We start from the raw sequence: 67,377 nt of genomic DNA, 5'->3' as shown, positions 1-67,377 counted from the left end.
CGCACTCATCCTGGCAAATTCCTTGGGGCCATAACCAAATCCTGTCGATTTGGTGGATGTGCCATGGCAATGATTTTCGGCTGCCGTTCAGAATGCTGTGGCTTGTCATACTCGAATTGCTCCATTGTTTTCGAGCCAAAGTTAATCGAAGCTTAATTAGTTGGCTTGCGAGTTGCGTTTGTTTTTGGGGTATTTGGGGTGTTTTTCGGGGCCATCAGCTGGGGCGAAGCACAATTGAGTCACTGTTGTTAACTTAACCAGCATAATGAGTCGAAAAACTGTAGCGAACTCGCAAACAGCAAGCCAAAGATGCCCAATTAGGCCCTGACATTGAGAGTAAAGAAAGTTTTTCCTGTACTTTCCTTCCTTTCGGGCTTAAAGCTTAATTTGCTGTCGAAAACGTTGGATAAGGCAAGAAGTAAAAGCTGAAAGAACCTATAGAAATGGCGAAGCTCCACCGAACTCTCTTCAAATTTTAAGGGTTCCTGAAAGTAACGCATTCTTTATACATTTCAGTTTAATAAATCTATAAGAAAAATGTTTTTTATCTTTATAGGTATTAACTTTACAGTTTACAACAATTTATGCTACTTGTTGAGTCTAATGTATGCTCTTAATTATTTTTAAAGTTTTTATAAAAAAAAAGAGTATTTTTTTTGGTACCTTTATAAAAATATTGATTTATTGCTTGTAGGTACGACAGATCACTTAGGCCACTTACCATGGTATTTTCACATGAATTCAATTTCTTTCGCGAAATTTCATGCCACAAAGGTGGGTAATGAATTATATAAGCAAAAATGTACTCGCTTGTATTTGCAATGTTCCCACGCACATTGGACAAATTTCTCTTGTTTCAGCATATATATATTTTATGCTTGGCTTTGTCGTGACTCAGACATGAGGGCGTCTCGGAACGATTTGAGTATATAACTTTGCATGTTCCTACATATATGTGAATATATGAGAATAGCTGACACGTTTTCGCCACGGAGACAGCTGCACATCGTACAAGACAATGAAATCGCTCAGTCTCCTTATCTGAAGACCTTAAATTCCGCCCCGAAAAGTATGTTGAACTCCGAAGGAATTAAGTGAAAATGCTGATCAGATGTGGAGAGGAGAATAAAATGAAAAATAAAAACAATTAAATGACAATGCCACGGACCATGGACTTGATGGGCGACACACATTTTAACATCATTTCGTGCATCATCATTTCATTTGGGCTGTAATTTCTTTACACAAAAAGCAGTCATTAAAAATGAGTGAATTTTATGGGGCCTTCTAATGAGGTTACATGCCACACACGCTCTCGTAAATTAGCTTAAATACGTGAGGAATAAATGCACAAAATTCGCTCATCTGTTGTTTTTGCGCCAGAAATCATCTCACGCACTGTTAATTTTATATAATTTCGTTTTTTTCTCTAGAGTAATTTCAATTTTACTGCCAGACTTTTAACACTTTAATGGTAATCATTTAAATAAAATGCCACATATAGGATAAAATGGGAAAATACGAGACGAGCCAAACAAGAAATCAGAAGCAATTTGTTGCCCTCAGCCAACTGGGGGCCATGTGTTAGTCGGCAGAGTCTTCTGGTTGAATTTTTTAATGCGGAAAATGCATTTTATGTTTCACTCCACAGGGAGGCCAGAAGGAGGGGGCAAGTGGAGAAATAAGGACGAAGCACAGCTGTCGAAAGCAGTGGGAAACTACAAACTGGTAACTGGCAGCGGCAGCAACTCAGATGTTCGCTCGACTTGAGCTGAAAGGCAGTCAACAGGACAGTGTACCTAAGGCTAACTTCCCTCCTTTTTTTTCCCCATCCCCTTTGACCTTTTGGATATTTTTCCGATATAGTCCAGCAAGCTGACCACACTGTTATTACCTCAGACGGCTAAAGAGCTTAGATGGCAATTCAGTATCGCATTCAATTCGTCTCGAATGGCCGACTAGGTTTCCATATTTAATTAACAGCAAACAGTGAACCAAATGATGTGTAAATATTTCATTTAATTGCGCTTTCAAATTTGTCGTTTTGGCCTTTGAATAGTATTTTGACGAAAAATCAACAGCAAAAACAAAAACAACAACAACAGGCCGACTCGACGGCAATAATAACAAACAAATTGTGCATGAGCCAAAAATATTCATGCAATTAGGCAATGAGTAAACAAAGAGCCAATGCCAGACGCGAGTCCTCACTCCTTTTTCCCGACGCAATCACAGCAGCGGAGTCGATTGCCAACGGCTTGCCAACGCGTCGTATACGCAATACGAAAAGCAGAGGTGGTGTAAAGGGTAGAAAGGGGTATAACGATGATAGGAAGGGGATAAATAATAAAATCATAATACAAATTTAGGATATTTTTTTCCAGGGTTTGTAAGCAAATATTTTTCCAAATTTTTTTACTTCATTATTTTTATTTTGATTAATATAGTCTTAATATTTTACTGGACAAAAATGTTATATATTTTATAGCTGGGAATTGCTGCTGGAAATTTTTTTAACCTATATAATGCAGCTCACTGATATACTGATATTTGTTTTCTGATTATTTACGTTATTATTATTATTTTGTATTCATTATTTCTTTTCCTAGGGTATTTTTAGAATGTCCACACTATGTTTTGCCATTATTCTGTATTCATTTATGCGTGCGCAAATAATATTGTTGGAATTTCGCTATGCATAACTAAATTAATCCCTGTAGTGGCGAGAGTTCCAGTTTTCAATGGAAAATTGGAGCCTTAATGGGACCTGTGAAGTCAACACAAACGAAATAAATTAGGCGACAGCAATGACTGCTTCCAGACTGTTGACATAAATACGAGTCAACCAGAACCAGCATCCTTATTCCTCATTCCCCATTGCTGGCAGACCCCTGATTATTATGATTATTTTTATTATGCCGAGCAAATGCGGGCAGTAAACGTAGCAGAAAACTGCACAATAAATGGAGCAACAGCCCCGCACAACAGGCTGGGAAATATGGAGGAAAAAAACCAGAATAAATTCGCGACGCATTGAAAATTCATTCGCAGAAAGGATGACGGCAATGGCGGCTGTGGTCATTTCCGCCAGCTGAAGCACAGGATGCGATTTTCACTTTTATTTCCGGCAATTAGCACTCGAATCGAGGGCCCAACTGCAACTCCTCAAAATGATTTTAAATTGCATTTTTCTTCCATCTGAACTGCATAATTTGTAATGCCGCGATGGCCCTCAAGGCGATCGTTTCCACTTTCCCTGCGATTTTCCGCACTAATTCAAAGTTCTGTCTGCCAGCCACTCTCTCTTTTGGCCATCTCAGGCATTATTTCAGGGCGAACCTGACCGAATTTATGTTGCCAACTGTCTGTCCGCCTGTCTCGCTCACTTCCGCTGGCATTAGTATTTGCCGGAGGACTGCCGAGCAGGACTTCCGCTCCAATCTGGGGTATAAGCTTTCGCCCAAAATTTCAAGTGGCATTTTCCAGAGGTGCACTAAAAGAAAAAAGCATTATGAATGATAATCCACTGAATGGTATACCCGAGTACAATTATAATGAAACTATATTTGACATTATGTGGTATCAATTTTGACTTGAAATGCGGGATTTCCATTTGATATAATCAAATAGTTCAAATTCGGAATATATCTTCTTCTCTTCCACTCATGTAGCTGCAGTATTGCATGGTAAAAATGAAATGCGTATAAATACCAGAAATTTACCATGCGCATATCGATTTGAGTACCTGTAAGAGGAAAAATTAAACTTTAAATATAGGTTTGTTGATTAATAAACTTTATAAATATCTAGAATTTTCGAACTATTTGAATATTATACTTTTCTTAGCAGAGACCCGATTAAATTTCAGTCTTATATACACAGAAACCCAATATATATTTACCTACTTAAATAACATATTTTTCCTGTGCATGCATAAGGTCAGAACGAATATAGTTGGGAGTTGTCCTGTATTCCGTGTGGCCGTCGTGTGACAAACGGAGATTCCGGGCCAAAATTGATGCCCGATGTCGGGAAGGAAGTTTGCCATAATTAAGGCAGCACATGTCCCACAGATCCACGCCAGAACGAGGAGGAGGAACGAGCGATATCAGCACAGTGGGTCTGGCATATTTATCAACTGGCCGCACAGACCGACAATTTGTTGCGCGCGCCGTGAACTACAAACCAGGCAGACAGCCGCTGATTTATGAAGGAGTCGGGCTGAGCCATCGCCAGCCATCGCTGGTCGACCGAGCGTATAAAATATTTAAGCGAAAACTTCACAGAGAACTAAAATTAACAGTCAACTGCCATCGAGTTTTAAATTACTCAGGCCACGAAGCTGGCCAAGGAAGGCGGCGGGACTTTAAATGGAGCTCAAGAGCAAAGGCAAGCTTACAAGACCAAAGCCAGATGTTTTCCAGCTTCTTCTGCTTCTGCTTCTACTTCTTCTACATCTTGGTCCCCGAGACTTTCTGTCTGTCTTAATTGTAGCAACATTTTGAGTTGAGCTTCACAGTTTGGCACTTCATTCGGCGAACGGCATTTTGAACGGCAATCAAAATGAAAATAAAGCGCCAAGGATTTTCCCCAGCTTAGAAGATGCTCTTCCTCCCACTTTTTCTTGCCTTTCCTGCTGCCTTTGCTACTGCTGGTAGTGCAGTTGCAAAGAAATTTACAGCTTCAAAGCATTTTACATTGGCATTAGTTCTGTATGAGTGTGCTTTACGACTGAAACCCATTTAAGTGAATGTCGTGACATTGGGGAGCTGAAACCGAAATGAATATGTTTTCGAGCGGTGGCATCAAACCCTTTCTCAGGGGGCAACCGCCGCAACGGTGCGTATGTGTAATACGCTTTGAGTATTGGGCTTTGGACCGGCGAACCATAACGTATTCAAATGCTTTGCCAACCCAAGGGCAAGGGTTGCGATGGCTTTCCGGGACATCTTGCCTTTGAGGAGCAGCTTTTGTTTGGATTATCCGTTGAAGCTCTCTGTGCGCTTAGATTTATTCCACGGCAATCAAAGTGTTTATTTCTTAAAATAATACTTTAGCTTAAAGTGAAACTGAAACATTTGCAATATCAAATTCCTAAGCGTTTGACTCTATTCGTTGAGTTAATAAGTTGGACACTACAGAAACATTTTTTGGATGTTAAAAGAACATTCTTAGAATTTTATTGTTACACTTGTTATATTTATTTCTCAAAGATCCTTGATATGACGAATGACCCATCTGAAATTCAAACGCATTCCATGTACCATCCACTTTTCTATCATAAACGATTAACTGTTTAAAATTTCAAAAATGTCTCTCTATTCTCAACGTCAAAATAAAAGCAATTTGTCTGATGACTTCTCTTGACTGTTGAAAATCCAGCTTGGTCTTTTGGCCCCCACATTGCACGTTGGCCACATTTGCATTTAAGACCGGCAATCTGTCATCAGCCTCGGCATTAGCAATAGTTTTTTGCAGCATTCTTTCGTTATATTTCTGAGCATATTCGCCTTGGCCTGATGGAACTGAGGAGTGAACGAGCTGAGCACACGTGTGCCTGGAAATCCAAGTGACAATTGAATGCAGCAGCAGGAATCGCAGTGCGAATTGGTGCAGGAATGGAGTTGAATTTGACAGCTGCCCGACAGGACTTTCAAGCTGGCATACCGAAAATATAGCTCATGGCTGGGCAGTAAGACGTCCTTACAGCCACACTCACACATAATGCACACTCGAATACTTGTGCTCACGAAGCTGGGCAAAAATCGACAATACGACAAAATATTGTACGTTCTACGCATTGTCAATTGAAGGGGTTAGAGGAGTTAGGAGGACCTGGGAATCCAACTGAGGAGCGGGTGGTGTTGGCTGAACGTGCCTGGCCAACTTATTGACATGACACAAAAATGCTCGTCCATGATTTCTGGCTTATGCACACGAAATCCGATTGCTGAATTTACAATAATTTGGCCAATTCCAAGTTTACAATAATAAAAGTATTTTCGTCAAGTCGAAATGAACATGTTCGGCTGTTATTATTATTATGATCATCGTCAACTTTTCCCCTTCGCCAAAAAGTCGTTTTCAATTTGCAGCACTCGCCCGAAAAATCCCACAGGTTTTGCCGTTTTTATCATTATTATTTTTGCGCCAGACAGACAGTGACAACAGCCAGTGGAGACAGAGAAAATATTAAAATTTAAATTTGTTTTCTAATAAAAACGAAAACAAGTCCAGAAAATCCCACCGGAGGCGAGAAAGGCGAGGATGGAGGAGGGGAGACGAAATAATATTTACCCAACGTGATTTTGTTTACCTATCTTTTCAAGCCCAACTGCGAGCACCTGCAAAAAGGGCCTTGTATGCCAAAAATGGAAGATTTCAGCCAACCGCAAATTGTTTATATTCTGTTATTAGTTTCCTCCCCCCGAGAGATGTTTGCATTTTGATGAAGTAAACTAAAGTTAATCCAGTTCCAGCAACGACATTCCGATTCATTTTGTAAGGCGCAGCAGAAGGAGGAGGAGGGACTTAAAGTTTGGGCCGACTTTACTACGAGCTGCAGGAAGTTTTCAGTTGCACAAACGCATTGCTGGCCCAAAACTTCCGGGCAGCGACTTTATTTAATTAAAAACTTGCCGCACGCATGCAAAGGGAAACTTTTATTTCATTTTTTTTGGGCCCTGAGTGTTGGATTTTTCATTAGGCGTCCTCGTAATTAGCCCCATCACATGTTGCCCAACTTTTATGGCTCACTTTGATGGACAGCGAGTGGGTCTGGAATAAATACACTTATATCCGGCCAAATCCCCCACCGAAAACAACTGTCAGAGTTTGCCGGCAAAGCCAAGGAGCCGAGGAACACTCGCTTAGCCTTGTAAAAGTATCTGGGGAGCAATCTCTTTTGATGTCATGAGCTGAGCATTGCCAGTCGCTTTATTGTCTGCTCTAAATCTCTATTACAATCCGAGGTGTACTTCGGGGTGTACTAATTTAATGCTGAAAGCATGTAAACGGCACACCAACTGCCGCCCCTAAACGAAGGTAAACAGGGCGTGGCGCATTTTCTTGGAATTGGCCCTAAGTAACTCCCGGCGCCTTTGGTATAATTCACTGTGAAATCCTGCGGTCAACTTGATTTAAATTGTGTCATCCAGCTTTCGGGCTCCCGGAGGTCAACTTGTCAGCTGGGAAGCTGAATGAAATGCCCGTAGAATTCGACTGAAATTTATTCAATGAGGTTTAATTACGCGTCAAAGGCATTTTATTACCTAAGTGATTGGAATGTCTATCTTAATGCGGATAAGCATATAAAAACTTAAATGGAATGCAACGGAATGTTTTTAGCCATTAAACTCTGGAATTGATTCAAAATACTGATTTCCATGTCGTTTTCTTATATTTTTCGATTTTATTTTACAGCTGTCATTTTAAAATGTTCAGTGCAAAATAAAAGTAGCTTTTTTTATATTTCCCGGAATGCTAATTACTTAGTCGCCAAAAAACGTTTTGTGAACCAACATTTCATTTCATAAAAAATTGATTTGTTAATAGCATGAAGACAACGACATCAACAAAATTCCGGTTTATGAATAAAAGAAACTCTTTGGCTAACTAGCCAAATGAAAACTTCTTAAACTTTCTGAGCTTTTTGGGAAACTCTTACATTTTTCAAGCCTTTTCAATACAATTTCTAAACGCTTTTGCTGTTGTTTTTTTTCCAATCAAACGTCTTTTTGAAGAACCTTTATTTTGTTTTAAGTAGAACTTTAAAAACATTGCATGGCTTCATTGTGTTCACAAACCATTTTTTTTAGGACTCCTCAAGGCTTTTCAGGGCATAAAAAGGGTAAAGTACTTAGGAATTTCTCCAAATTGCTTCTGAATTGTCTACCTTTAAAATTAAAATATAATATTTTTATTGCCATGGATTCAAATCACATTTTGCCTTTTCTGTTTTGTTTATCTTATTGCTTCCCAGGAAATCCCCCCTCCCCTTCGTTCAATTTCTGATGACCTTGTCGGAAAACAAACAAATACGTATATATCCGAGCATTTATTTATTTTACTGTATTTGTGTGCAGCTGTTGCTCGGTTCCAGTAAATGTTTTATGATTGCAACAAATGCAAATTGTTAAACTTGGCTGTTTAAACAGAAAACAAAGGGAAAAACAGTTATTAATGTGTGTGATTTATGGGCGACAAATGCGGCGCCTTGAAATATGCAATATGAAAATTAATAAAGCGCGAGGCTTAAAGCTCAAATCCTTTTGCACACACACACGAACAGATGCGAGGATACAGAAACACGGTACATATGCCTTGGGGAATTTATTACCGAGTCACCTGACCCGACCCCGCCCACTCCCCCTGATCCTGCCCCCTTCTTCCTGCCACAATGTTTTCCGTAGATTTGGAAAATTATTCACATTTTATGGCATTAATTATGCGCTCTCGAGTTGCTCACGTTGCTCCCCCGATGTTGTTGTTGTTGTTGTTGACATTAATAAACGCGCATTTAATGAAATTGCAAACGTGCAGCTACATAATTAATTGTTTGCATAAATTAAATAAATGCCGGCCAAATTACAATTCGCCTGCGAATGGATTGCCACGGCCCTGAATTTCCAAAGTTGACTTTGAATGCGCAAATATTATTCAATTATTAACTTTTTCTTGCCTTTTTTATCCTAACCATTTGGCAATAATAGGTAATCATATGATTTTTTGTTTATTTTATACAATGTTTTTAATTTAATTTGTGATAAGTGATAAATTTAATTAAATTCTGATAATAACACTTTTTTTTAATTAGGTAGTTTGCTACTTTAACTCTTAGGTATCCTAATTATTATTAAGCCTGTGATTTAAAAAGATAGTAAACTATTGAATTTATTTCCATTAACTTAGTTTGAACCTTTACATTTTTGGTCAATTTGAAACAAATAAAACTACTTATTTAAAATTCCAACATACTTTTTCTGCGTCAGAATTTCGCAAAGAATCCAATTAAAGCACTCGGCCAGAGTGGCAGAAACTGTGGTGAACATTTTTGTACCATTCTCATTCGAACAATTAGAACACTTACCTGCCCCTAGAACGGTTAATGAAAACTTTTCTGCGCATCGGGCCTGAATAGAGTATGGAGTCTGGGGCAAACTTGAATAAGTAATAAACCCGTTGGACGGGCCGCAAATGAATGGCCTTCGTGGGTCGAGTTGGCGGCAGTTGCGGTGCGGAGAAATATTTGCAAAATGCTTGACCAACTTCTGAACTTTGAGTAACTCTTGATGCGATTGCAATTGTAGTCGAGCTGAGTTCGGCCTGGAAACTTGGGCAAAATTTATTGTTGCAATCTCAAGTCCCCATTCCCTGGCATATACATTTCAGCGATGATTTCGAATAATATAGCTTACATTTTAGAGCGCCGAATGCATGTGGCTCTTAAATTTCTAAGCATTAAGGAATTCTGAGGCGCTGGGAAAACCTTAACCAATAGAAAACACATACCTACAAATTAATTAAACCCAATTGGAAGTAGAAACACTTGAGTAAAACTAGAAAATTAATTTTAAATCCAAAGCTCTATTTTGTTGGGGCAGTACCAACACCAGCCCTCACTCATCTCGAATAGATTATCCTTGTTTTATGGCCTTGAGCTCAATTGGCAACAGATGGCACTGGAGTTCATGAGTTACGACACAGAGATGGTCGTTTTAGGCATCTAATCAAAATCCTGCACAATTCACACAAATTCTCCGACTCGACAATAAATAATAACAACATGAGGCCGGACCCAGAGAGGCTAGCAATTAATCTTTATTTAAATCGCATAACAGAAGAGCCCAAGATGAACTATGGGAAATTCAATTTAACGCTTCATAAACCACATGGGTAATTAAATGACGCCCTTTAATCCTTTTTATTTGGCAGGTTGCTCTTTTGTCGGCAATTTATGTTCTATTCTAATATTAAAATTTGCTAAAGCTGATCAATGTCTGAGTACATACGATGTACTATCCTTCTCTCTATTTACGTGCAAACAATGAAAATTACACAACATTTGTTGTATTCTCACAAGTTTAAGCGTGTTTCGTTTTAGACTGCACAATTTGCATAACATAAACATGCAATTTCAGCTCTGTTTCGGTTATTCCTGAATTTTGATACATTTATGTGGGAGGTTGTGGGGTTCTAATTATAATTTGCATATTAACATCAGGTTTGATGCAAGGAGTTCTGGCAGAAAACTGATTATGATTCAAGAACTCAGAACTGAATCAAGGGAATTGTTGTGTTAGAAACAAGTATTAAGCTTAAACTTTATTCATTAAAAATGTATTTTATGACTATAACTTTTCCATAAAATCATAATATGATTATGGTTTCTAAAAAAATATACATATTGATCACAATCATTTGTATTTGTATGTAATATACCATTACATTTGAAAGAACTTTGTCACCAGCATTTATTTACCTATTCCACATGGGAATCCGCATTTCACTTTGTAAATTTAATTTAAATTCAAACTCATGATGTACGGTGTACACTTTCTTTGCATTGCTGAAACAGGTATTTATTTAATGCATTTAAATTGAATGAAAATGCCAATTTTTGTTGCTGCCTTTGGTGCCTTTGGTGAGTTGAAGCCCCAAAGCTGTCAATCAAAGTCAGTGGCAAGTTTATTGCACTTGTAACGGAGGAGAACGCCTGTGAAAAGCGGCGGAGTCTGAGGACCTGAAGGGAGGAAGTGTCTGTAGCCACAGAGTTATTTGTTTGCACATAAAAATAAGCCAGGACGGAGAGTACTGGGAGTCCTTGGAGAATCGATGCGAGGCAGTGGCAGACGCAGTCATGTCGGCATTCATATGTGTACCCACACATGTAAGCCTTCACGAAAAGAGCTTTCTCCGTTACAAAAACATAAATTCTTAAATTTTAGATGTAAACAAAAATCATTTAAATATTTAAATACATTCTCCTTCAGTTTATGAATTACACATAAACCACTAAATCAAACAAGGCTCTCAGCAAATAACAAATTTAAGCATATTTAATATTCAACTTAAACATTTTTTGAGCTGGAACACGGTAAATAATTGTGTAAAGCACATACACTTACTTTTGTTACTACCTTTTAATTATCTAAATCTTTTCTATGAAAACATAATCCTATTCGTTAGTCTGTTTCCAACCAACAGATAATAAGTTGCTTTTTACACATACAAAATTCTATTCGCTTCTTGGAATTTTTATCGAAGAAGCTAAGTGGTTTGCCACACAAACAAGCTGAAATCCCTTCCTTCCACGAAATAATATAACAAATTAGTTCGAAATAGGCAAAAAAAAGGGAGGAGAAAACTCGTAGATGGAAATGGCTTTTGTGTGAGTAGCTAATTGAAATTAATTAAGTGCGTATGCTTTTCGCTGAAGTCATGGCTGATTGCCACGAGGAAATTGCATTTGTTCTAGCTAAACTCGGCTCGAACAATTCTGCACAATCAACACATTTAACCTTTTGCTCTATGCCCTTTCATCTGCCGCCTAGAAAGTAAAAGGTGCGGACCAATAATTTATTAAAGCCTCCTGGACGAGAAGTCAGCCCCCGACCCTCATTAGGAATCGAGTTGGTAAACAACTCATCTCGCTGGGAGCTTAATTTTAAAACTCAACTTCATTGGACGGGCCAGTGACCGAGTTGACACCTTTATATATTTATTTCGCTAGACTGGCGACGACGTGACAATTTTAGCAAACGGCCACCCAAGTAATCCGCTGTCCTGATGAAGCTTCATGTTCAATGCCAGGCCAGCAATTATTATTAACCGTGCCCCAGGGTTCACTTCCCGGGGGTCAACTGTCCACCGGCTCGCAATGCTCATCTAGCTAGAAAGTTTGGCTATTTACAAGGACTGAAGGTGTTTCAGAATTATTGATACTTTCGATGTTTTATTATCAATGTTTAAACACATGATAAATATCGTGAAATAGCCAACTGTCGATATTTTGTTAAATTCTATAAAGCAAGTATATAAAGTTAAGTTATAAATCTAAAATGTAACCTATATATTATCCGATATTATTTATGAAGGTAAGCCCAAAAAATATGGAACTTTATAGAACCTTGGATTTTCCCCATTTTGTTTCTTCTGTAGTATAAAATTGTGAACTATATTTAAACTAATAAATATTAATGTATAAACAAAAATTCTTTCTTTGAGTCTTAGCTATTTTTAATGGTTCCTAAAGCTGTAGGTAGTTGACAACACTGATCCCGTCCCAGGGTCTCTGGCATTGACATTGTGAAACAAACCGAGGAGCTGGGGAGTTGGAGTACGTGCCTGGAATTAGACATAGCTGTAGGCGCAACTGGTGGACAGGATTGTGCAATAAGCCCGGTCCGAGGAATCGAAATGAGCTTGAAGCGACACTCTAATTATGCAATCCGAGGCGGCAAGATGGCTACAAATTTGCGGTGTCTGACACACAACGCTCAGATCCCATTACGCATACGCCGTGTGGGCTGCAAGGGAGCCGGCTGGCAAACAGGTAAATGGAAAACGCTAAAAGCTAACCAGATTCCCTCCGTAATTGGCCATAATGGTTCATTATTGCCGGCCAGCCAGGAGTGTAGGAAAAAAATGGGAAAAAAATGAAATCAATGGGAATAGAAACGGGAAATGGAAAATGGGAAAAAGGCAATGAAAATGGTGGAAATGGAAATGCACGGCAAACCTCGAAACATGGTTGCCTAGGTGAGGATTAGGCCAGCTGCAGTTTAAATGGAAATGCCTTCAACATTTCCCAGGCCATTCGAATCCATTGGGGCGTAAAACTTGCTGAAACTCATTCACAAATATTCGAAGGAGAGGAGCCTCAGGCATTAAAGTGCCTTTAAGGTCGCCAGCCGGTGAATATTTGCATAAATAATTCAGTCAGCGTAAACAGGAAGAGGAAGTCCTGTTCGGCCTTTTCTACCTTGCTACGATTTTGCCCCCTTTCACAGTCCTGATTTCGCCAGCTCCTTTCGTTGCAGTTTCCGCCGGCTAGAAAATGGGAAATATTGCAGAAACTATGCAAATCGGAAGCTAAACGAGGTCCGTGTGTCCCCTTCTATTTATTTTATCTGCTGATTAATGTTATTTATTATTATGGAATGCAAGGACCTCTTTCTGTTCCTGCTCCCGTTTGCCCTGCCATCGCTACTCCGGCTCTATTCTAATTAGATTTTCATATCTAAGCCCTGTCTGTCGCGGGGTCCGTCGTTGAAAATGTTTGCAAAATGTTTTTATTAAATTTTCCACTTGCTCTTCCATTGACGAGGAGCCATCATCAGGAGAGGAAATATACAATATATATAAATGCACAGTATACTTATACACCCAGGCACACCCGCAATACATAAATTAAACGATATATCATGCTGACATCTTAAATATTGTTAAAAACTGTCACGTTTACGGTTTTCTTTGCTTACTCATTCAGTTTGCCGCCGTCAGTGGCTTCACCTTGGCTCCTTTGGCCCAGGATCTGGTCGTTTTTGGCCGGGGGATTTCGCTCCTGACAGTTAATGGACCATAAGAAATTCAATTAGAGACGTTATGCCACAGCCAGTGGCAAAGCTGTTTTTGTTGCTGCCGCTTTGTGTGAGCCCCATTCTTCTTGTGGCATTATTTTTATTAATGATACTCTCAATGCCCCACCGTAGTCGTATTTGTTTGGCCGCATTACAAAGCCAAGCTGAAAAGAGGCCAAGCGGACGTCTGTCTGCTCCATCATTCAGATCAACAATGCTCGCCTATCTGAATAGAAATTCCATTTCAAAATAGACAGCCGCGCAGCAAAGTATGCCGTGAATGTGAAATAAATAAATGCAGAGATACGAGCCTCTATGCTAGCGAAACTAATTAAGCCTTTCAACACCTAGTCGGGTTGATATCCATCACTGAGAGATAAAATATGGCATCTGTGATTAATGCCCATCATTTAATTTTAAAACATGAATCAATTATATTTTATTGCATAAGATTTTCATTATAAGAAGCTTATTGAAATTAGTTTATTAGCTTGATTATAATGGTAAAATAGCATTATTCATTAATTATAGAATATTCATTGAATTTAATATTTTAAGCAACATTATTAAGAAATTTATTCAAATCATCAAAAAATAATAGTAAATAAATTTAATATTTTAAGAAATCATCATCAAATATTTAAATTCCCAATTGTAAAATTTAATTACATTTTGTACTTCGTTTTTTCAGTGATGAATCCACCGGAGATAGAATTTAATAGCTTCAAAGAGAATTATTTTCAAATATAAACGAAATACACCGTCATATAGGATTGTCATTTGTATTTAATTTTTTTCTGTGCACTTATGTGAAGCATTTCGCAAAATGGTCGAGAAATCAAAGCCAACTGGCAATTGGCGAAACGTCAAGCGCTTTAATTAAGCTAAGCAGCGATAAGCTAAACGGCAAACAAAACTCTCAGCCCCCCGAAAAAGGCCTGAACACCTACATACCAACAGCTGAACGCCTGAACATCCTCCGTATGCCTCTGCACACCGAAAAAGGCTGACTCACCTGGTGGCTTGTTTGCTTATTTGCTTTCGTGATTGTGCGATGGCGTTGGCGGTTTCTTCGGCGCCTTCATTAGCACCTTTCCCTGTGCGTGGGTGCTCATTTACATAGCACTCATATAGGGCTGTAATCCAACCACCCAGCACACACGTTAATCAAGTGCTATCGACTTCAATCTGGGCATTTGTCTTTGAGCTTTATGCGGTCATAAGTTCGGGCCAAGGAAGCCGCAATGGAATAGGGATAGGGCAAGCCGAAGCAGATGATACGGAAGTGGGCGTAATCCGGGTCAAGTGGGGCCCGTAATCTCTGCTCGACGCCCCCTATTATTATCGCTCCTATTTACGGTCCGCAATTATATGGCCATACCCCCGGCAACTTCAAATGCTCCGCAAACATCAGCACACAGCGAATCGATCAATCGGTGCCACTTTGCCCGCTCCATTCACAGCTTCGTTTTGATAGCTGCAAATTGGTTTTTCTACTTGATGCAGCTGCAATGCGATACAAAAAAAAGATATAGAACGAAGGAAATTGTGGCGGAAAATGAGGGAAAGGGGGGAGGTAGACAAACCAAGAGACGAGCAAGGAAGCAGAAGCGAAAACGCAGCGACAATGAACGCAATTTATAATGCAGTCGGGTTCTGAGTATAAATACAGAGCATCGCAACTTAGAGACACAGTCCATTGACGAGTCCTTTGAATTCCCTTTAGTTCCTTTTTTAGCTTCAGTCAATTAATTGTTTAGCACAATATAGACCGTAATATTGTGCTGAACAAAGTAAGTTAGTTAAACTTGAGTGAGATCTTGGAGTTCTTGGAGTTAGTTCAAGTGCTAATACCTAATCTTGCTAATTATTTTTAAATGTTAAAGCCTTTGTCGCTTTGTCGCTTTTGGACATTTTTTAATTCGCTAAACCTATATAAAATATTCATGAATATAAAATTATGTCATTCATTTGATTGATTGGCTGGGAAGACTCTGTGAATTGAAAGCATACTTTCCCAGCTAGTCGCAATCACAATATACCCTCACAGAAAGCGTAAAGGAAGCTTCTGAATGCTGCTCGGTGGAAGCACTTCACACTTCACGGCATTGGCATTTCAATTATGGCCGAAAGCAGAGTAAACTACTTAGCGGAAAGTGGCAAACGAGTAGGAATTCACTGACATTATTATTCAAGCTTATGAGATGGGGGAAATTCCATCAGTATTTATAAATTTATAGTTGTGCCGCCACTGATTTCCAATTACAGAGGCGAACTATCCCCACAGCATTCTGCCATTGTTGAGGTCGAACCAACGTCGTTAGATTTGTTCAGTCAACTGTGGCGAATGTCGAATACTTCAATTAAACAAAATATTCGATTCGATAAGCAGGCCAGGACCCGAGTTCACATAATGTGGCTGTCGGAGCAGAAACGCAAAAGGAGCGACCATAATAAAAAAGAAACCAATATTTTTGGCTGACTGAAAGTTGCGGCGGGTAGAAGATTTTACCACTGTTCACTGAACACTGAGCAACTTTCCCCCAAAATAATTTCGCTGTTTAAATTCTGGAAACAATTAATAATCATCAACGAATGCCAGAACTAAAATATTCCCTTTTGCATTCTACGCAATGCAGTTAGTCAGTTAGTTGCCTCCTCTGCAAACTCTGAAAACAAGCCAAATATACATTGCAGTACCCCGCCTCGCCCACTTTTCCCAACCATTCCGCCCACATCCATTACATGTTTCCACTTAGTACATTTTCACCAACTATTTCAATTTGCATAGGAAAACATTTAGCAGGCCAAAAGCCTTTGTAAGCTTCTTCAACTTAATTGTGTTTATTTGCACTAATGAAAGTTTAATTTGTACCCCTTTTATTCCATTCGAAACCGGTAAACAAGGGAATTATGTCGCCGTATATTGTTTTTTGATTGACCAAAGGCATTCGAGCTGTGTTCTTTTTTCAGCATGTGCAACTATTTAGATTATAAGCGAACATTTTCGGACCACAAAATCCCTCGGAAGTGGAAAAGTTAACTTTGCTTCGGAGTAATTGCGCATAACTCTCGTTTACGGTGCTATGTGCAAAAAGTTTCGAGAGCTGACCAGCAGAAAAAATTAAACAAGCACCATTTATTTATTGTTAAAACTACCACAGTTAGTGTTTTGTTTTATATATGAGCTCATAGAAAGCGCGAGAAATATTCAGGAAAAAATAGTTAAGTCAGGTATGTTCCCATCTTACTTAAAGCTACCATTTTTTGTATAAGTCATGTCATATTTTTTAAAAATAACAACTCACATAAGTATCTTTTATTTTGCATTTGAAATAATATCATATTAAGGAATTGCAAACACAAAAAAAAATGTTAGTGAAAAGACTCGAAGCAATCAACTTGGCTTATTGCCTGAATTTAGAAAAGAAAATTTAATTTTGCAAAAGGATACCAATATAAATTGTTAAATGAAACTACTCGAAGCGATCAACACACAATATAGGTTTGCAAGTAATAATAAAATCCGGCTTTATTCGAAATAAAATAGGGCCATAATCGAAATTCACCTTTTGGCCGGCAGACAACTTGCAACTACCAGAAGATATTGAAAAACTTGAAAATGTTACACTGCCATCGGGCAGAAAGATAAAACTGGGAGGGGCCAAGCAGGGATCAAGTGAAAGGGAGTGCAGACAACAATGGCTAAAACTTTTAATGGCTGCCATTTAAGCCAGTCGAAGCTGGAGACCTGCTCAAATGAGTGTGGCATTTATAATATGCCTTTGTGCCTGGGAGAGACGGTGGTGTAACCAAAACTGAAACCAGCAAAGCAGACAGCCCACAAAGCAAGAATCAATTGAAATCAACATATGGCAAGTGGGCGAGGGCAAAAATCATTGCCATTTCAATTGCGATGCAGCCGCATGCAGACTCTTGTGGTAATTTCGCAATTACCAAGACCCCCGATGGTCGGTATTTCTGCTCCAACTGCAACAGCAAATGCACATGCAACAGAAACTGCTACTGCCACTGCTGCTGCAGTCCAGCATTTGCAACTGGGGCATGCGGGCTTAATGCGCACTTGAATATTTCATTTTGCGACGGCACAAACTGGTCAACCGACCATCCAGCCAGTGGCCAGTGTTCAGTAGTCCCGGGCATAACAATGACGGCCAACAATGGCAACAAATAAGCCCAAAAATAAACAGGAACCCGGCTAAACAAATAACAGTAAATAACAGCAGCCACATGGCAGTCTCTCTTGGCCAAGAGTGTATATGTGCCGCTAACAATAGCTCATAAAATTACGTTTATGCGAAGAAATACATTTTTCAAAGTAGTAAATACACTGAAGATAGGCTGTAGGCTGATAGGATATCGGCCCTAATTTTGGTAAATTTTGTGATTTATTTTTCAATTAATAGATCTTAGATTTTAATATCAATATTTTTATTAAATATATCCACATTTTCTTTTTGTGTTTTGTTTTGTTTTTTCTGTGTTTTGAGTACGCCTCCATTGGTTTACAAAATTTAAGTCCACTTTAATATTAAGAGGGCAAATATAAAATTTTTGTTATTTAAACAGAACCAGGTTATTTTAAAATGGTATATTAAAATTATTTTTATTTTATTACCTACTATTTGAACCATGTTCTTTTACGTTTATACCTTATTAAAAGTAAAACTTTTTTTTCAATGCCTAGGAACAATATACCAGAAATATTACTAATAAATTACTTGGTATTATATTAATGCTGATTATCAAAAAGTCAGAGTACGTAATAATATCCAGCTTTAAATTTTAAAAATGTTTAGCTGCTCTTCTACTGCATCACTCATACGCACTGTTGTCCCCAATCGAAGGAGAGAGATTAACCCAATTCAGAAGGACTTTAATTTGGGATCCCATAGATCTAGATAAATCCCAACCTTCAGCGCCGTGTAAACAGTCGCTTGGAGAGCTGCAGCCAAATGGTGCACTAATCGCCTGTGCATTGGCCCTAGTTCTCCTTCCAGGGAACATTCGCCCATTCACATTGTTGGTTGACTGGCAAAAAACTTTGCATGCTAAAGGGTAACTCCCTTTTTAAGAGTATGTGTGCGTAAGTGTGGTGGTGAGGAGTATCTGTGTGAGCTTGGCTTTCGGCCCGGTCAGATACTGGGCCAAAATGGGTCAATGGAACTTTATAGAGAGAGCTGCAGACACCAATCTCCATAGCCATCGCCATCGCCATAGCCAGTTGTACGTAATCGTTGCAGCAAATAAATTTCAAACGCTGTCACATAAATTCGAATGTATTCTGTTTTTTTTTTTGGGAGCGCTGCTTGTAGCTAAAATTAAATTTGACTGCACATTGTTAATAGGTCTGCAATGTGGCCATAAATGCCCCATAAATTAGTCTGGCTGGCCGGACCACTACAAGCGCGATAAGGCTAATGAAATATGGTTAAGAAACAGGCTGAAAAGGGGCATATAACCTATTTTCTTGTCCTTTTTTTTCGTATTTGGTGGCAGGACGCAGCTGAAAAGTATGCTGCGCCTGGGCCAGTTAATTATGAGGCTGCCACATAAAAAGCCGGCAAACACACACAAAGGAGAAATCACTTACTGTCATAATCAAATTGGCCAACTTGGGCAAACTTCGGCATTGCCATAACTTGAATGCGCTTATTAAATTTATTTGCCCTCAAAAAGACAAACTTTCACGTGGGCCACGTAGCCTCAAGTGTTTTCTAGGCAGTCTCCTCTCTTTGGGCCAAAAGTTGTGTTGGCAAATTTAAGGTTATCCACCTGCAAAAATCAATAGGCCAAATGACAGGAGCCCCGGCAACATGAGGCAAATAAGCTTCGGGCCTTTAAATAACAGTTCTCCCCTGTTGACTTTTCCAGGCTCGTGCATGTGGGGGAATAAACGTCGGGGGAAGTAATCCCAGGCAAGGCAAAAGTTTGCCAACTCTATCATTATTTGTGCAATTTCAGCTTAGTGGGGATATTTGCAGAGACGTCGTCTGGCTTGATTTGCCTGGCATTTCTGTTTTAATTATGCCAACTAAACATCCACATCCAGTCGTGCTAGGCAGACGAACAGGGAAGCCTCGGGGGACGGACAAATTGCCAAAGTTAATCAGCAAATGGTTACTGATGATAGGTGAGTGACTCTGCCATGAAACACTGCATTCCCAAAGAGTTAGGATTTAAGTTTAAGCTGAAAACGAGATTATATTCGTTGTTATTGTTTATCCACTGTACTTTCTATCACCTGACAGCCGTAGTTGTCACTCTGTCATCGCTGAATTTGTAATATTTGTAATAAACTGATTTAATTACTTCACAAGCACGTGTCTACAACGATTGTACACAATTGGAGCAAATTGACTGAATACATATATTAAATTAAATTAGGTTAATTGAAATTCCAAATATGCAATGCCAGTAAATTAAGTAGACAGTGTGAAGGAGTTGTCCTCTTATCACTCTCATTATTGATTGATGAAAACAAACCAATATTTTTATAACACATACACTAATCTGTGTTTAGTTAATTATATGGCAAATATTATCGTTTAAAGTTTTTTGTGTCATTAAAGGTAATTTAAGATACACACAGTAGTGTCGGTTTATTGAAATGGCAAATATTTGTCTAGTAAAGGAAAAAATCATAATTACTACAAACAATAATTCTCATTTAAATATAATTTGAAGATTTACGAACTAACTAGTTTAGGGATTTAGTGCAAACGTATAATTACCTATTCATTCCCGTTTTCCTTCTTACAAAATGCAATTAACTTGCTAATTTCGCATTATTGCTCCTGACTAATCCAATCAAACTGGGCACCTTTATTGGGGCAAACCATAACAATTTAAATTAATTGTGTGCATATTTCACTTTGCGGTCAAATGCTAAAAAGCCAAAATAAATAATAATAAAATTGGTTTTTTCTGTTTTTGTGTATTATTTGACTTTTTTGGCGAAACGCTCCGGGGAGACTAAATCCAATAAAACTGGGAATTAATTATAAATTTACGTGTTTTCATTTACGTACTACGGTTAGCTGGCGGCCAAAATCAATTTAAAAGGGCTCAAAGAGTTTTAGGCCAGGCTAAAGTAGGATGTAGTAATATTGTAAAGGTCTTTTAACTGATTACCAAGTAGATTAAGCAATAGTTTTCGATATACAGGCAATAATAGCATAAGCCATTAATGTTTATAAATTATGTATTTCTCATTTAATTTCATCACTTTAATAATGTATTGAAAACAAATTGCTTTTTATTGAATATCAAATTAATGGCATCGAATTAATAAATTAATCATTACACTTCACGGGAAAGTTACAATATAAAAAAAACACAGGAATAAATTTAAAGTGTAACCTGAAAGCAATATCAACAAGTTTCCAGGCGTTAAACACAATTTGCAGTTTCCCGAATATGACACGCATTTGCGTCATATTATGAATATTACGTGTATTTTAAATAACTGAGCGCAAACACACAGGAAAACCCATGATAATGGGACCAGCCAACGGGCGGCGCTTATGCAAATTTTCTAGTTTCGCTTGTTTTCCGAAAACTTACCCTCGAATGAGAGAGGAGTATGGCGAGAAAGCGAGACTAATGCAAACATTTGCCGCCTTTTAGCAGCATAATTTTCACATATGTATGTATGTGGGGGCGAGTACAAAAGAAAAGCGTGTGTTTATGTTTCGGATGCGTTGCAAAATGACATCCTGTCACATTTCCCGACCGCTGTGCGTGTGTCTGTCTGTGTGTGTGAGTGTGTGCCAGCATCCGGCGCAGGTTTATACATGTATGCGTGCGTGACTGTCAGCCCCTTCGATTCGTCCGTCGTCCTTCTTTCCTCTTCCCTTTCCCTTCGTCCTTTGCCCACCCAAAAGCCCCGTCACTTCTCCGCTAAAAGGACCTCGGCACGAAGGGGAAGCGGCAACAGCTGCTCGACAATCGCACGTTTTATTTAAATTTCACGCACCCACACTCTGCGAAAAGAAAAATCGAGCACAGTGGGACAAACCTGACAGAAAGGATACTAGGTCAATTGGAATTATATTAAGTACCTTTCTCTAGGTAGCTTCAAGTCCAGAGACAATAATATAGCGATACAATTTTTTTTAAATGTTTAAAAATTGGGCTGCTGTTAAAACATCGATTTTTAGAACTAAATGTTTTTTGAGTACCCAACTTCATGATGAGTATTTGTCAGGACGATAGAAGGGAACGCCGAAAAAAAAATATTTATAAATTTATTTTGGTCTGAAAGTAACTTAATACTTAACAAGATTACTTCATCAGTAATTCATTTTACAGTCTCAAATGATATTTATTTAAAATGGACTAAGATAAGATAAAACCTTTAGGGAATTGACAAAATTTGATAAAATAAAATAAATAATTATTAAATATCCAAAAAACCCTTTAAATATATCATATTGTGTTTTTTTGACTACTCATTATGATAATTTTTGTTCGAAGTGCACACTTTTAAGCTCATATTACCCCACTGTACCTTGGCCCATCACGTTGAGGCAGGTTAAATGAACAAATTCCCCGCTCCCGTCATCCGGCCATCACGAAATTTCTTTCATCACACACATGCTCACCGGCTGGAGTTTTATACACATTTAATGAGACAATATTGAAATTAACATTATTTTTTATGATTTTGATTTTATAAGTAGGCACTTTGGGCTGTCATAAAAGGCCGGAATACGGAAGCACCGGATGTCGGGATGTGTGCGTAAGTATGTGTATTTATAGCCGGTCTTTTGGAAAATAAGGGAAATAATAAAACGACAGAACGGCCCAGAGAGCTCAAACTAATCCCAAACAAGATTGTTTTCTGGTTCAAGTCGAGAGTCTAAGAGTCCCGTTAAACGTAAGCTGTGAAATGAATGGTCGCCTGGTCGTATGAGTAATAACCCATCAATTTGTAGCATTCATTCTATAATTCCCCTAATAAAGTCATGCATCAATTTAAATCAACCGAGTAGGGGGATCATCTTTCCGGCCCGCACATATCCACACCGAAAAGGACATAAATTATTTGCATGAAATTTTAATGCGGCCTGCCATGAACAGGACTCTCGGTGGGCAATTTGGCTAAGTAGTGGCAAAGGCCACAGCTCGGCAAAATAATCCAACGAGAGCCCGGCATTTGTGCAAAACCGCAAACTGCCAACAATTGGCTTCATATTAACTGTGAAACGTTTCTGTAAATATATCAAATATACATATATTTACATAGAATACGCAAAGGCCAAATTTTGCAAATTAAATTAATTGCTTTGTCTGCAGGTTGTCAATAGTTACCGCTCCACATGCTCAACCCACGCAAAACGAGTTCAAAGTGGCTTAAAGCCTTAAATGCAATTATTTCAATTAGGCCGCATCGATGTTAATTAAATTTCAGTTCATGGAATTCGATGTCACATAAAATTATCGTCGAAGAAGAATTAATCACTCTCAGGCCTTTCATGAAAATGTCGTTTAAAATATTACTTTTCATAGAATAACAAATAAACACCCATCTAAACTGTTGCTTAGGCAATTAAAAACTCAAAAAGTCACAGAAAAAATTATATAAATTATTTTATAATAATAATTTAATCATTTTTCCTACATCTATTACGTAGAGTTAAGTGTCTAAAAAGGTCTAGTTATGTTAGCTATAGTTATTAGTTCTTATGAGCCAATACGTTTACAATGACAAAGAATATTTCTTAAAACTAAACCTTTAATAATATGCACAGGATTAAGGAAACCGAAGTATAAATCATTTTATTTTTCTACGTAAACTTTATTACTGCCGCTCTTGAATCTGACTACCTCACATGCAATTCTATATACGCACATTTTTGTGGAAAAACTTTACGCAGCATGCGGCTTTTGCGAGAAATGCAATGACATTGCTGCCAGGATGCCACGCACTCACGTTCATAAATGTAATGCAATTTCGAGATGAACTTTATTTAATTGAGTATTTCGGTGTTAAGGTGGTCCCAGGCACACAATCTCAAAACATCCGCGCGAACACAGAGATTCCGACATGTCAGTTTTATGAGAATAGTTGGAGCTTTGTCGAACTTTGGAGTTTCATTTCCAGCAGCTAGCTTTTGTGGCCATCCCGCATTTTATGTGAAGTGGTTTGCTCGACTTTATTCGATATTAATCTTTATGTGGCTCATTCTATTCCTGCAATTGGATCTACCATTCCATTATTATTTCAATTGGTATTCCGTTGAAGTAAGCTGCAGGCGGATTGCAAGTGCATCAGTGTGTAATGTGGGCCATAAATAGTCGGAGCAACTTGCGGCATGGCAATAAAAAATGCTCAACAATAAATAAGAAACAAAAAGCGCTGCATACGCTGAGGCGCTTACAAGAGTTTATAATGCCCCACAAGGCATTATCCTCACATGTTTCTTCGTGTGTTTGGGTGCACTGGAGCATCGTTTTATTTATGCCCATAATGTTGCGCAATGAATAATTATGCAAATGGGGCGGCTTATGGTCAAGCCCACTTTTCCCAGGCCCATGTAAGCTAACAAATTGCAAGATTCTGCTAAATTTACTGGGCACTCGGAGAAGGAAAATCTTGTCATTTTATACAAAGAAAGAGAGCAAAACTTTACTTGTATGTTATGAAGTAGAGCCAATTGTGTGCGAACTCCTGCTTTTTAATCTTTGAATATGTATTAAATTTTCTGTTTAATTTAATAAAAATAATAAAATGGATCTATTCTTAACTGGTATTAAATACACCAGTTTACAAAAAAAAATCGACCTCTTCCTACTGGAAGGCAATCTTGGTTTTCCGGTAAAGTACATCTCCCTGATTAAGAAATGGGCACTTAAAATTAGTTTTTTGTAAAACTAATTTCGGTTTTTAGGCGTGTATTTTTACTTGATTTTTTTTTGTATTTTTTGTGTGTATTTTTTGCATTTTTTCAACTTTTTTAACTTTGACAAGGTGCAGCTTCTAAACTAATGACTGGAACTCAATGCTGTGCATAGGAAAGTTAAAGGGCATTATATTACCTGTAAACTGAGTTATCTATGACCTCAATCGGTTTTCCAGAACTCAAGATAGAAAATAAAAAAGGCCCAAAAACGTTTTTTACACTTTAAAAAAAATTGACACCATAACAAAAATTTTAAGTGCCCATTTCTTAATCAGGGAGATGTACTTTACCGGAAAACCAAGATTGCCTTCGAGTAGGAAGAGGTCGATTTTTTTTTGTAAACTGGTGATATTTAAACTTTAGTATTTGTGCTTTCTTATAATACTCTCACGTTTATCACAAATATATTTTATATACCTATTTTATTCAAATAGTGATTTAATAGTTTTAAGGCCTTATAAGGTAGGTATGTAGGTATAACTTTAAAAATTATTTTTAAATTTATAATGTATTTCTTTAAACTACAAAAAGTAAGTCAATTTTATGTTATCCCATTAATTTTTTTTCCTCTATCGAGGACAAATTCTGAAGCGTCAGCGGCAAGAAAAATAATTATCCAGTGCGGCAAAAATGCAAAACGCAAAGAAAAAGTTCTACTTTCTCGCGCCTGGCAAACTTTTGTTGTTTCCCTTGAGAGGGAAAGTCTCTCGGCCACTTCTCCCCTCGGCTATTTTCCAGCCACCAACTTTGAGCTTATAAAACTTGGCCAAAAGTCTGGCCGGATCAAAGCTTAATCGCTGGCCGCTTTATAAATCAAATCTGGGAATCAAAACAGAAAGTTTCTCCCCGGACAACAAGTCGTAAGATTTCAAATATGTATTTGAGCTGCATAATATTTATTATCTCACAGCTGTTGACTTGCGTATAAATCAATATCGTATTAACTGCTTAGGCGGACCGAAAAACTTTTGTCTAAATACCCTCAAAGCACATAAATAACGAGAATGTCAAAAAGTTTTGGCCCCTCAGCTGCTCCCGATTTCCCGGAGTTTTTGTTTTTCCGGCGTCAAGTGGACCGGACAACCAGCGAGGGAGATTTTCCAGCCAGTGCCTGTCACCAGCACTTCTTCACCATATTTTTCCCGATTCCCTCTCGATTAACTTGAGACATTTGCGGTGCACTCTCCTGAAATTAATTAAATAAATCCATCCCCGGCTCAGTTGATTAATGGAAAATTTTCCGAGCTGCATACGAGTTTTAATTGAAAAAGCGCACTCGATTAGTTGGTTAAGAAGCATAAGACTTTATTGACGTGACTTAAACTTTAGCCAAAAGCCATTTCTGGGTTTCAAGCCATGACCCCTTATATCATCCAACAAGTCTAAGGTCGTATTTTCAGCTGGCAGTAGTTTGAAGTTCAGAACCAATTGGTAGACAATCGACTTGATCTCCATGAGTGCCATTCGATTGCCAATGCAGTTGCGAGGACCCACTCCAAAGGGCAGAAAAAGACGGGACTCATCCTTCCGATCCTCTGCAAAACGTTCCGGATCGAAGGACTCCGGATCCTCGTAGTTTTCGGGATCGTGGTGCAGCGAAAATATGGGTATTTGAATAACATCACCCTTGCGAGCGGAGAACATCTTCTGTCCACTTTCACCGCACAAATCAATATCCTTGCAGCATTCACGGTCTGTGGAAATGGCTGGTGGCCATTTGCGCAGACCTTCCATAACCACCATGTCCAAGTACTGCATCTTTATTACACTCATAGAAATTTTTACCCTAAATCGCCCTAAAAAACTGACTTTTCGCCCGTGGATTTAGAAAATCGCCCATAAATCGTATCCGCTGGCGATTCGCCCGTGTATTTAGAAAAATTTTCTAAAAAATCCCGATGGAAATTTGGTTTAATTTAGGGTGATTTTTCTTGAAATAAGAAATATTTTCCTTTTTTTAGGGTGATTTGCCCTAATTTTAAGGTGTATTTTTCTAAAATTAAGGGCGAATTTTCTGTTTTTAAAGGCAAATGCCCTAAAAAATTAGACAAATTAAAAAAATTCGAGTTTGAGCATGCTTAACTGAATTTGGGAAGCATGTATTTTTTAATCGTGTATATTCTGGGAACTGGGACTGCTTTAATTACACAAAACCGGCGGAGGACACTGTTTCATATTGTTGTATTGGTGTGTAGCTTATATGGGAGCTGCGCTAAGAGGGGGGCCCGATCTATACAGAACAGCCGTTAGAACTGAAAAATCATGTTTGTAAACGAATTAGGGAAATAAATATGAGGAGAAAAAACTACTTACTTTTTTTGGTCATTGCGACAATCGAACCCACGACCTCTCGGTTTAGAGTCTAACGTCCTAACGCTGCACCACAGACCCATCGCGCAAGACGACGAACAAACTCTGCACATATCTTATTTTCTTGAGGTCTACGTTATAATATGACTAAAGGCAACTAAACCGTATAAAGTATGCTTTTAACTCAGAACTCCCATACGTTTTTAAGGTTTAAAGACTACTTTAATTTAAAATTCGGACGAAAAAATGTCCTCAGTATTATAATGTTTACAAAAAAAAAAAAACATAAAAATCAAGTTGAATCACACAGGGTTCGAACCCACAACCTTAGTCCTCATATAGCAAAGTTGAAAGCGCAAGTGATTAGACCGCTGGGCTACCGAATTTCACACTTTTGGAGTGATTTTTAAGGCAAATCGCCCTTGTATTTAGAAAAATTTTAGAAAAAAAATTAGGGCAATTCGCCGTTGGATTTAGAAAAGGTCAAAACGAAGCAAATCGAAAAAAACCGCCCTAAATATTAGAAAAATAGAAAAATTAACCCTAAAAATATTTTTTTATGGTCACCTGCCTTAAATTTATGGCAAATTTGTCGTGAAAATAGAAAATTTTTCTCAGTTCAAAGGCGAAAAATTTTTTAGGGCGATTTTCTAAAATGTAGAAAAATATTTTTATGAGTGTAGTTTGTCGTAGGTCAAGGGCTGGCCATTTAGCTCTTGGTGTACGGAAAGGATCTCCTCATATAACTTGTCCTGCACCTCGGAGTTCAGGCAGAGCTCGTGGGTGAGGAAACACAGGGATGAGGAGATAATCTCGAAGCCGGCGAAGAAGAACAGCAGGCACTGGGCCAACAGGTCCTCATCGGTGAACTCCGAATAGTACTGGGCGTCCTTCGACTGATCCCTCAAATCGCTGAGCCTCTGCTGTTTGGCCTCCATAAGCAGGTGGATCATATCGGGTCTAATCACTTTGTGCTCCTGCCGATACTTCATCGTCACATTGACCAGACGGCTGAAGTAATCAATTTTCTCGTTGTCCAGCACCTGGATGCGAAGAAGCTGTGGGAGACAAGAGGAGGGGTATGAGCTTTACAGCTATTTCTATTTTTAAATTAATGTTCGTACTATAACATTTTTAGGAACCTACAACGATTATATGTTTTGGCTAAGAAATGCGCAAGCGTTCTCAATCAGTTCCAAATAAATGCTTGTGTCACATATATTTCTCGACTAACTTTAATGTTATCTTTATTATAATTCAGTAAATAAGTTTAAAGACTTTACAATTTTTGTGATAAAAATTTTTATGATAAAAACGAAACAAACAATATGAACTTCCATCTAAAGTGAGATATTTTATGTTAGTGTATCAGAAAATCAATAAGGAATCGGCATGGCAATTCCTGTGACATCTGGACAATAGTTACCTTCATAAGCCGTGGAAAGAGGGCGTGGAGCATGGCCTTGACCACCGACCAGGCGCTAATCTTGGACAGGGACTGTCCGATTCGAAAGAACTCGTTATCTTTGCGCCTGAACGAGTTGATGCTGAGGCCAAAGGCCACGGTGGCTATCACATCGTTGGCGAATCGCGTAAAGTAATCCTTCATTTCCAGGTCGATGGTCGCCTCCTTCGACAGCTCCAAAAGCTCTCGGATATGGAGGACACCCTCCTCGCTGCAGGATTGGATCAGGTTGTACATTATGCGCATTTTGCTACCCGTAAAGGCGGGTGTCAAGATGTTTCGCATCTCCCTCCATCGACCATCGCGCAAGGAAATAAGGCTCTTTGACAGTATCGACTCCTGCATATTGTTGTGCATGCCATGGTGATTTACAAAGTGGTCGAATTCCTTGATGCCAATCAGCTTGATGAGCTCGGGGTCTCTGATAAAGAACATGGAATCCCTCAAGACGTACATGCCGTATACCGGCGAACCCGAATACTTCAAGTTCATTTCGATCATCTGTTTTAGAACGGGTATGCGACCAAACATGCCCATGATAGGTATATTACCAATTAAAGGCCAAGGCTTTTCGTGTGCCACGCCCCTTTCACTTAATACATCGTATTTAGCCACCGACCACTTGTAGAGCAAAACGAGAAGTACAGAAAACAAGGCGAGCACTATTATCCACTGATCCATGATGTCATATATATACGCTTAATTGAACCGCAAAAGTCGACAGCTGGAAAACAACTGATTTCATAGAGAGTGTTGCCCTCCCAAAAAAGCTATGGAAAGCTTTTCATTAAAGCTGTCTCTATATGGTTATCAAACGATCACTTTTAATGTATTTTTTACTAACTCAAATCGATAAGCACTATCTATCTGTAAATACAATTTGGCTTATATGCTAATTACACTATCGCTAATTACTAACTATAGTGCAGCCGAATTATCTGCAAAACACATTAGATAAATTGCCAATCGGAAAAGGCTCCCAAATTTATTTAATGAAAAATAAATTGAAGTGCTACTAGCTGGATAAATGGCATCCAGTTTCCCCCTTCTTCCTGCGTCCATAATTCAAAAGGAAATCAATATGTGGCCAATGAAATGCAGCAAATAAATTCTACAATTCAATGGCAAAAATATTGCAAAATCATCGGCAATTTAGGCAGAAATTGCACCTAAATGAGACCAGCTGGGAGTCAATGCAAGACGTGTCCTTCGTCAAAAATGATGTAAAAGAAATAAATGTTGATTTGGTACTCTTTGATACTTTGATACTCTTAAAAGTAATACATATCTTCAAAAAATATATAAGTTCCAAATAATAAGGCGTGTCTTTGATGTTTTACAGTCTTAGTTTTAGAAGCATACTAACTAAATCAATTTAGTTTAATATGATATCATAAAAAATATTATGGTTATCCAAACCAAAAGTTGAAAAATAAATATTTAAGCAAATAAACAATTTACTTGGGAAAATTATGTTTCCAATCACTTAAATGAACTAATATACACCTTCGAGAGTATAAAAAACCAATACCTTTTGGCCATAAAAATTCTATAAAAGGCTCAGACAAGAAAGACAGCTCAGAGTTAACTAAGAAACCTTGCCCAAGTTATAAGCCATGTTCGAGGATATTCAGTTGATCTACATGAACATCAAGATACTTCGCTTCTGGGCCCTTCTGTATGACAAAAATATACGGCGATACGTATGCATCGGTCTGGCCTCATTCCACATCTTCACCCAAGTGGTCTACATGATAAGTACTAATGAAGGGTTAACAGGGATAATTCGAAACTCCTACATGCTCGTCCTTTGGATCAATACGCTGCTGCGCGCATATCTCTTGCTAGCAGATCACGACAAATATGTGGCCTTAATCCAGAACTTTACCACCGCTTACTATGATCTTTTGAACCAGAACGATCCGTACATATCGAAAATTTTGGTCAATCTAAACCGGATTGGTCACTTGATGGCCAGGGGCAATTTGTTCTTTGGCATGCTTACATCCATGGGGTTTGGCCTTTATCCCTTATCGTCTAACGAAAGAGGTAAGGCAGTTGTTAATTTGTATAAGGTTTAAGTAACACTTCTAGTTTTTTAAACCATTCTGTATTTTTTTTAAATTTTTTATCAATCTTAAATATTTCTTTAAAAATATTAATCTTATTTATTATATGCGTATTTTGTCCACAGTCCTTCCCTTTGGTAGCAGGATTCCAGGCCTTAATGAGTATGAGTCTCCGTACTACGAGATGTGGTACGTCTTTCAGATGCTCATCACGCCGATGGGCTGCTGCATGTACATACCATATACAAGTTTGATTGTGGGTCTGATTATGTTCGGAATTGTGCGGTGCAAGGCTCTGCAGCATCGCCTTCACCAGGTGGCCATAGTGCATCCGTACGGAGACCGCGATGCCAGACAATTGAAGGAGGAGATAATAGGCTGCATTCAATATCAGCAGAGCATCATCGAGTACATAGATCGTATCAATGAGCTGACCACAATGATGTTCCTCTTCGAACTTATGGCTTTTTCGGCCCTATTGTGTGCCCTTCTCTTTATGATGCTCATTGTAAGTAGTATATATCAATAGAGGTTGCATTATGTACTTCCAATCTCTATAGGTCAGCGGCACAAGTCAGTTGATAATTGTTTGCATGTACATAAACATGATTCTGGCCCAAATACTGGCCATCTACTGGTATGCAAATGAGCTGAAGGAACAGAATCTGGAGGTGGCGACCGCAGCCTATGCAACGGAGTGGTACACCTTCGATGTTGCCCTGCGCAAGAACATCCTCTTTATGATGATGAGGGCCCAGCGACCAGCTGCAGTAAGTCGCATATGGCTCATTCCACGTGAAACGTGACAGGCCAATTTGGGTCAAATCTCAGAATCAATCGAAACTTTTTTTTTCGATAGAGGATTGAAATATAAGGATCGGTTTTTATTTTTTTTTTTTAACACTTACCGTTTATTTTTAAAAAATAATTTTCTAATTAAGCTGCGATTTTTCAGTTATGCATCACTTGAGACTCGTTTGAGTTATTTCAATATTTGGTATGCAACTTTGTGAGACATGTTCATGTCTTTCAGAAAAATAATTTTAAAAATTTTTAATTTTAATATTAATTAATTTTTATAAGAATTTAAATTTTAAAAAATTCTGTACGCCGGAATACACGCGGTTTCCGAATAAAAAAATTATCCTCATATTGCTTCATCAATTCTTCACGAAGTGGTAAAATAAAATTTTTGTATTTGCAAGACCTACTAGTAAAGACAACGATTTTAGTTTGGCAACTTTGCATCGAGCAACAACAGCGCAACGTGTAAGAAGAGAACAGCAATACGAACACGGGAGAGCAGCAATAGTGCTTTCCCTTTCTTACACGTTGCGCTGTTGTTGCATGATGCAAAGTTGCTAAACTAAAATCGTTGTCTTTACTAGTAGGTCTTGCAAATACAAAAATTTTATTTTACCACTTCGTGAAGAATTGATGAAGCAATATGAGGATAATTTTTTTATTCGGAAACCGCGTGTATTCCGGCGTACAGAATTTTTTTAAATTTAAATTCTCTTAAAAAATACTTAATTTTAAAATTAAAAATTTTTAAAATTATTTTTCTGAAAGACATGAACATATCCCTCAAAGTTGCATACCAAATATTGAAATAACTCAAACGAGTCTCAAGTGATGCATAACTGAAAAATCGGAGCTTAATTAGAAAATTATTTTTTTAAAATAAACGGTAAGAGTTAAAAAAAAAAAAATAAAAACCGATCCTTATATTTCAATCCTCTATCGAAAAAAAAAGTTTCGATTGATTCTGAGATTTGACCCAAATTGGCCTGTCACGTTTCACGTGGAATAAGCCATATCCTTATAAAGCTAAAGTGATTCGCTTATATTAACATTTCAATTGGCCAAGATAAAAAGTATACACTTATTTAAACATACAAATTTCTAAATCATTTCTTTTAAAAATATTTGGTGTTCTAAAAATGTGTTAACCGATTAACTCGATTAATAATTTAATTTCCAGATTCTTCTGGGCAATATCCGTCCCATTACCTTGGAGCTTTTTCAGAATCTACTCAACACCACCTATACGTTTTTTACGGTCCTCAAGCGAGTGTATGGATGAGCGAACAAGGATCATATTGAAATATTTTATTAAATAGCTTAATCGCGACATATGCGGAAACTCGCACGGTTCTCTTTCACTGTTAACTCTGAACACAATCGAGCACATTTCACAATTGAATAAATCATTAAATAAAAATAAAAGGAAAACAAGTTTTCGTTTTTAGCTAGAAATATATGAGTTTGTTTCGTTTTTTCGACGTACCATTTGCGGTGGCTGTGTATTTCACGCTGCGTTTGCCATTTTTTCACTTCCGCTACAAGAGAGAAAATTAAAAAAAAAAAAGAAAACTGAAATCAAATAGAAAAAAATAAAACGAAGCGGTGTGGCAAGTGCGCGATAAAAAAATTTGTTTGCTGAAGTTGTCAACGAACTTTTTTGCGTCCGCTGACTTTGACTGGCAGTCGCCTAGGTGCGAAAACAGCGATTCTGCAGGATGCAGGATGCAAGCCCGGCGGGCAGGTGCCAAAAAGGAGCGGGGAAAGCACATTTCAATTCGACTGCCACGTTGCAGGTGAGTGGCGTCGAGCGAATCGGGTTCATTATAATAATGGTGATGGAATTAAAGTGCGATTCTAGTGGCTTAACTTTGAGTCTCTGTTGTCGGGAAAATAGTTTGAATAGGAAGACGCAGGACATGAGAAACGGAAGCACTAATAGAATAATACCCATATTTCGCCGCCAAGTGGAGCTACTTTGAAAAAATGTAGAAGGACAATGATAGCTTTTTTAAGGGGTATTCTAATTGGCAAGTGTTTTTTGTTTTGTTGGTCAGCCACAATATGAATAATATTATTTGTCTACCAAAGCTAAAAGCTAGCCTGAATTATCATATTTTTTAAACAGTTTAATTGTGTCAATCTTTTTTATCCGAAATTAAGCCTTTCAACATAATTTTTTTTGTAATTTACTTAATTTTAGTAATGCATTTTATTCCACATTTTTCATTTAAAAATTTGTTTAAGAAAATTTGCCAAACTAAAAAAAGTAATAATTTCATTTTAATAATTTTTATTAGCTTTACAATATTTTTTTTTGCAAATTGTTTAACATAAATAATTGGACAACGTATAAATATTTATTTTCCGCGAAAGATAAACCACAAATACATTTTTTAAAAAGTCACCGCCCACCATTGATAACAACCGCTTAACTTGAATCCTTTCCGTTTTATTAAAATTAGTAGTAGTAATTGACTTTGGAATTGCAGGATTTGCCGGCTCAGAAGAGCCCCGGCAGGTTGGAGGAGTCGTAGATCTCGTTGACGGAGCACAGGTTGATGAAGACCGGATTGCGTCCGCTGCGGCACTCGGTGGCCGGGCGATCGCCGCTCTGGTAGACGGGGGCGTTCACATCGTCCGCCCGGACAAAGTTGCAGGTCATGTACTGGTGGACGCTGGGCAGCCACTGGCCGGCCTCGTTGGTGGTGTTCCTGGTCTGCCGGAGGATGCCGCAGCCCACATGGGTTGTGCTGTCCCGGACGAGCTGGGTGAAGTAGGCTATGCACTTGCTGACGCGCAAGCGAAGGATTCTGGTCAGGTGAGCGGTACTCAAAGGGGGGAGGAATGGATAGAACCTACCTGTTGCTGGGCGGACTAAAGGCTATGATGTCCCGCATGCTGCACTCCTTGTACTCGGCGAACATCTGCTCCAGCGTGGCCTTGATCACCTCGTCCTCGGTGTGGTACTCCACGGGGATTGGGGGTTCCGGACTCCGGCCACCATTTTGGGGATAGCTGGGGGGCAGGGGATCTCCCTGCCAACCGCCCTCGGCCACCACCTGGGCCACGTTCCGGAACTGCTCGCTATTCCGGCAATGGTCGTTGACCAGGGCACACCGCTTCACATTGAGCTCGGCGAAACTGGCCAGCTCCTGATCCCACTGCAAAGTGGCCATTCGGGTGGCCGGACTGAAGCCCATCAGGTCGCCCCTGGCAATCCGATCGCGGTACTCGTTCAGCTCGTTGAGGATCATGGTGCGACGGGCCGTCGTGATCCGCACCACATGGGCATCCGGACCGCAGGTGTCGCCCAGCTCCTGAAAGGATCACAGATCAGCCATGAGCGGTCCATTCAGATCCTAGATCTTACCCCGAAATTGTTGCAGGCTATATGCTTCTCGGGTCCGGGACACAAGGTCGGATCGCAGTAGTCGAAGGCGTGAAGCTGCTGGCCCAGGAGCATCAGCAGCATTAGCAGCTGCAACAGCGGCGGCCACACGGTGTCCAACATCTCGACGAGGCAGCCAGTTTAGCCAGCTCCGGCCACCCGAGGCTGCCTCTTATAGAGTTCGAAGCCGCCAAATCGATTTGCGGCCAAGCGAAGCTATCAACCGCACCCATTTGCTGACCCCCCACTCAATTTAGCGATTGGTTGGGCCCACAATTCGACACACTTTCCTACACAGAAAAATAATTCGTATCAAATGGAATAATGATATTTTACATAAAATATTATGTAGAATTTCCGTCCAGATAGCAAGATAAGATTATAATAGATTATATTAATCCGATAAAAGAATACTGAACTATTCGTTTAATATAATAGGTACAAGAGGATAGTGTTCGATATGATAAACGGACAGAGAAGCGTATCTTTATTTTATTTTATTGACCTATATAAGTAGCTTCTGCATATACAAAATTCATTCATAGATCAAGTGTGACTTGTGACATTTTGCATTATGGAGGTGAGCGGCATCTTGGTGTCCACCTTCAGGCTGTTGGCATCCACCTCCTCATCCTCGTGACACAGATACTTAAACAGTTGGCTCGAACCCGTGAAGCATTTCTCTCCCGGAAGCTTACCCTCCTCGTAGGGCGGAAGATGGTTCACACTGGCCCGCGAAAAGTGGCAGACCAGGATCACATTCGACTTTTTCTTTGTCCTGGTCTTCAAGCGCAGGCCACAGCCCATCATGTCGCCATGGTCCTGGATCAGGGGTATATAGTGGCCCACGCAGGTGCTGAAAGGAATGGAATTTATCATTAAAAACAATATTCAAGAAACCTCATTTCTTCAAAGATTTTTCTCTGTTTCGTTTTCATTACTCACCCTTCTCTGATGGGCAAAATTCTCTTGTTTTCGTCCATTTTACAGCCCAACACATCCAAGAACATCTCCGGCAGCATTCTATCCAAGATCTGATGTTCCAAGCTGCTCCTCCGTCCCATTGTGCCTCGAATTGTGGTGGTTGTCACATAGTGATAGTCCGCCGTGTTGGCACAGAACTTTCCCACCTCGTTGCACTGACGCACCTGGCGATCGGCCAACCGCTGCAGGTGGTAATCCCAGGCCATCGTCGGCATGCGAGCGGCCACCGAAAGGTTGCCCGCTCCACTGGCGATAAAGTTACGCAACATGTTGATCCTGTGAAGAATTCCCAACTTCAAGGCTCCGTTCACACGCAAGAAGAGGTTGTTCTGGCCGCACGATTTGGCTGGTGACTATGAAAAGACGTTTTAAAGTCTCCCTTTAAAGATTTTCCCCTCCTACCTTGGGTGGAATGCAGCCCACATGGACCTCATTTTCCGCGCAGAGATCGGGCCTACAGAGGGTACTATTCTGAGTACCTTTTAGGGAAGCAACGGGCGCTATTAAAAACAGGCACAGATACCACAACTGCATGTCGACCAGTCAGCGTGGCAGTAACACTTTAATTTACGAGTAAATCTAGCTTAAAACCTAAGTTTATTACACTCCGCATGACCAATTCAATTAAGCTCGCCTAATTGCAGGGCATTGGGATTGACATGCTCATCGGGCGAACAGAGCCCTTGATAAACGGAGTGGGTTCCCGCATAGCAGCGACTTCCCGGATTCGAGCTTTCGCGGTAGACCAGCTCATTGGCGATCTTCCCGCGGGAGAACTGGCAAAGGACGCCGTACTGATAGAGTCCGCTTGCCATACTCCTTCGCATCATCATGGCACAACCGATGTGGGCGGCCAGATCCTGGACCAGTTGGGTGAAGTAGCCACGACAGTGCCTGCAATCAAAGTTCCGATAACCATCTGCCACTTGGAACTCGGATCCTGCTCACCTATCCTTGGGAGCTTTCTCCGTGTTAATGTGCGCCATTGTGCAGGACTTTATGTCATCCATCCAGAACTGCAACACAAATTCCATAACCGATTTGGGGGTCTTCTCCTGGTGCAGCCACTTGGTACTACCGTAGATATAGGACACGTATCTAAACTCATCCGTGTTGCTGCAGTACTCGTCCATATTCTCACAACGTCGCAAGGCGAACTTGGCCAATCCGGCCAGTTCCTCGTGCCACCGGAGAGTGGCCATTCGAGCAGCGGGACGAAAGCCCGGGTACTGACCCAGAGCCAGTGTATTACGGAAATCATTAAGAACGGCCAATAGATGGGCACGCAGGTGCATGGGGAACTTCAACATGATCGCTCCATTGCCACAGGTCTCGTCAAAGTCCTAAAAAAAAGTCTATAAAATTACTATCAAAGTAGTTTGATATGATATCCACCCACTCACCCCGTAATTGTGACAACCGATATGCGTTATTTCCGGTTGGCACAGATCCTTGTCGCAGTAATCCGTGGATATCGCCGGTTGGGTGATAAGAACTAGCAAAAAGGGTGGTATAAAGTGCAACATCTGGTGGCGGTTGGTGTAGAGAAAATAAAAAAACAAGTTTTTCGAAAATCTATCCACCTGAACGGTGGAAAATCGATTTTAACTGCTTAAAAAAAGCATGACAACTGCGCTGTTTTATTTCCCACACAAGCTCTATCCACTTTAAGCTAAGAACTAAGTGGTATAATATATATGTATTCAACATCCAGAAAATCCTAATACTACTAACTTCCGAATTCCTGTAATGTTATATGTATTATGTATATATCTATTCAACATCCAGAAAGTCCTAATACTACTAACTTCCGAATGCCCGTAATGTTTGTAATAAATTCACCCTTCAAATGAACAATCAAAAACAGCATTTAAAAGGCTGGGCAAACAATCGATCCGGCTAAAGGTGAACCGAGCTTGTAAAAAATACATAATCCAACATATGTACACAAATCAAAAATGATACATAAAAACCCTCGCTTGCAACAATGCCAATTTAAACCCACTAGTAATCTTTAGAAACACATTTAACCACTGCACTTTCATTGGCAGCAACACTCGATGGCATGGAATAATTGAAAACATGTTTGCATTTCTGGTTTTTGTGGAAGTGCACATCGAAACAAACATGCTTGTATTTGATGTGCACTTTGCTAGTTTATTACAATCAACACTTCATGTAGTTCAGTTTTGTTTTCTTTGTGGGGTTCCTTAACGTAGGTGTATAAATTAAAATTAGGTTGCACTTAAGTTATATGTTCATTTCACATACATACATCACAAGCCGTACACAAATGGCGCGTTGTGCGATCGTTTTGCTTTGGTTTTCTGCTCCCGGCCGCTTAGAAATGTATCGCTGACTAATTTGGAATTCATTTGGGTAATAATACATAGAAGGGGGAATAGAAACGAATATGTTCGGCAGAGAGTATAAAAGCTATGTCGAGGCGGGAAAGGAGCTCCTCAGAATAAGTTTCGCGTTCAGTTCGCCATGGGCAATCACTGGCCAAAGTTGGGATTGTACGGAGCCTGCTTCTCATAGCCGGAGGGCATGACACTGGGTCCCGGATTAGCCATGGCCATGTCGTACGGCGGGGGATTCATACTGGCAGCCCCGGCGCCAGGATACGGAGGATAGGCCACGCCATGCGTCTGCATGCTGCTGTGCGGAGGATATTAATTATTATTTGCATTTGCATTTTGCAGGAGCTTTCGGTTGCACTTACCCGGGCATCGGCATCGGCATTTGCTGGTGGGTCATCGGCATGGGCATCTGCACGGTCACATTGCTGTGGGGAGAACGGGAGAGGTTGGAATAGTTTCCGGGCCCATTTTAAATCCGTACTTACCCGGTGGTCTGGGCGGGATACGAGACGGGAGCTACGTAGGCATTGCCCGCCGGATAGCCCGGCGGAGGCAGCTGTGTGACCGGATATCCTCCGGGAGCCGTGTGCGTGGCGGAGGTCACCACCACGGGCGCTGCAAAGAGTTAAAGCAGAAAAGGAAAATTAGAAACGGAAAAGAGCTGGGCCAATAATTCTGACTCATCGCAGACCACTCGAATCGCAGATCCGATAAGCTTCCATTTTTGATTAAACTCAATATGAAAGAAAAAACCCCATTCAGTACGCTTCAACACTAAAACAAATTTCAAATTTAAACATTTTCATATAAACTTAAAATAAAATTGTTATTTTCAACTTTGGAACAATTTAATATCTTTTCTTGCTCAATTAAAAAGGTGCTAATTAATTTCATTGTTAAAATAAAATGTAACAAAGCTCTTTTATTTTAATTTGTTGTGCAATTGGTTTGTTTTTTAGTGAACTTTTCGTATTTGTCCTATACAATAATTGTTATCTTATCAACATGATCGAAAGCTATATTTATAACAACAGTTAATAACAAAACTATTTTTTATTTAGACATAAAAATGTAATCATTCGAATAAAAACAATAAAAAAACTCTTAAGACAAATAAACTTGGTTTTTTTTTGGAAGTGTGGTCGTTTTGCCAATTTTTTCATTGTTCAGTCTATGTAATTACCAGCACCCTCGCTGATTGTGTAGCCAACATTTCGCGCTGCCTTCTGCTTGCGTCTTATGCAAACCACAATTGAAGTAATGAAAAAAATGGTGAAAGCTATAGATAATCCGACCCAGAACTCCCACATTTTCGATGATTTTCTTTAACTTGAAAAAACACAATCGCCTTCCAGACGAACACGAAACAGACTGCAAAGCTCTCATCTGACGGACCCACTCATTCGGCCCATGTCTAATCAATGGCCGATTATATGGCCAATACGATAAGCGGGTGGGTGACATGGGCAAATAACACACATGTTTTTACGAACTCTCATTCTGGTTTGTTTATCACTTATATTGGCAATACACAATAGCTTCAAAGTTACATAAAGCCAAACACTTTTCCTTAGTTATTGATTTACCCATGGATCGGAACTTCTTGACTATGCAACAGAAACACAAGCACATTAGTGAGGAAATAACTAAGAAGACTGAGACTGCAATGATGGGGATAATATACGGCTCCATCGCGAATATTATTTTATTCGAAGCTAACAGGTGCTACACCAGTGAATTCACGATTTCAACTGATTGTGATATTTTGGCTATTTGTAAGTGACAGGCTATTGGAAACCCATTGGCAGCGTTATCGCCGCAAAAGGGAGATCCCCGAAAAAACACACCTGCACCCTTCGTAAGTGCCGCTCTTTGCGTTCGTCCACGGGTCAAAAATACCGCCGCGGATGTCATGAAGAACACGGAGAGGGTGAAGAAAAGTATCCAGTAGATGCCCGAATCATCCATGATTTTGATACTGACTGAATAAGCGGCGCACAAAGACTAAACAAGAGCGAAGAACTAAAGCCGCCGGATCGGCAATCGAAAAAGTGCTCGTAATGCCCAAAGAAAAGGGCAATCGCACTCATAAAGATAGCACTTATCAGCGATAACAGCACTTTCGACCATTATCATAACTTACTTAAACCGCCGATAGCCTGACGACGCTTCCAATATAGTGCAACCAAACCGACCAACATCAAGATGAATACTTTGAAGGTTATGCGAACAGCGGCTATGTAGCCTACATAACTTTGCTGGGTTTCCATTAGGTGACTGACATAGGATTCGTTATTCATAGCGCAATTATCTTTGTCTAATGGTTTAGAAAAACAAAATCTTGCAAGTCTCGGGCAATAATTAATGCATATATCACAACCAAGGCAACCAGAACTGTTAGGATCTTCGCTTCGAATGCCAGAAATGTCCAGATAAAATGAAGTCGCTGGGAACTATCCTCAAACACATCCAAAATGGTGGCGTTCATGACGAAAGCCTGGGACCTAACTAAATGGGTTCCATAATCATTTTCTGAATGACCCAGCAATTCGGGATCTACGTCAACACATAAACCTTTTATGAGACCATTATCCACTAATATCTAATTATTGATATGCATTTAGGAGTAAACATGCCATTTTGACACACATTAGTAAATGTGATCGAAATAGCAGAGAATCACAGTCAGTTTTATCAGTATATATTGCACAAACATAATAAAAACCACCAGTCATTACCCACTTCACAACAAGTCCTAAATCTAATTATATCAAGATAACTGGACTATTTCACCATAGGGGTTCTCTACCACTTAAAGCTTTACAACTCAAGACTTTGGATAAGAAGTAAGGTCTAAGTGGTTTTAAGAAAATTTTCCAATTCTAATATCGGGTAATTATAATTATAGGATTTTAAAAGGGAAAATAAATCAATTTCTGTTACTGCACGTTTTATTTTACAACTCTTGAGATTATGACTACTTAAAGGCCCATATACAAGACTTCAGGTCTGGTTGATAACTTAAAGCACGTCGTCACATACAATCTTATACTTCTTTTGGGCAATGACTTGAAAATTTCACCCATAAATTAAATCTGCTTTGCAGATAGGAAGCACTCACATTATATAGTGGGCAATACCCATAATCGTATAATTATCAATTTACAAGATCGAGTTTTGAAATCGAATACAGAAGCTTTGCATGACGTCATCTGGAGCTTAATAAAAAAAAACAAGTTCCTAAGAATATTAGATGCAGTTATCGTTATCTTGTGGGCAAGCTTTTCCCGACCAGAATTACCTGTGGCAATTACGCAAATATGTAATCTGTGACTCAACTCGGATTTACTTGTGGATAGTCCCAGATTAATATGACTAAATACAATTTTTCCTGCTATTTAATAGATTTTAAGGGTTAACATTGACTAACTTACAGGGTTTCTTCTGAATCTTCTTCTGTTTATTATAGCAACATCGAAAACATAAGGCGACACTAATTAATAAAACTATTGGAAAAATAACAAGTAGAATGGCAGGAACTATCTTAATGATGAACATCACTTCGTTCAAATATTCTACTCGACTGAATGAGGAATTATGAATGAAGATATTCTTATGGATGTCTCAGGAAGCTTTTCGAAATAGGAAAAGATAATGAATGAGGTTGTATTTCTCATGAGATTAAGCTTTTTCCGGTTGTCAGAATCAGAGTTTTTTTAGAGATTATTTTTTTATAATAGTCTCAGATGTATTAAAGATAATTTTCTTAAAATAGTCACAGAAATGCATGACTAACCAATAATAAAACTGGCTAACAATAACCCTTTACATTTTCAAGATTCACAAGAATATCTACAGAAACTAAGCTAAAGAAGATAGATGGTAATACAATTGTTTCAATTGAGTATTTCCAATTTTCCAAGGAAGTTCAATAATTATGACATATAATATATAATTTCTTGATGTCTTTAAATTAAAAATGTACTAACCACTTATATCCCTTATTTTGTGTCCTTTCTTTAATTTTTGACATATACAAAGAGTCCTAACACAAAGCAGAATGATAAAAACAACAAACACTATGATCAGACCGATGTCTAATTCATTAGAACTTGATTCTGGCACGTTCACATAAAGAAAATTCATGTTTACACTGCAAGCGTCAACAACTAACTAAGAGATCCAGTTGTTCCAGTTGCAAAAATGAGAAACTTTTCCCCATCAACAGATTAGATTAAAGAGTCCCTTGAGTACTTCATACCTTTCTTACAACAGTTACAGCAATATTTCCAACAACACCAGAAGAGAATCCACGCGAGAGCGAATACAACTATGATATTTCGGTAGAAGCGTACTGGAAACTCTTTGTGTAACGATTCATTATTATCGTGGGGATACGACATTGTGTAGATAAGGCAAACACGTTTGACTGCAACGAATCGAAGAACTGAACTGTTCGATCGTAAAAATACTTGCGCTTAAGTTTGATTCAAGTCGCTCTTCAAGTAAAAACCCAAGCTTTTAGTTGTGAATGGATCGGGAAACTGATTTATTCCCCAGTTACTGAAAACATTCACGGCCACTACGATATCAAAAAGCTTCCCACACACAAATTGTAATCTAATGTAACGTAAGTTACAAAAATGTTCAATAAAAACCAATGTGTTGTGACAACTAAATTAAAATTTGTAATATAAAAAGACAGCAGTCCACTTTAAGTAAATTAAATTAGGTATAAATTTAGAATTTTAAGGAGCTGTCGTTTTAATTTTTATTTAATAATAACAAGTATACTGTGCAACATTTTTAGGGTTATAAAATGTAACCGCAATTCTGATTTCATGGGCGGAAAGAACTCATCGAAATAAGCTAAAACCCATTTGGGTTTCTCTGGCTTAGCTCGCGTTTACCTATTATAGCGAGTTAAAGTTTTACATACAAAATTTATTTGTAACGGCCATATCTTGTGAACCGATTAAAACTTCACTATCAAATCTTCAGTGATTATGTAGCTATGAACCCAAGGAACTTAATTGACAAATGACTCTTGTGAAGACGTACACGTAGCGCGTTAAAAATCAAAAAATTAGGCAAATTTGTTTTTTAACGCGCTAGGTGCACTAGGTGCTAAGTGCGCAAGAGTCATTTGTCAATTTAGTTCCTTTGGTTCATAGCTACATAATCACTGAAGACTTGATAGTGAAATTTTAATCGGTTCACAAGATATGGCCGTTACAAATAAATTTTGTATGTAAAACTTTAACTCGCTATAAAAGGTAAACGCGAGCTAAGCCAGAAAAACCGAAATGGGTTTTAGCTTATTTCGATGAGTTCTTTCCGCCCATGAAATCAGAATTGCGGTTACATTTTTCATGTTGCACTGTGGTATTGACGAGCATTATTAGAATGATTTAAAATTAATAAGGGTTAAGGGGCGTTGTAACTTTTTTAAACTGACTGCAGGCCCAAAACTGTCTGCAAAAAATGTTTCGCATAAAGCAAAAAACAAAACATTCCTATTTTTCACAGTAAACATTTTGGCTGACTGTCTTTATCTAACTGGCCGATTATAAAAAAATCGATTCCTACATTTCTACAGTCTGCTTTTGGGGTTTCCAATACAAATGACATTATAATAAAATTTAGAACTAAAAGATGGGAGATCAAATTTACCGGACCTCGTTAAAAACAACAGGGTAAATGATCATTTTAAAACAAATTTCTATTTAGTTACTATTTAATGATATTTGGCAGCAAAAAAGACAATCGCTTATCTTAAAGTTAAGGAAAACATGTATTTTTAATCTTTTACATTTTTAAAATATTCGACGTAAGGAATAATGATTTTAATACAAAAATCCAACCGTTAATAATGTTGTGTACTTTTCTGCGGGTTTACAAAACACGTACACCCAACAATGTACTGGCCATCCGAATTTGGTCTAGAAAGAGATTAGGAATTAATTTAATCCGCCGTGGATAAATTAACATCAAAGCGATTGGGTATTTAAATACATGCCACTCAAAAATTATAACATATGTATAAGCATTGGCTACTTATAAAAAAGATATTATCCTTCCATTAAGGTTTTGAGCTATTAAGCTGAATTGATTTTCTTTAAAATAATTTAATTAATTGAACAAATAACTGAGTCCGTTTGAATTAATTATATGTGTCACATTTGTACTGCCAGTTATTAGCTTTTTTAAAAAAATGTAAACAAAATAATTCTACATGAAGCCTAATAGTTTAGAATCTTTATGCTGAAGGAAATGAAAGTTATACTTAATCAGTCACAGTTAATTTATTTTAACATTGTATTGCAAAAAACCAGGGACCGTAAATAACAGTTATTTGTGATTTTTATTTTACAAAGACTACTGTGATATTTGATTTTAAACGTCAAAAATAACGTTCTTTTTACTCTTGTCCACAAAGTATATGCATTTCAACAAATCTGGAAAGCAAATTAACTGTTATTTGTTCATGTCTATAAAGTGCATAAAAACCAGTTAAATTGTTGATTAAAACCTGTACAAATCTCAGTAGGCCTTTTAAAATAAAAATCACAAATAACTGTTATTTACGGTCCCTGCAAAAAACTATTCCTTTTAAAAATCGCAGAATACCCAATATTTAACCAATTAGAAGAAAAAAATTTTAAAATGTGTTAAAATTGATTCGACTAGAAGTAATTTGTAAGGCAGAAAATCAAGATAAGTAAAACTACAATTCTTGCGCGACACGCATTTTAATACCCAATTGTTATCGAATCTCGCTTTGATGATAGAGGGTTTGATAATACCTTTCAGACCGCGGTTACAGAGACACTTTATGAGCAAGACGCAGAAAATAATACCAACTGCGATGATTACATAAACCATAGGGTCGTCAACCGACAAAAAGGAGTCCCAAGCACTTGACATTTTGTAAATCTAGCAAGTTCAAACTTGCAACCACAGCAACCAAAATATTCAACTGGTTGACTCTGTAATTCTAATTAAACTGAACTTTATTTCTATGAACGCAGACTTTTTACTAAAATTTAAAATGGGGTTTAAGAAGAAATGAGTAACCAAACGATAGACTTCTTTAAAAATTCGTATGATTTAAACATCACTTATGAGTTTCTTAAACGTTTGTTTATGCTTTTAATTATTACTATCAAACAAGTGATATTCCTAAGTTAACTCAAGTTTAGTGAATCCAAAGAATGTGTTTTCGGAATGGCATGAATCATTTTTTTCAAATGAATCCAGGATCTAAGCGTTTCTACTTTTGATAGATTACTACAAATGCAACTGTAACATCCATTGCAAAAGAAAACAATGCAATTGGAATAGCTCTAACGAAATACAGTCTTGTCAGTCGTACCATATAATCGGGACAATAAAACTTCTCAAGTGGACATAAATTTACAGCTTTAAAATTGTGTTATGAATAGGTATAATAAAAAGAAATCGGGCTTTCAATTTACGACTCAGTCTTCGTAAATATAACCCGCCCTTCTAGAATTAACTACTATCAATCATTTTATACCTTTAGTACTGCGTTTACAGCAAAACATTATGATTAATGCGCAAATAATAATACAAATAAAAATTAAATAAAGTATTATCCTGGTTGGAGATAGTGGTCCTCTATAGCTCCAGAAATGTGACATTGTTATTGTTTAAATCTAAAAAGAACGTTTGACTGCACCGAAGAGAAAAGTCAACTGATGGATCACACACTTCCAAAGAAACTGACTTATCCAGTCAACAACTTTCGTTATTTTCGTAATTTTTAGTCGAGTTTATGAGTAAAAAAGCGATAGACTCTTATCAAATTGGGTGTCACACAAAATATTTGTAACAATTTGTTTCAGAAATATGCGGAAGTAATCCATACCCCTTTTAATGCGTTTGCAGAAACACTTTATCCACACAAAGCAGAAAATTAAGAAAATTGCGACTAGACTTGCCGTTACCATGATAGACAAAACACGCGTTACATTTATCATTTTGTAGATGTTGAATACACTTTTGACCGTAAGGAACCGAGAAACGGAACTGAAAACATTTATCATACTTTGGAACCGCAAAACTCAAATTACTCATAATAATTATGAGTGAAAATTGCTTTCTAAATTATTTAATCTTTATATGAGAGTCACAGTTTTTAAAAACAACATAGCGATAAGCAACTTGAATTTATAAAAGTTTGTCTTTATCCGAAGAGCAACAGAAAGCGCCAATTTTTTTTATGGAACTTCGATTGGGTATTATTTTAATACGATTTCTTAGCAATTTCTCTAATATATCTTAAGTAATTGCACAGAATTTACAGCAACACTTTATAAACAAAAAACAAAAAAAAAAAAATAATTGTGATCAAATAAAGAAAAGCCTCGCATCGAGGCAAAAAAAAAATTTTCATTTACTTTGAACCTTTTGTAATACAATAAATAAAGAAATTTTCAATTATTCTTTCCGTTTTCAAATAAGAATTTTTTTAAAAAGGGTCCAAAAAAACGGGTTTTCAATTAAAAGACCCAGTTAAGGGGAACTAACAAAGTATTTGTAATCTGCATAAATCTCACTAACATAAACAATGTTATGTATCTTCTAAGTTAACTCCAAACTTGTATCCTTTATTAGTTTCAACTTGGAAACCCATATTGAGTAATCCCTAAATCTCAAGCATTACGTTTCAAATGCTAGTTGTTGTACAGAATAAACGTAAAATTGTTTAATACATATAAAATACACAACGGATCAAAAGAAATACAAGTACATATTTAGACATTTTCACAATATTAGACAGGTTTGTTCTCCAACATTTTGGACCAAACAACACAGAGGAACTTATACATAACACTATATTTAGACGTCTGCCAACTCGGAATGGCACAGGACAGCAACAAATCGGAGGACTGGAATAACTTTTCCAGTGAACCAGATACTAACTTGCTTCGATCACGGCCTTGTCCGCCAGCCGTTGGTTCCGTTTGCCGATCGCCCAGCGTATTATGAGCACCAGAAGTACACAGAGGACCACGGCGAACAGGGAGCACAAGACAATTGTGGAGGTCTCCAGATCCTTCTCACCCGGAACGTGCGGCATCTTTTCGATAGCAGTTAAAACTATTTTTTTTTTCAGAGATTTACTAACTAATAGATTCGATTGGCAGGCAGTCTTGAGGATTGTTCGATGGGTATTGAAGCTACGCCACGGTAATGCGAAATTGCGATGGGTTTCCAGTGTTCATGGCGCAGACGTTGAACGATTATTGCGAACTGGATGAGCTTCCTCGCCGACTTTTGTAAGAGTCCAGACGGTCTTCGGATTCCCATAAGGCCCGAAGGCAGTTCAAAGCGGTGCGATTAGATTAGCACCCATCGCTGTATCTGTGGTGACGCTCTGCGCGTTTAATCGCCTTAAAGACGCCATATAGTCCTGATACCGGTGCCAAAAGCTAGCATAGATTCGGGGGGAAGCCATAAAATTTTCAAGTGGACATTGTATTTACAGCTTGAAACCTGCGTCAATAGTCCGCATCAATCAAATAGAGAAATTAGGTTTCGATTTCGAAATTTATTACTCTTGGGAGGATCCTCAACCGATGCGATTACCCTCTACGATTCCCAAATCTCCGATCGCCGCTGACGTCAGTGCTAATCAAATAATTTAATTACGCTTATCGAACCAAGCATGGATGGTAAACAATAAAACCGAGAAGGAAAAACACCGGTCAATAGACCGACATATAACTTTTCTGCAGAAACAGAGAAAATGAAAGTCTGTCTGAAGTACTGAACCAACAAACTCATTATTGACAATATGCCAAGAAGTATCTTATTTCTGAACAACGCAATTAAATGAGGTTCTTGAAAGAAACAGACATCCTGGGGGTGCTTGAACCCAGTAAAATAATAGCTTACCTTGCATCACCTATCAAGTACTGTTGTATTCATTTCTTCAAGCAATTATTTTTAATGAAGTTATTGTCCTTACAATATGAGAAAATTCTCTTGCAACACCCAGAAAAATGATGGACAACATTTTAGGTCTGGCACAGCCTAAAACATTCTAAATGCCTAAAAATTTAAACTTTTGGTATATTTGCCCTACTATTTAGGTCCCGTATAGCCTAATAGTTTAGGTCATCGTGGGCCTTAAAATTAATGCATTTTACCTAAATAAATTTTCACGGAACTCTGATACCGATCTAGCGACGCTATAATTCCCAACCAGTTATAGCGCGGCTTGCATGGTAACCCACTTCGATCGTTGAATAAAACAGCGATTTCACTGCTGAACAGTGAAGCCTCTTCGCTCGTTTTTGTGTGTTGGAATAATGACGACTTCTTGAAGACTAAGCCGACATTGACCTCGAGTTAGCTATAAATTTCTCTGTATTTACTTTATAATATAAAACATTTTTCAGTACAAATTTTTAGGCCAAAGAAAGCCTAAAATTTTGAATAGGGGTTTTCTCATATTTTAAGGCAGCGTATTACCTAAAATCTAGGCCAAAAATTACCCCATTTTAGGCCATTAATGGCCTAACATTTTAGGTCATTTAAATCAAAGCATACTTTTATAAATAACAATCAATAAATCAATCATGGTCTTTTTAAAACCTTTTTAAATTCCTTTAAAACTTATATACCTAGTTTTATTGGTCTTTTTAAAACCTTATTGGATTCCTTTAAAACTTATATACCTAGTTTTAAAAATTATTATAAATTGTGGATACATTACTTATATAATAACCTTTTATCTCAAGTGAAAAACTCAGTTTTTCGACATAAAAAACCTTTTTTACGCATTGAAAAATGGGTAGATTTGGGCGGTTTTCCCGTAAACCTTGTCCGAACTATTTGTGGTCATCTAATCAACACCCTATCGCCTAATTTGAACACCACTAAATATAATTTAATATCATTTCGCTAAAGGGAAGAAGAACGAACAATATTTGACGTCAAGCGGTTGGAAATACAGATTGCCGAAAATGTTAACAAGGCTACACGAGGCTGAATTGATTTGATGGAAAACACTAATGATTTGTAAATTAAGGCGATAATCAAAGGTGCTCGATGCAAATGGCGACTTGGACATGAAGCACTTATGATTAGATTTCGATAGCCCAGCTGTCTCGAGCGATTCCCAGAATCGGAGATAGGACCTCCGATCATCCCGCGATTACTATTTAATGACTTGCCCTCACCGGCGGTGATCACAGTTGAGTTGCCCATTCGAAGTCGACGGGCTCGACGAACCCGCAAAAGGATGAGTATTAAAACCACTATAAAGAACACCATCATAATCGGGAACCACACATCGAAATAAATGTAAACCATTTTCAAAAGAATCTTTTTAACGTGGCGCTCGGTTCAAAAGTCGGCAGAATACTGCAGAAAGTATATTTTCTGCTATGCCATGGATACAATTGTCAGTTGCTTATCTATAAAAATAAATCATTACGTTATCGACCAAGCGCTAATGAGTCATTTAAATTAATATTAAATTGCATTGAAATGAAAAAGATACTTTTTTACCTAGCTGTACACAGAGTGAACTAAATTTAATGGTGGAAAAAGGGTACAAAAATATATGGGAAAATCCTGGCCAAAAAGAGACAACCCATTTGTTTAAATAAGATAAGGTAAGCATATAAATAAACCTAATTAGATAATTACTTGGGCACAGGCTGATAAAGTAAATTACGTTTATGGCCGAACATAATTAATTTTGTTTACGAATCAGTGGAGAAGCGAAAACTTCAAAAGAGCCAAGAAAAATGCTCTCTCTCGTTTTTGTAGTATTTTAATATTTATCTCGAGTTATCACGAAACAATATGATTTCGTATAACCTCACGCACACAAATATTAATCTGAAATTGGGTTTTCAAGCAAATGGAACTCCACCCGTTTTTTGTTTTTGTTTTCTTTTGTTGTGGAGGACATGACTCATAAGGGGGTTTTTTGATAAATAGCTCTATTTATATATACATGTACTTTTCTACTTACTGGACAATACGGCACCCTGGCGTCTGCTGGTACAGCAATATCCGCAGCAGCTCATGATTAGGAAAGTGAGCAGGAAGAACATAAAAATACCCCAGAAATCCATTGCGCCTTCGAAATCGTCCAATTCAAATTCGTCCACTGGGCAGAAAGTTTAAATTTTATGATTATACGTTGCGAGGTCAATGGGCCCTAATGAAATACTCACGTTTGGCTTAAGGTTACGGTTTATTGCGGCTTTTAAATATTTAAACTCGAAAATTCCACTTGTTGCCGTTATTGCACAAAAATGCAGTGTTAAATTACCAGAATCTAAAACTTTCTCGAAGCACACGTGGAAGTCAGCAAAATATCATTTAACTACTCAATCGGAAGGCCTTTGTTATAGCCTGATCGGAATTGGCTATTATATCTTATCAAGATTTAATCTGCAAATAATAAAATATCGTGATATGAACAAGCTAAGTATAGTGTTGTCAACTGGGCGCCTTTTGCAGCACTAGTTCTGTCAGATGTGTTTAGTGAGCAATCGATAGAGAGTTCAATAAACACAGCTTCGTATAACTATCGATTGCAATTAAATGGCCGAGAAAATAAAAAATAAGTTTAATACAATTAAGAAATGTATTATTAATATACTAATAAATATATATGTAGTTTATTACACCAACAAAAAGATTTATAGTAAAACTACTTTTTTTAACATTAAGGATGATTATATGATAATATTTGATTTATTTTTTGAGGCGTATTTTAGGCTATTCTTTAAATTGTGATTCGTAGAAGTGTAATAAATCTTTTAAAAACGAAATATGCATTTTTAGCGCGCCATCGTTGCCACCTGGCGAACTATCGATAGTCGGGTTTAGTACTTCCTACCAGTACTACTCACATATACATACCTCTTTTGCCATTTTTATCATGGCGATTTCTTTTTGACATTTGACTACAACTGGGCGCACGTGTTTTCGGGCAAGGCTCTGTGCTAAATTATAGTAAAATCAAAGTAAATATCAAATTGTGCGGCATCCGATTGGGACGTTACTAATCCGAATTTTGTGTGCTTCCCGTTGACCAGATGAATCCGGAGAAGCTGAAGAAGTTGCAGGCGCAGGTGCGCATTGGCGGCAAGGGCACCCCCCGCCGCAAGAAGAAGATTGTCCACTCCACGCCCGCCACCGACGACAAGAAGCTGCAGTCGTCGCTGAAGAAGCTGTCGGTGAACACCATTCCCGGCATCGAGGAGGTGAACATCATCAAGAACGATGGCACCGTCATCCACTTCAACAACCCGAAGGCGCAGGCCTCGCTGCCGACGAACACGTTCGCCATCACGGGCCATGGCGAGAACAAGACGATCACCGAGATGGTCCCCGGCATCCTGACGCAACTGGGCCCCCAGGACATCAACCAGCTGAAGAAGCTGGCCACGGAGATTGCCAACAAGAGCGGCGCCGGCGGCGCAGCCGGTTCTTCGGCCGCCGATGCCGGTGACGACGATGTGCCCGATCTGGTCGAGAACTTCGAGGAGGTGGCCATCGCCGGCACAAAGGAGGAGAAGTCCGGTGAGGGGGCGGCCTCCGCTTAGGCAGGTCCAACCCCATCCAATTGGACAAATCACACCACACACAAAAACACACATACAAAACATACGGGCCAAGGGGAGCAAATCGAAGGGGCAGGCATACAGGACACACTGACGCATCCCGGAATCATACCACTCCCCTATTCCGTACCCCCCCCCAGTCGGGAACGGAACCACTCCGGTCTGTGGCCGTTCTGCCCTGGATGGGCCATCCTTCGTGCTCCCTTCAGCCACTTTTTGGGGGTCATGCTACACACTATACTAAAATACAAAAAATAAAGGCATCCGAGTGAGCGCTGAACAGAACACATAAGCATAATAACTATACTTAACATACTAAGGGAACCCTTCAATCTTAATCTAATAGTCATAGTTTGGAACCGTCAAATGTATTTTCCAAAGCGATTAAAGCACGTTTCCTTAACCAACAAAGAAAAAAAAGAACTACAGTCCAAACAACACACATTCTAATTTTTGCCGCCCTCCCAAGAACATACACAGATGTATCTATAGATATATGCGCTCGTAATACACACTATACGATATATATATACGGTTTTCGGAAGAATTTGAAGCGAGGTGATTAGGGGAATAACGCAGACACTCCAGAAGAAGTCATTGCCAGGTCGCGAAGACAGGAATATATTTTTAGCACTAGCTCCTACCGATTTTCCCGAATTTCCGACTTTTCGATGTGACCCCGACCTCAAACCATCCTCCATTCAAAACGTAAACAAGATGAGACCATAACTACTTGATTTCGATTCGATCGTTCGATGTACCAAAATTGTTGAAAACGTTTTTATAATTTGTAAACTATTGTTTTAGACCATCATACATGCATTACATTAAAAGAACTGTAAAAAACATACGAAAGATCCATATTTCTCGCTTTCTTTTGGTTGTATTATTTTTTTTAGCTTGCATAATCGACATGTGTGTGAGTGAGCCTGTGTGTGTATGCATAGCAACGCTTTTGTGTGAGGTTTTTCAAGGGTGGGAGGGGCGGTGAAAAAAGCACGCGGCAGTCAAAACTTGTTGACATTGGGCATAATAAGTTAAAGACCCAGATGTTAGAAAACACTTCTTCAAAGGGAACTTTAACCCGCTCGTAACTTCCCAATTATCTGGCCAAATCCAAAGGTGAAAAGCCAGAACATGCGGTGTATCTTTATGCTGGTATTCGTGTGTTATGGTTTGAAAATCTTCCAATGAGTCACCTTTAAATTGGCTTAAAATTGCGATTAGACCAGTTCAACCGGAATGTTTCTTGAAGCTTCTATATGTGCATAAACAAGCGGTTGCGGTCCCTTATCATTTTTCGACGACCCATAATAACTTATTAAGGTTAATGCAAATGTTCGCGTTTATATTATGTACTTGCGAGGTCATTGGAGTACAAATTGTGTTGGATCTAAAGAAATATGCTACTTTAATTGGTGTTGATAGATGTCCAATTGTTCGTTTATTTGCATTGATTTTGGACCATTTAAATTTGCCGGTTGGCCTGCCAACTCTTTTAAAACACGTATATACACATTACAAAGTTAAGAATTATAAAAAGAATTTTATTCAAAATCCTTGTAAAATAACCGTTAATATGTTTTAGGTGTGAAAATAAAATATGGACATCTAAATTTTGGGAGTACTAATTTACTAATTTTAAACGCACATTAAGGTACAAGTTTCCCCAAATGATTAAATATTTTCTTCATGTTTACACATTTTAGGCATAACATTTAATTTATGCAACTATTTTAACATTTCACAAAGTATTCTAAATTGCTATAAAAAGTTCGAATTCAAATAATCCACAACCACTGTAAGCCCATACAAACATACATAACATGCAGCGTTGCCAGATGGCACACAATTTAATGCCGCCATAAAGTAAAAAGAAATCGATATTTTCAAACTTTAATTGAATTTGCTATGTTAACAACTTTTGACTAACTAAAGAGTACGCATTTCCTTATTACAAATGCTACAAACCACCTTGCAGGCAATTCTACCGGAAACAGGCGTGTCCACGCGATGGAATGCCGGTCTTCCGCCCTCCGGAATAATCCTTCTCTGGGGATTCACCCGAATATTGTTGGGTTTTCGCTCACTTTCCACGCAGCAGCAGAGGAGGAAACTCAGGGGCACTGCCTCGCCCTCATCCAGAGTCTGGGGAAGATTGCGGTTCCGGGTCTCCGGCAGCAGCAGGCTGGCAAATCCTCCCAGGATCAGCAGAGCTCCCATCACAATCAAAGGCAGGACGAGCATTTGCTGGCCCTGAAATGGATAGTAGATTAGGATTATTTATCAATTATAATCCCCGACTCTCCACTCACCATATGATTAATCATTGGAATAACTATGGGTCCCACCATGGCCACCACCGAGCTGAAGCTCATGCCCAATCCCCGCACCACCGTGGGATACAGTTCCGAAGCCAGGAGCGGCAGGACCACGAAGGACGAACTAATGCCCATCTTGCCGACGCAGTAGAGCAGCAGCGTGATGTCCGGATAGAGGAACGTGGCCACGCAGGCCACTCCGCCCACCAGCATCGAGATGAACAGGATCCAGCGCCTTCCGAAGTAGCTTAATCCCGGCCAGAGCAGCAGGTACGTGGGCAGTTCCACCGCCCCGGCCAGAAAGAAGTTCCAGATCTCATCGCCTCCGAGGGCAGGAGCATAGTAACTCAATCCCACGTAGACACTCGTGTTGGCAAACCAAATGAGCGTGATGATCAGGGTCTTCCGGCGCATATTGGGTCCCCGGAACAAGTCCAGAATTCCGTAGTGGGTACTCGAAGATGATTCCGCCTCCGAAGCTCTCGAGCTAGCCAATTTCCGCTGCAGTCGCTCCACAAAATCTCGGTTCACACGCACTCCATTCACTCTGGCCATCACTTTGAGGATTTTCATGGCCCTCCTGGTCTTTCCCACGGCCATCAGCCATCTCGGTGACTCCGGCAACACGAAGAAGCAGGAGAAGAGCATCAGCAAGGGCATGGATACTGCCAAACTGAGCTCCCGCCAATCGCGGACCACGTAGATAACTCCGGCCAGCACCACCAGGCCCAAGGAATAGGCGATATTTGAGACGATGGTGCAGAAAACTCGCCTCTCCGGACCCACCAGCTCGATGGCCAGGACATAGGGACTGGCCAGGATCGCTGGGACCGTCAGACCGACCACAAAGCGCAGTCCCAGCCAGGTGTAGTAGTTCCAGGCGAAGGCACTAGCCGCACAGGCGGTGATCTCAAGCAGCAAGTAGGCGTAAAAGGAGGGACGCCTGCCCCACAGATCTACCAGATATCCGAATACATAGTTACCTAGCAGTCCGCCCACGCCGAAGACCACGAGAGCCAGGGTAACCAGGAAGCTACGGTCGCAAACAAGGTTCCACTGCAAGGGAAATACATTTTTAAAAATTGTATATCAAAAAAACTAGAAAGGAAGCTAGCTTCGGCCAGCCGAAGATTATATACCCTTGCAGATCATTCCTATTAGTATACAAATCGCAAAAATGTTAAATTTCATTAATTTTCCGATCGTTCCTATGACAGCTGTATAATTTTGAAACAAATTAATTCAAAATTCAGAAAAAATGGTATTTTTAAACGTTAGAGGTTATATTTAAAAAATTTTTTTTTTTTTGCATTTTTTTTCGCGTTATTCCTATGGGAGCTATATGCTACAGTTTTCCGATCCGGCTCGTTCCGACATATATACTACCTGCAAAAAAAAGAAGACTTTTGGTAAAGTTTTAGCCCGATAGCTTTAAAACTGAGAGACTAGTTTGCGTAGAAACATACGGACAAAACGGACGGACAGACGGATATGGCTAAATCGACTCGTCTAGTGATGCTGATCAAGAATATATATACTTTATGTGGTCGGAAATGTCTCCTTCACTGCGTTGCAAACATCTGACCCTCTGCAAGGGTATAAATATATTATTTCTTTTTAATTGGTAGAACTCACCTCCTGAACCACTGTACTGGAGTATATGGACTTGTCGTAGTGCCAGCCATGCTGACATGGCACCACCTGAGCTGTATCCGGCTGCAACTTAAGCAAATCCTCGACCTGTTGACGAACCAAATCCGAGGGCTGCCGATATTCCAGATTGCGCACAATATCACTGTAATTCCTCGCGTACATGGAGCACTCGGCATAGGCCCCATTGCGATTGCGCGGAATGCTCAGGTTCTTTATAAGCTGCACGTAGTCCCGGGCCCACGGTTCCAATTCCGGGACCCGACAAAAGTGCTGCGGTGTGGCCGCTATGAACAACTGACTAAGATGGTATCATATCATTAGTTTATTATTCGGAATCACTTTCACAGTATCCCTATTAATGGCAATAAGTAATAGTAGATCTAAGGTTTCATATCTTCTCTTATAGGATCGATTAAAACTCAACCGGATGACCAACCTATAGGCGTGGAAAGCGCAGGGCAGGGCGGCGGGCAGTAGCACCGAGCAAATGATGACCTTCTGGTAGAGCCCGAAGGAGCCCACCTCCCGCAGCACCTCGTCGAAATCCATGTCCGCCCGCTAGCCAGACGCTCGCACAACTGACGATCGCGCCGATCACCTTGTCCACATCCAATCCAGTCCAGGAACTGGCGGCACTGCAGGGGCTGATTGGACATAATTACATTACGGCCACTCGTGCGCCTTAATTAATTGGACACCGCGGCGTGGACAAGGTTCGAACTAGTTGAGCGCCCCAATCCCAACCAAAAGTCCCAAATCAAAGCGAGCTCTCCGCAGCGTAGGGTTAGATATAGTTAGTCGGTCTGTATTTCTTCGTGGCTCTTGGCACATAAAATTAAGTTAAATATCTCTAAAACTGCAAATGGAAACTATGGATCATCGTGACCCGTCTAACTGCGAGACAATCCGATGATGGTCAGAATGTACATGAAGATGTTAATAATATCCAGATAGAGGTTCAGAGCGGCAAAGATGTACTCCTCGGGACTGATGGAGTACTTGTGATTGCCACCCAGCATCAACTGGGTATCGTACACCAGGTAAACGGAGAAGAGAATCGCTCCGAGGGAGGCATAGACCAGTCCGATCACCTTGCCAGGAATGAAGATGGCAACGATTCCGAAAATGATGAAGACCACCAGACAGGCCACCAGAACTCCGCCGCACATGGTAAAGTCGTACTTGGTCTGCAGGGCAAATAAAGTGAGACCCAAGGCCACGGCTGCCGTAATTCCCACTGCCATCAGGACCTCATCGGCCTCGTACTGCCCGGCGATCATTCCCAGGAGGAAGGACTCGGCGAGCGTGAACAGGAAGAGAAAGATGAAGTTCAGAGGCGTCTTGCGACGAACACCCTCGCAGCAGGCCATGCATATCATGGTCACGATAAGAACGGCCTAAAAAATTATAATTTTATTGAGTTACTAAATAGTGAACTTTAATAGAATATTTCATAACTTTAAAAACTTACAAGAGCTATCCAAAAGAGTGCCGGATTTTTTTGTACCCATTCCTGGGAGGCTTTCGAGAAGGTAAACACACTAACGAAACCAAAAGTGATCAGCAATTGGCACTAAAAATAGAACAGGTATCATACATAGATTAATGGCATGAAGGTATAATATATCAATAAAACTTAGAAAGTGAATTAGTAAGTTATGAGTCAATACAACCCTATTTTTGTGGAATATTAAAAAACTCTTATATACTTTTAGATTATTATACCAATAAAAATATTATTGTTTTTGTACATTACTATTTTATGTACAAAATATGTTCTGTTTTATAAAAGTGAATTAAGTGAATTAGTTTAATTAATTTTGTGGAATATTTAAAAACTCTTGTATACTTTTAGATTATTATACCAATAAAAATTGTTTATTATTTTTGTACACTATTATTTTATGTACAAAATATGCTCAACCGTCGTTCTGTTTTATAAAAGCGAAAGATAAGAAAAACCCTTCAGATTTTTCCACTTACCATCAGTATCAAGTAGACCTTCCGGATGAATCCCTTCCGGATGCTCTGGTCATCGAAGGCAAAGCTCTTGTCCGCCTCCGCATCTGTATATGCGCCAGTTTCATCGCCTATGTGGTTGGAAGACAATTCAAGGAAATAGGAAAGTTAATACAATGACTAACCGTACTGAAAGTGGTTGTCGCTGCTCATGGCTAAATCGCTGTGACTAAAGTAATGGGGCTCTCTCTGCTCGACTGTCGACTGCCGACAACGTGCGAGTATTTCAGCTTAATGGAACCGAATCGCCCTTTCTAAATATGTGTCCTCATATGGCCGACAACTGCAGATTAGCCGGTACCTGTCTCTTATCACAGGCCAACACTCACACGGCAGATAAGATTCACATATTGGGTGAGTAACTGATATATTGCCACCACACAATTTTAAACACGACTGTGCACTCTCCCTTTAAGTAGGTGAATCACAGTACATAAGCCTTTGCTGCTGTCTTATCAGATGAAAGTGCGCCGAGAGAGATATATTTCTTAGTCTTTAGCAGAGAGTACTCAATGCAGTTGGTTAGCTAATAGCTATATACTATTCAGTCTATAGGTAGGTCGATTATCTAATCTAAAACACTTTTTCCGCAGCCAATTTCGTCTGGTTTAGCCCAATCCGGGCGGTACTTGCCTTGCTGGTAGTGATACATTTTATGGCTACGCCTTGCTGGAATTCACACGAACTACTGAACAGGTGGCCGGGTCAAAAGCATGCTATGGGGCCAACCCGAAAATTAAAACACCCCGCCTTCTAATTGTGGTGGTGCAGATAACAGATAACAAAGTAAACTTAAGCGATGATAAAGCAGAAGGTAGACGACAGAGGTCTAGACCGAAGAAGTAATCCAACCACCTTCGTTGCTCCGCCGTTGCACACTAAAGTTGCATCTGGTGACTGAACTGGATGAACCACTGGCGGAAGCCCCACAATGCTGGGGTCTGTGGCGGCTTTAATAAATAGATGCGCTTTATTGTTGACTTTAAACTCAGTGTCGCTGCACGGTTTACAATTAATAGTTGCAAAAATCGGGATTCCTTGGTTATTACACACGGTTAAATGTTATGTTTTTAACAACTGCAAGCCATCTTGCTTATATATTCTCACATAATTATGCTTATACGTGACTATTTTTTGTGGTTTTGTGTATCTGAATGGCATATCATTTGGTATACATATATCATACTTTTTTTTTTGGGAATTTTGAAGAATCCTGAATGCTTGGACCTCAACTTAGGCAATACGTAAATAGAAACAAAACAAGTAAGTTCATTTAACTGACATTTAGAACTATAAGGAAATTGAAAATTGGCAAACACAATGCGAATTAGATAGGTCGTAAGTAGTTGAGTAATTCGTTAGTTGCAGATTGCCTCCACCCGGTGAGGCTCTAAATACCAATGAGATTACGCGCGAACAATATTCGTATTCAGGAATAGTCCTAACCTGGTTAAACTGTACATAATATTTGGAAAAAGAGCGGAACTTAGTCGCGCGATGCGCCAATTATAGTCAGAATGTACATGAAGATATTGATGATATCCAGGTAGAGGTTCAGCGCCGCAAAGATGTACTCCTCGGGACTGATGGAGTACTTGTGCTCGCCGCCCATCATCAGCTGGGTGTCGTAGATGAGGTAAACGGAGAAGAGCAGCGCTCCTATCGAAGCGTACACCAGGGTTATGATCTTGCCCTTCATGAACATGGCCACAATGCCGAAGATCAAGAACACCACCATGCAGACGATCAGCACGCCGCCCATCATAGTGAAGTCGTATTTGGTCTGCCAGGCAAAGAGTGTTAGAGCCAGACAAACCGCAGCTGTTATGCCCACCGCCAAGAGAACCTGAATGAAAAAGGAGATTTGGTTTTGTATGACAATCTTCGGGATAAATAACTTAAGGTGCTCACCTCGGTAGGCGCATATTTGGTGGCCGAAACTCCCATCAAGAACGATTGAGCTACTGTGAATAGTCCCAGGAATATAAAGTTTGTCGGCGTTTGGCGGCGCACACTTTCGCAGCAGGCCATGGACAACATGGTAATTAACATCACGCCCAGGGCAACCCAGAAGAGCCACATGTTCCGCCTGGCAAAGTTCTTGGTGCCCTCGTGAAACACAAACAGGGCAACAGCTCCAAAGGTGACAAGGAGTTGACCCTAAAAGGAAAAACAATGAGCATTGTTAAAAAATATATTATCAAGGCAGCTTATACTTTTTACAAGTAAAAATTAGAATCATAACATTTTTACATTGATTAATGTAATTTTAACATTTTATACTTATCAAACCGTTTCCGTAATTAGTGCAAAATAATTGCAACCCCATCCTATTTGGTCCTTCGCTAATGAAACTTATAGTGTTATAAAAAAGTTTTTTAAAGCTCTGTTAGTTTGGACACTTAAAAATCTAAACTTTTGAAAAAACTTTATTCAATTGAATTTGTTTTTCTTACCACAAAATTGGTATTTTAAGGAACAAATTAATACATTTTATTATAACTGTAAAAAACAAATTTGGATTATTAGGAATTAGGAAATTAGGAATTTAAAAACTTATGTTTGTAACCTTTTTCCCAAAGGCTTAGGCACATTATTAAACTTTTAGTAAATTTTAAAAGAAGTGAAAAACAGTCTACTTTTTCAGTTTAAATATTGCTTGAGCCTGAGCTACAATTTTTTACTGATAGATTTACCACTAAAAATATTACAAAAATCTGAGAACGTCGACTGTCCCAACTTACAGACCTCTGCCCTATCACAAAACCATCCTATCTTATCAATTTGATCATTAAGTTGATTAATATCGAGTGGTATGCAGACTCACCATCAGAATCAGGTACACCTTGCGTATGAATCCGCGCCGGATGCTCTGGTCGTCGAAGGAAAAGTTCTTGGGCTGGCTCTCCGGATCATCGTAGGCCCCATAGCCGCCGGCCGATGGTGGTGGCTGGATGAATCCCGGCTGGGGGGCATAGCCGCCGGGGGGAGGACCCTGCCCGTAGGGCTGTGGATAGGGCTGGGCTCCTCCCTGGGCGTACGGGGGATAGCCCTGCGGCGGTCCTTGCGGTGGGTAGCCTCCCTGAGGCGGATATCCACCGCCATATCCTCCCTGCGGCGGATAGCCGCCGCCATAGTTGTACTGTTGGTTGGGATCTGTGGAGTACGACATTTGCTCTTAGTTCGCATTCAAAAACGGGGAAATCCAAGACTTTCCGCTACAGTTATCTGTCTACCGAGAACTACAAATTCGAAATGAAACGCTTCGCTGTGACGAAGAGATGCGGTTAACCAAGAAACAATCTCGAGCAAATATGTACATACAACCATGATAAGACGGTACAGATACTAAATGTTAAGAGAGAAGTAATGGAAATGAATCAGAACTTGGGGAGGCTCTGGGCAAAGAGTCACAAGCCTCTCGGGGACGAACAAAAGCATGCGATCATATAAACCGGGTAAGCAGAAACACGCGCTTAGAAGTCAAAAGATTGAACCTTGGTACTGGGGGTACTGGGGAACACTTTGCCAGGACATTCTCGAGGGACTTCGCTCTAGGGCTTTCTAATTCCAAAAACCGCTGTGGAGTAGATCCGAAAGAAATTCTGTTAGTACGGCCTGTCCTATTTGCACTCACCTTGCATTCTTCCGATGGTTTTTTACCTGCAAAGAGAGAGAGGATACCAAGTGATTAGCTAATTAAATTAGTGACCACAAAGTGTACATAGTTTCTGGTTTCACTCTTTCGTGGCATGCAACTTTAATTATCAATCAATTTGGCACTTGCGTACTGAGCTGGGAAAGTTCTGTTTGTTGTGGCCGCCGTATGACGTGTGCTTTTTGATCTTTCGGGTGTGGGTACTCCTAAAATGGCAAGGGCCGTTTATTAACTCTACCTATACGTTGACCCGCAAGCTAAACGCTTTAATCTAGTCGCAGCTATTAAATTGGTTCAGCTGGAGCACCACACGCGCAAAATCCATATACACACGAACCCACACAGCAGTTCGCAGTAATACAAGTGGTGACTCACTCATTTACCAGCTTCTCGAAATTACCGGGAAAGTACACTATTCGAAAAGCGATTGCCGTGACATATGACCTGCCCTCTTCCGAAATTAGTGCCTTCGAATGAGTAATTACCTCTGGATTCCGCTGCAATTCGATCTAAACAAACAAATGAGTGTTGTTTTCCTGAATAATTGTTTTTTTTGTGAAAAATAACAGAGATGCGCCCGCTGACGGTTATCGAAACGCAGATGTGTGACAATCGAAAGGGATGAGGGACTATTTTTAGAAGGTGTCTTAACCGGAGTTTTTAAAGCACTTGATTTGAAAAATAAATTTAAATAAATATTAAAAACCTGATAACTAAAACTACATCATTTGTCAAGAAAGAGTGAAAAGAATGGCTCCTTATGTTTTATTTTTAAATTATGACCGAATTATTAGTAAACTGCTTTAAAAATATTTATTTAAAAATACAAAAAACCTTATTATCATTTTTTTAAAATTTATATTACAGCCCAAAACCCAAAGTGACGTCACAAGTTCACCACCCTGCAAACAGGCATGCACCTACCGATACCTATCGATAACGCCGATAAAAAGTCTCTAGACTGCACCGCGCTGCTGGCATGTGCAATAGTACACGACGCTCGTGAAATCTTTTCGTTTGTGTATTAAAAGGGCAAAATCTAGCTGGTAAGCCGAGTGCAGCCGACTGCACAATTGCGACAATCAATAAGTGAAGGGGCTTCAAGTGAGCGCCTGTGTTTATTCAGCGAAATGGGGGCCGCAGCGTTTAGGTTATGTGCGAGCCGCTAGACAAAGAGTTCCCCTGGCCCTCGGAAATATTCCATGGACATATGGTTTATGTGGGATGAGAACGGGTGATTGAACTGCAAGCCGGAAGACAATGCCATCTATTCGCAAATGGGGCACTTCAACCGCCTCAAGTGCTATTTATAAAACCATGACGCAACGCACTTCTCCTTGTTCGCCTGTTGCTTATCGGAACTCTGCGGTTTACGGTCTAGTTTTGTGACACCCTTGTAAAATATACACCCCTTCTCCCTTTACAGCCGATTTTGTGCATTCCAAGATGGTCGAGGACAAGGAGAACGTGGCCAACGGGGAGCAGGTCTCCAAGAAGGGAGCCAAGAAGCTGGCCAAGGCCGCCAAGGTGGGTATCTTCGATCTGCGGACGTGGCGTGCGACGATTCTTGAACCCCTGATAACAGCTTTAATCTCTATCCGTACAGAAAGCCGAACAGAAAGCGGAGACGGCCTCTGCCGTGGCTGCCAACAATGCGGCCGGAGATTCTGCCGAGGATCATGCCGCCGGCAAATACGGCCTCTCCGAGATGATCCAATCCAAGGATAAGCGCAGCGAACGCAACTTTGTCCCCGTCTCGGAACTGAGTGGCCAGGTGGCCAAGGGACTCGTCTGGGTGCGCGGACGCGTCCACACGTCGCGATCCAAGGGCAAACAGTGCTTCCTCATCCTGCGCCAGCAGAGCAGCACGGTGCAGTGCATCCTGGCCGTTGGCGATGTCATATCCAAGCAGATGGTCAAGTTCGCGGGCAAGTAAGTGTCGCTGTTCCTCAGAAAAATATATCGATATCATATCAAAATTGCTCTGCTTATATAGATATTTGCATCATTCATTTTGATAAGAATTTATGATTGTATTTTGAGATCGTTATACGTGTATTATCTAGGGACCGTAAACATTATAAGTGATATAGTAAAAATCAATATTTAATAATTATTTATTGATTTTTATAAATTTTACTCCATTTTGAAAAAGTTTTTTTTTCAATCGCTCAAAGAATAATTATTATAATTGTGAGCAAAAAAAAATAGCGATCAAAAAATAATGATTATTTTTTAAGCGTTATTTTTCGCCTAATGATTATTTTTTAAGCGTTATTTTTTCGCTTAATGATTATTTTTTAAGCGTTTTTTTTTTCGCTCAGAGGTTCTATTGGAAAAAGGTTTGCGCAGCATTATAAAATGAGTCTCGACGAACCCAAAAACCAATTTTTAGATTTGAAAAAAAAGTTTAAAAAATAATTTTTTATATATATTGAAGATCAAATAATTATTAAAATTGAGTAAAATGTATAAAAATTAAGAAGTATAAAATCATTGCGGATATAGATGATTTTTTTGTTGAAAAATACATCGATAATCATTTTTTACAGTCCCTGGTATTATCATCATAAAAGAAAAGTTCTCAATAAGCTAGTAGCTTAAAGCTACCTTAGACAACTAAACTTACAACCCATTTCCTTTTCAGTATTCCCAAGGAGAGCATTATCGATATCCAAGCGAAGGCAGTGGCCGTGTCCAGCAAGATTGAATCCTGCACAGAGCAATCGCTGGAGCTGTCCGTCGAACAGATATTCGTGATTTCCCAGGCCAAGGCCCAGCTGCCGTTGCAAATTGAGGATGCCTCGCGTCCCGAGCTCGCCGATGATGCGGAGGGGCTCAATATTCGCGTGAACCAGGACACGCGACTGGACAACCGAGTGCTGGATCTGCGGACTCCGGCGAACCAGGCCATTTTCCGGTTGGAAGCGGGAGTGTGCCGCCTGTTCCGTGATATCCTCACCGAGAAGGGCTTCACCGAGATCCACACGCCCAAGATCATTTCGGCGGCCAGTGAGGGAGGCGCCAACGTGTTCACCGTGAGCTACTTCAAGGATTCGGCCTATCTGGCGCAGTCGCCGCAGCTGTACAAGCAGATGGCTATCGCGGCCGACTTTGACAAAGTCTACACGGTGGGCGCCGTTTTCCGGGCGGAGGATTCGAACACTCATCGGCACTTGACCGAGTTCGTGGGCCTCGACTTGGAGATGGCCTTCAAGTACCATTACCACGAGGTGCTGCACACAATTGGCAACACGTTTACGGCCATTTTCAAGGGACTGCGCGACAAGTACGCCCGCGAGATCGAGTCTGTGGGCCAGCAGTACAAGGTCGACGCCTTTAAGTTCCTGGAGCCGCCGCTAATCCTCCAGTTTGCCGATGGCGTGGCCATGTTGCGCGAGGCCGGCGTGGAGACGGGCGACGAGGAGGATTTGTCGACGCCCAATGAGAAGCTTCTCGGCCGCCTGGTGAAGGCCAAGTACGACACTGATTTCTACATCCTCGACAAGTTCCCCTTGGCGATACGGCCCTTCTACACCATGCCCGATCCGAACAATCCCGTCTACTCCAACTCCTACGATATGTTCATGCGCGGCGAGGAGATCCTGTCCGGGGCGCAGCGTATTCACGACCCAGAGTACTTAATAGAGCGGGCCAAGCACCATGGCATCGGTGAGTGTTACTTAAATAGTTTATTTAACTATGAGAACTGTGTTTTGTTTCATAAGTTTATAGAATAAGGTAAAACTTGAGATACCCTTAAGTCAGCTAGTCACAAGATCTGTAAAAAAACAAATAGAAATACCTCTCAAGTGCTAATTCAAAGCGTTTGCACTGTTATGATAACGAGCGATAGATAGTGAAAATTTGTTCACACAATAATATTATTGTGTACGATAGCAACACATGGTGGTTGCTTAATTTTATTTGCATTTACTAAAAATATTCTTAATTTTTTTATTTTTAGATACTTCCAAGATTGCGGCGTATATTGAATCCTTCCGCTACGGATGTCCCCCGCATGCTGGCGGTGGTATTGGCATGGAGCGCGTGGTGATGCTGTATCTGGGATTGGACAACATCCGCAAAACCTCCATGTTCCCACGCGACCCCAAACGATTAACGCCTTAAACACGCCAAACTCAAACAACTCTACTCTTTAGAAGTGAATTAAATTCGATTAAACATTGGTTTTACTTTTCCTGTGACTTTCCAAGCATTCAGTTCTTTTTATTTTTACGCCGACCCCATTCGTGTGTTGTTTTCCCATTTCTCAAGACTAACATGCTGCAGAGTTGTTAAACAACAAGAAAAATGTACGAGAAGACTGCCTAGAGTCAAATTTATTTAAAAACTCGTGAGAAAATAAAAATATGCGCGTATGTTTTGTACTTTAATATCTGGCTTTTAATGACTTGGTTTAGCATTTGGATGTGGGAATAAATAATACAAAACCAGAAATCCAACTGGAACGTTGTAAAAGTTTTTGTTGCATAGTTTTAGGAAGGGCAAAAAGAAAATGGGGTAGTTATAACTTATACAAGTAAGTGGATCCTTTAAGGGCCGTTTTCTCGTCCGTTTGTTAAATTTAAAGTAGGGCTAAAACCTTGATATCGTATGGGAAATCAGAGTTTTAACCCTACTTTAAATTTAACAGGCGGACGAGAAAACGGCCCTAAGACTAGCTATTCCGAAAACCAGACTTTGGAGGACTTTTCAAAATGAATATTTTCGTCGGTCTGTTTGTCACAAAACGCTGTATTTGGGTTCTATTGTAACATGCCCGTCTGGTTAGAAGCTTAAATTGGTAAAATTCAGATAGTGAAAAAAGACTTTTTATATCAAATCATTTAGATGTTGAAGGTGCGATCACGTTTTTTATTCGTTAAGAAGTATTTTTGTTTGATTGTACACTGCTACATTTTAGTTGCTTTAGTTGTCTTAGTCCTGAAAAATTGCATGGAGAATGTCACTTAATCAGGGGCGTAGGCCAGTGGTAGATCTAGGATTTGAATACCGAAATTACTTTCACCATATCCTGATACCATATCACCCCCCGTGGATCCGCGCATGGCGTAGGCAGAGGGTGGTTTTGGGGGTTTTTCGTCCAATCCGTCGCTATTGTAATCTAAATTCAAAATTTTAAAAATTACTTCGTTTAGCGACAAGATATGGATCAAGAGAGTAGTTGAGTACCTCGACTATCAGATACCCGTTACTCAGCTAAAGAAAGTGCGATGGGGATGCTTGAATTCCATTATTTGATTTGAAAAATTTATTCTACATTCCGAAAGATCACTATGGACGGCAGTCCATGTAGTGACGAAGCGCACCAGGAGAGTGTGCGAAGGCGACTACTATATATACACGAAGAAATGAAAATCTACTGTGATGGTCCGATCATAATGAATGATACACCTATCGAAAGGTATAGCGAAAACTAACAGGATTGCATACCAAGACTTTAAGAAAATCAATTGGGTTGGGAGAGAGAGCGGTGAAAGTGAAAAAGTGAAAATTTCGAAATTTGGAGCTGTTGGGGCCGGTGGGGATAAATGCCCCCTCGCAATATTTTAGTTGTGTTCCTTTTGAAAATACCCGTCGAATGAGGGGTCATATGTCAAAATCCGACGGTCCGTTCAAAAGTTATAGCCAAAATAAGATTTTCTTCGTCTTCCCAAAATAAAAATTTTATTCTGTTTGTCAGTTTGTCAGTTTGTCAGTTTGTCAGTTTGTCCAAAACATGTTTTTTAAGTTTTGAAAATTTGATATGACGTTCATCACATCGATATAAAAAACTTTTGTTCCACCACTTTTGGAAAAACTCGCTAGTTTAGCGGGAAAACAGCTATAAATAGCTAAAATTCGGAATTCCGTTACTTCTATACTACTAAAGCTACAGACTTGTGCTGCATCTCGTTTGAAAGGTATTTTTAAATGCTATAAACGCCCTCCACATGCAATTTGTGTAAATGTAATAGTTAAAAAGATATAAACAAAAGAATTTTTTTTAAAACTTTTTTTTTAGCTTTTTTTTAATTTTCTCAAAAACGGCTCTAACGATTTTCCTTACAACTTTAAACTGTATAGCCCTTGAGATTCCTTACGTTTCGGTATATAACACATTACTGTAAAAAGTCACGTTTAAAAGTTATTTTTATACGAAAATAGCCACTTTTGCCAGCTCGAACAACTAACGCTCCCTGAGTATGG

At 39.4% G+C, this 67,377-nt stretch overlaps 11 protein-coding genes across 24 annotated transcripts; 3 read left to right on the top strand and 8 right to left on the bottom strand.

Moving 5' to 3' along the window:
• Window positions 1-25,800: 25,800 nt before the first annotated feature.
• Cyp9h1 (Cytochrome P450 9h1) lies at window positions 25,801-29,004 on the bottom strand. 2 transcript variants are annotated; one of them, XM_017153038.3, is made up of 3 exons: window positions 28,245-29,004; window positions 27,501-27,876; window positions 25,801-26,274 (listed from the first exon to the last, which is right to left on the bottom strand). In XM_017153038.3, the coding sequence occupies exons 1-3, from the start codon at window positions 28,962-28,964 to the stop codon at window positions 25,814-25,816; spliced, it is 1,557 nt and encodes a 518-aa protein (XP_017008527.2). In that variant the 5' UTR covers window positions 28,965-29,004; the 3' UTR covers window positions 25,801-25,813. The 2 variants fall into 2 exon arrangements, 1 of the variants encoding a protein (XP_017008527.2); XR_011418273.1 differs by lacking the exon at window positions 25,801-26,274 and adding an exon at window positions 26,332-26,760 and having other exon boundaries at window positions 26,822-27,876.
• An 895-nt stretch (window positions 29,005-29,899) lies between these two features.
• On the top strand, window positions 29,900-32,438 carry Or49b (Odorant receptor 49b). The gene is made up of 4 exons (XM_017153039.2): window positions 29,900-30,332; window positions 30,478-30,860; window positions 30,913-31,122; window positions 32,337-32,438. The coding sequence occupies exons 1-4, from the start codon at window positions 29,900-29,902 to the stop codon at window positions 32,436-32,438; spliced, it is 1,128 nt and encodes a 375-aa protein (XP_017008528.2).
• A 1,154-nt stretch (window positions 32,439-33,592) lies between these two features.
• Window positions 33,593-34,698, bottom strand: LOC108065067 (venom allergen-1). Of its 2 annotated transcripts, none has more exons than XM_070213519.1 (3): window positions 34,530-34,698; window positions 34,019-34,476; window positions 33,593-33,969 (listed from the first exon to the last, which is right to left on the bottom strand). In XM_070213519.1, exons 1-3 carry the CDS (start codon window positions 34,668-34,670, stop codon window positions 33,660-33,662), a joined length of 909 nt encoding a protein of 302 aa, XP_070069620.1. In that variant the 5' UTR covers window positions 34,671-34,698; the 3' UTR covers window positions 33,593-33,659. The 2 variants fall into 2 exon arrangements, with proteins under 2 accessions (XP_070069620.1, XP_017008413.2); XM_017152924.3 differs by having other exon boundaries at window positions 33,593-33,948; window positions 34,530-34,697.
• A 331-nt stretch (window positions 34,699-35,029) lies between these two features.
• On the bottom strand, window positions 35,030-36,099 carry antr (antares). Its single transcript, XM_017152916.3, has 3 exons — window positions 35,934-36,099; window positions 35,493-35,884; window positions 35,030-35,403 (listed from the first exon to the last, which is right to left on the bottom strand). The coding sequence occupies exons 1-3, from the start codon at window positions 36,063-36,065 to the stop codon at window positions 35,094-35,096; spliced, it is 834 nt and encodes a 277-aa protein (XP_017008405.2). The 5' UTR covers window positions 36,066-36,099; the 3' UTR covers window positions 35,030-35,093.
• On the bottom strand, window positions 36,035-37,152 carry LOC108065060 (antigen 5 like allergen Cul n 1). The gene is made up of 3 exons (XM_017152917.3): window positions 36,935-37,152; window positions 36,480-36,874; window positions 36,035-36,425 (listed from the first exon to the last, which is right to left on the bottom strand). The coding sequence occupies exons 1-3, from the start codon at window positions 37,055-37,057 to the stop codon at window positions 36,152-36,154; spliced, it is 792 nt and encodes a 263-aa protein (XP_017008406.2). The 5' UTR covers window positions 37,058-37,152; the 3' UTR covers window positions 36,035-36,151.
• Window positions 37,153-37,622: 470 nt separating this feature from the next.
• Window positions 37,623-50,390, bottom strand: LOC108065083 (uncharacterized). 8 transcript variants are annotated; one of them, XM_070213060.1, is made up of 5 exons: window positions 50,116-50,390; window positions 49,911-50,048; window positions 38,380-38,509; window positions 38,257-38,319; window positions 37,623-38,192 (listed from the first exon to the last, which is right to left on the bottom strand). In XM_070213060.1, exons 2-5 carry the CDS (start codon window positions 50,011-50,013, stop codon window positions 38,030-38,032), a joined length of 459 nt encoding a protein of 152 aa, XP_070069161.1. In that variant the 5' UTR covers window positions 50,014-50,048; window positions 50,116-50,390; the 3' UTR covers window positions 37,623-38,029. The 8 variants fall into 8 exon arrangements, with proteins under 8 accessions (XP_070069161.1, XP_017008442.2, XP_070069158.1 ...); XM_017152953.3 differs by having other exon boundaries at window positions 37,623-38,189; window positions 50,116-50,384; XM_070213057.1 differs by lacking the exons at window positions 49,911-50,048; window positions 50,116-50,390 and adding an exon at window positions 42,156-42,321 and having other exon boundaries at window positions 37,623-38,189.
• Window positions 50,391-50,761: 371 nt separating this feature from the next.
• On the top strand, window positions 50,762-51,988 carry bic (bicaudal). The gene is made up of 2 exons (XM_017152944.3): window positions 50,762-50,913; window positions 50,986-51,988. The coding sequence occupies exon 2, from the start codon at window positions 50,986-50,988 to the stop codon at window positions 51,493-51,495; it is 510 nt and encodes a 169-aa protein (XP_017008433.2). The 5' UTR covers window positions 50,762-50,913; the 3' UTR covers window positions 51,496-51,988.
• Window positions 51,989-53,190: 1,202 nt separating this feature from the next.
• Balat (Beta-alanine transporter) lies at window positions 53,191-56,220 on the bottom strand. The gene is made up of 4 exons (XM_017152937.3): window positions 55,924-56,220; window positions 55,470-55,785; window positions 53,829-54,890; window positions 53,191-53,769 (listed from the first exon to the last, which is right to left on the bottom strand). Exons 1-4 carry the CDS (start codon window positions 56,034-56,036, stop codon window positions 53,446-53,448), a joined length of 1,815 nt encoding a protein of 604 aa, XP_017008426.2. The 5' UTR covers window positions 56,037-56,220; the 3' UTR covers window positions 53,191-53,445.
• A 46-nt stretch (window positions 56,221-56,266) lies between these two features.
• On the bottom strand, window positions 56,267-58,403 carry Lfg (lifeguard). 2 transcript variants are annotated; one of them, XM_017152942.3, is made up of 4 exons: window positions 58,140-58,403; window positions 57,471-57,577; window positions 56,959-57,060; window positions 56,267-56,884 (listed from the first exon to the last, which is right to left on the bottom strand). In XM_017152942.3, the coding sequence occupies exons 1-4, from the start codon at window positions 58,156-58,158 to the stop codon at window positions 56,378-56,380; spliced, it is 735 nt and encodes a 244-aa protein (XP_017008431.2). In that variant the 5' UTR covers window positions 58,159-58,403; the 3' UTR covers window positions 56,267-56,377. The 2 variants fall into 2 exon arrangements, with proteins under 2 accessions (XP_017008431.2, XP_017008432.2); XM_017152943.3 differs by lacking the exon at window positions 58,140-58,403 and adding an exon at window positions 57,632-57,844 and having other exon boundaries at window positions 57,471-57,553.
• Window positions 58,404-58,457: 54 nt separating this feature from the next.
• Window positions 58,458-61,788, bottom strand: Nmda1 (N-methyl-D-aspartate receptor-associated protein). Of its 4 annotated transcripts, XM_070213055.1 has the most exons (6): window positions 61,650-61,788; window positions 61,004-61,086; window positions 60,334-60,662; window positions 59,418-59,666; window positions 58,953-59,352; window positions 58,458-58,894 (listed from the first exon to the last, which is right to left on the bottom strand). In XM_070213055.1, the coding sequence occupies exons 2-5, from the start codon at window positions 61,041-61,043 to the stop codon at window positions 58,993-58,995; spliced, it is 978 nt and encodes a 325-aa protein (XP_070069156.1). In that variant the 5' UTR covers window positions 61,044-61,086; window positions 61,650-61,788; the 3' UTR covers window positions 58,458-58,894; window positions 58,953-58,992. The 4 variants fall into 4 exon arrangements, with proteins under 4 accessions (XP_070069156.1, XP_017008428.1, XP_017008430.1 ...); XM_017152939.3 differs by having other exon boundaries at window positions 58,458-59,352; window positions 61,650-61,787; XM_017152941.3 differs by lacking the exon at window positions 61,004-61,086 and adding an exon at window positions 61,144-61,169 and having other exon boundaries at window positions 58,458-59,352; window positions 61,650-61,781.
• A 266-nt stretch (window positions 61,789-62,054) lies between these two features.
• On the top strand, window positions 62,055-65,561 carry AspRS (aspartyl-tRNA synthetase). Its single transcript, XM_017152938.3, has 5 exons — window positions 62,055-62,210; window positions 62,591-62,691; window positions 62,771-63,096; window positions 63,812-64,836; window positions 65,132-65,561. Exons 2-5 carry the CDS (start codon window positions 62,611-62,613, stop codon window positions 65,293-65,295), a joined length of 1,596 nt encoding a protein of 531 aa, XP_017008427.2. The 5' UTR covers window positions 62,055-62,210; window positions 62,591-62,610; the 3' UTR covers window positions 65,296-65,561.
• Window positions 65,562-67,377: the final 1,816 nt, after the last annotated feature.

Source organism: Drosophila takahashii, chromosome 2R (assembly GCF_030179915.1).
Source record: "Drosophila takahashii strain IR98-3 E-12201 chromosome 2R, DtakHiC1v2, whole genome shotgun sequence".
Lineage (NCBI taxonomy): Eukaryota > Metazoa > Arthropoda > Insecta > Diptera > Drosophilidae > Drosophila > Drosophila takahashii.
This window is presented reverse-complemented; position numbering and strand designations above follow the sequence as displayed.

Excerpts from the sequence above, each read along its gene's own strand:
- Cyp9h1 (XM_017153038.3), bottom strand. The coding sequence starts at position 28,964 with ATGGATCAGTGGATAATAGTGCTCGCCTTGTTTTCTGTACTTCTCGTT. Across the intron at positions 27,877-28,244 it reads TCTTTCCACGGCTTATGAAG|CTTCTTCGCATCCAGGTGCT; the intron begins GTAACTATTGTC and ends TGTCTCCCACAG. Across the intron at positions 26,275-27,500 it reads GCCCTTGACCTACGACAAAC|TAATAAAGATGCAGTACTTG; the intron begins TACACTCATAAA and ends TTTCTATGAGTG.
- Or49b (XM_017153039.2), top strand. The coding sequence starts at position 29,900 with ATGTTCGAGGATATTCAGTTGATCTACATGAACATCAAGATACTTCGC. Across the intron at positions 30,333-30,477 it reads CTTATCGTCTAACGAAAGAG|TCCTTCCCTTTGGTAGCAGG; the intron begins GTAAGGCAGTTG and ends TTTTGTCCACAG. Across the intron at positions 30,861-30,912 it reads TTCTCTTTATGATGCTCATT|GTCAGCGGCACAAGTCAGTT; the intron begins GTAAGTAGTATA and ends CAATCTCTATAG.
- LOC108065067 (XM_070213519.1), bottom strand. The coding sequence starts at position 34,670 with ATGTTGGACACCGTGTGGCCGCCGCTGTTGCAGCTGCTAATGCTGCTG. Across the intron at positions 34,477-34,529 it reads TAGCCTGCAACAATTTCGGG|GAGCTGGGCGACACCTGCGG; the intron begins GTAAGATCTAGG and ends TGATCCTTTCAG. Across the intron at positions 33,970-34,018 it reads TTTAGTCCGCCCAGCAACAG|AATCCTTCGCTTGCGCGTCA; the intron begins GTAGGTTCTATC and ends TCACCTGACCAG.
- antr (XM_017152916.3), bottom strand. The coding sequence starts at position 36,065 with ATGCAGTTGTGGTATCTGTGCCTGTTTTTAATAGCGCCCGTTGCTTCC. Across the intron at positions 35,885-35,933 it reads TGGGCTGCATTCCACCCAAG|TCACCAGCCAAATCGTGCGG; the intron begins GTAGGAGGGGAA and ends GTCTTTTCATAG. Across the intron at positions 35,404-35,492 it reads ATTTTGCCCATCAGAGAAGG|CACCTGCGTGGGCCACTATA; the intron begins GTGAGTAATGAA and ends CATTCCTTTCAG.
- LOC108065060 (XM_017152917.3), bottom strand. The coding sequence starts at position 37,057 with ATGTTGCACTTTATACCACCCTTTTTGCTAGTTCTTATCACCCAACCG. Across the intron at positions 36,875-36,934 it reads TCGGTTGTCACAATTACGGG|GACTTTGACGAGACCTGTGG; the intron begins GTGAGTGGGTGG and ends ACTTTTTTTTAG. Across the intron at positions 36,426-36,479 it reads GAGAAAGCTCCCAAGGATAG|GCACTGTCGTGGCTACTTCA; the intron begins GTGAGCAGGATC and ends CTTTGATTGCAG.
- LOC108065083 (XM_070213057.1), bottom strand. The coding sequence starts at position 42,297 with ATGTCGTATCCCCACGATAATAATGAATCGTTACACAAAGAGTTTCCA. Across the intron at positions 38,510-42,155 it reads CTGTAACTGTTGTAAGAAAG|CGCCCGTGGTGGTGACCTCC; the intron begins GTATGAAGTACT and ends AACTCTTTGCAG. Across the intron at positions 38,320-38,379 it reads TATCCCGCCCAGACCACCGG|CAATGTGACCGTGCAGATGC; the intron begins GTAAGTACGGAT and ends TTCTCCCCACAG.
- bic (XM_017152944.3), top strand. The coding sequence starts at position 50,986 with ATGAATCCGGAGAAGCTGAAGAAGTTGCAGGCGCAGGTGCGCATTGGC.
- Balat (XM_017152937.3), bottom strand. The coding sequence starts at position 56,036 with ATGGATTTCGACGAGGTGCTGCGGGAGGTGGGCTCCTTCGGGCTCTAC. Across the intron at positions 55,786-55,923 it reads TGCGCTTTCCACGCCTATAG|TCAGTTGTTCATAGCGGCCA; the intron begins GTTGGTCATCCG and ends ATACCATCTTAG. Across the intron at positions 53,770-53,828 it reads TTCCAATGATTAATCATATG|GGCCAGCAAATGCTCGTCCT; the intron begins GTGAGTGGAGAG and ends TATCCATTTCAG.
- Lfg (XM_017152942.3), bottom strand. Across the intron at positions 57,061-57,470 it reads AGGTCTACTTGATACTGATG|TGCCAATTGCTGATCACTTT; the intron begins GTAAGTGGAAAA and ends TTCTATTTTTAG. Across the intron at positions 56,885-56,958 it reads CACTCTTTTGGATAGCTCTT|GCCGTTCTTATCGTGACCAT; the intron begins GTAAGTTTTTAA and ends ATAATTTTTTAG.
- Nmda1 (XM_070213055.1), bottom strand. The coding sequence starts at position 61,043 with ATGTCCTGGCAAAGTGTTCCCCAGTACCCCCAGTACCAAG. Across the intron at positions 59,667-60,333 it reads AGGTGTACCTGATTCTGATG|GGTCAACTCCTTGTCACCTT; the intron begins GTGAGTCTGCAT and ends TTTTCCTTTTAG. Across the intron at positions 59,353-59,417 it reads CCAAATATGCGCCTACCGAG|GTTCTCTTGGCGGTGGGCAT; the intron begins GTGAGCACCTTA and ends TTTTTCATTCAG.
- AspRS (XM_017152938.3), top strand. The coding sequence starts at position 62,611 with ATGGTCGAGGACAAGGAGAACGTGGCCAACGGGGAGCAGGTCTCCAAG. Across the intron at positions 62,692-62,770 it reads AGCTGGCCAAGGCCGCCAAG|AAAGCCGAACAGAAAGCGGA; the intron begins GTGGGTATCTTC and ends CTATCCGTACAG. Across the intron at positions 64,837-65,131 it reads GGCCAAGCACCATGGCATCG|ATACTTCCAAGATTGCGGCG; the intron begins GTGAGTGTTACT and ends TTTTATTTTTAG.